A 72,089-nucleotide genomic window follows, 5' to 3' on the forward strand; every position below is an offset into this window, starting at 1 on the left:
GTGTTACAACCGTAGTCCCCCACCTAGTGTTTTTACCAAGATTCACAAACCAGTCTGCACACTTATTCCCTTCTCGAAACACATGCAAGAACCTCACCCGCTCAAATCGGCCGATCGATCAGCCATCTGCACTTGCTAAGGGGTGGTTCTTCCCCTTCATCACTTTTAGGCTCGGTGTTCATACAGGAAATTGCAGGTTCAAAGTTCATCTCAATGATAACGTTGTTAAAGTGTTTCCTAATAAGAAGCCGAAAATCATCCCTGAGCACCCATAGTTCAGCCCGAAAACTAGTGGTAGCCCCAATCTTGACAACAAAACCAACCATCGAGCTACCCTTGTGGTATCTTACAAGGTATCCTGCACTGGCCAACCCCGAAGTTGCTTTCCTAGCACCGTCAGTGTTCAGTTTGACCCAACCTCCCTCAGGCGGAGTCCAACTCACCCAACGCAACTCGCCACTCATGATCACCCCTAGTTTCTAAAGAATCCTTCCGGCTTCCTCCGCCAAGCTAAGCTAACTGCTATCTTAACCACACCACAGTTGTCGGTTTGAAATTTTGATTGAACACCTAGTCATTTCTTGTTTTCCAAATGTTACAAAGCATATAAGGGAATTTGGTGTTCCAATTGATCTAATCCCAAAGGTGATCAGAATGAATGCAATTAACCTTGATCTAGGTTTCTAGCTACCCCATCGGGTGCAGCTAAAAATGGATGGGACTGAGACATCTTGACCAACAATCCTCTGCCTAGTAACAATCACTAAAGAGATGTCGTAGGGTTTGTGGCACCTTGGACACTCCCCACTAGTCGTCAAATATCTCCGCATCCTCTCTTGGTTAGTGAGAAGACTCCCTTTCATGATGAGCCAAGTGAACATCTTGATCCTCTCGATGCACTAGATCTTCCAGATCCATTCTAGATCATCGCCAACCTCTTGGCCACCTACAATATAATAGCATTAAAAGCCGAAGCTGTTGGCTCAAATTGTTTTGTCAAAGTTATGTGCAAAAAGAATTCCAGCTTTATAAAGGAATATCAAGCCTTAGAGGAGTAATTGAAGAATACTAGTTCTAAAGGGAATTGTTATTGAAGTTTTCTAGTTCTAGTTTGATTAGGAATAGCTTTGTTATTCACGAATCTATTAGGAATAGCTACTATAAATAGGGGTTGTCCTTTACTGTAGAATTCAGGCATTCAACATTGATCTTGTGAGGTATGAGAGTCGTTGAGAATGGGATACTAAATTCCCCTAGAAAGTAGTACATGTGCTTAGGTTTCAATAGTTTGGTAGGAAAGATCATTCTATTGTGTAATCTCAGGTTCCAAACAGTTTACTTTAAATGTTAAGCTTTTAGTGGATTTAGGAAAATTCTCAAATTGAGAAGTGCCTCGCAGATTAGGGTTGTTTGCCCAAACTGCGTTATAGATCGTTTGTGTTACAACGTCAGTTTCAACATCACTGTGTGTTGCACTTATATTGGTATCAGAGCCAAACTGCTTAAGTTACTAGCAGGATCCTAATGGAGTTTCCAAGAGAAGGACTATCAAACACAGAAGGGATACAGTGCTATGAGTGCAATGGGTTTGGACACATCCAGTCAGAATGTCCAACATGCTTTAAAAGGAAGAACAAAACATATGTGACAACACTAAGCGATGACTCAGACAGTGAAGAAGATACCAACACTAATTTCGTAGCATTCACCACAAATCATGAGAATGACAACGGAAAGGAAAATGATATACAAGAACTGCTAGAGTCATATACACAGCTGCATGCTAAATGGGAAAAAATCATCAAAGTAAATCTTGAACTCACACATGAAAATCAGTTTCTAAAAGATGAAAAAGAGAGTAATGAAAAACGCCTTAAAGATACTCAGAATGAATTAATGGAGTCGAAAGGTAGAGAGGCCAAACTATTACAAGATATCAAGGCACTAACTGAGAGGCCTAGATCTCCAAATCCAGCATCCAATGAAAGTCATTCTTCTGAAATTCCTGAAGTGTTGCAACATCACTTCCAACACCGAAGGAGGATCAGATGTTATTACTGTCACAGACTGGGGCACATAAAAGCATACTACTTCAAAAGGCAAAATGATCTGTATTACAGACAAATCAACAGAGATTGGTCAATACAAAGCAAGAAAATCTGAGTAAGAAAATATTAGAATGTTGCCTACACCTCAAAAACAAGCAAAGAACAAAACGTATGGTATTTTGACAGCGGGTGTTCAAGGCATATGACTGGAAATCCAGAAAATCTGGAAAGCATTCAGTATAAGAATGAAGGACATATTACCTTTGGAGATGGAGGAAAAGGCCAGATCATTGCAAGCAGTATCTTGAATGTCCATGGGCTGCCTAAGTTGCCAAAAGTCCTCCTAGTACAAAGTCTAAAAACAAATCTAATCAGCATAAGTCAGCTTTGTGAAGATGAATTCAAAGTAGAATTCTCTAAAGACAATTGCACTGTGTTTAATCAGAATCACAAGTGTGTTATGATGGGAAAAAGGTCCGCAAACAAATGCTATACATGGGTGGTGACCTATCTGGTTTACAAACAACCAACAAGCAAAAACAATCACGGCACCAACATATGGGATACATAAATTCTCATGACATCAAAGGGGACCAAGAAATATTCCTAGACTATTCAGGTTATTCATCAAACAGTAAGACTTTCAGTGAAGACAGTAGAATGGAATCCATGAATGTGGTTATTAATGACACAATTTCAAGAATAACCACTAATGATGATGAAAGTCCCAGAGTTGTTGAAACAACTGTTCCAACACCTCTGACTAATGTTATACAGAATCACAAAACAGAAACAGAACCAGATGAAGAAAAGGATGATGGCTCTGCAACGATCATTATGAGCCCTGTTCTGATTTCACAGGAACCCTACCAAACTATTCAAGACGAACGGGAACCACCTTCAGCCTGTTTGTGCGAGACAGCCCTGGAGGGCGAGGGTGGTCTGGCAGTGGCAACGGAGCGTTTTCCGGCGATGACTATGTCACCGGAAAATGGAGAAATTCTAGTTTCGTCTAGGTTATCCCATGAAGATCAGATCGGATATTTTAGAGATTATTTGGAAGAGCTTTCACCGGATTTTGTGCTATTTCCAAAAATTAATGATGGCGTAGAGTTAGTACGTTCGAAATTCCGGTCAGGAAATCTAGATGCGATCGTAAGGCAGAAGAGACCGATTGATGAAATCTCAGTGGATTCATGTTTGCATGGCCAGAATACATCTCCGATTAAAAGAATTCTCGATAAATTGTCTCAGCTTTGGCATCGCGCTCCTCAGATGTGCAATTTCCCTTCGGGATGTCGCGATTGAGGAGAAGTGTTGAAATCAAAGGCGTTTGTGGTAATAACAGAGGAAGAATAAATCAGAGGAGAAATTGGTTGTGATAGGCCGATTTAATTGGGAGGAATTGACCGGCGATGGATGTAATTAAGGCAGAATTTTAAGGCAGAATTTCGATCAAGACTTCTTCTTGGGGGAGAAATACATATTGGATCTTTGAATGCAAATACAATTGAAATACAGAGGGATCATTTTGGTAAAAAAAAATTAACAAATCATACTCAAAATAGCACTCACCAATAACAGTGATTTATGGAATTAGTTAAGGGGGAGATGAGTCAAAAGCCAAGCTCTTTTATGGAATCAAGGATTTTGCCAAAAATTTGACAAAGGGGGAGAGTGTTGACTCAACTTGTTTTATCAAAGTTATGTGCAAAAAGAATTCCAGCTCTATAAAGGAATATCAAGCCTTAGAGGAGTAGTTATTGAAGAATACTAGTTCTAAAGGGAATTGTTATTGAAGTTTTCTAGTTCTAGTTTGATTAGGAATAGCTTTGTTATTCAACGAATCTATTAGGAGTAGCTACTATAAATAAGGGTTGTCCTTTACTGTAGAATTCAGGCATTCAACATTGATCTTGTGAGGTATGAGAGTCTTTGAGAATAGGATACTAAATTCCCCTAGAAAGTAGTACATGTGTTTAGGTTTCAATAGTTTGGTAGGAAAGATCATTCTATTGTGTAATCTCAGGTTCCAAACAGTGTACTTTAAATATTAAGCTTTTAGTGGATTTAGGAAAATTCTCAAATTGAGAAGTGCCTCGCAGATTAGGGTTGTTTGCCCAAACTGCGTTACAGATCGTTAGTGTTACAATGTCAGTTTCAACATCACTGTGTGTTGCGTTTATATATATTTCAATGCAACCGAGAAGCTTGGCAAATATCTTGGAATACCCATCCTCTAGAAAAGGGTTGCCAAAGACACTTTTGCTTACATCAACATGAATGGATTTAATAATATAAAAACTCCTATATTTACGTTGTCTTACTTTGATGGAAGTTTGGAATTTTACTTCCCCAGAGTTGTCTCTTAATTGATATTTATGAATAATTTGAATTGTTGATTACGCACATGAATTTAAATTGTTGACTTTTAGGTTGTTGATCACTTACTTTCTTTGACCACGATTTGTCTATAGTTCTCATGTGGGGGAGTGTTCTTATGTGAGTCTAACCCCCCCCCCCCCAAACACACACACACACATATAGGGTTTGGTTCCTATGCAGTCATGTTCTCCCGTGCGGACGTGCAGTCATATTATCACTAGGTATGCAAGAATGCACTGCAACGTGTTGAGAAATGCACCAAGTTATAGTGCATTTTTGTGGTGCATTTGTGCATTTCACCTTGGTGCATTTCTGAACACGTAGTGGTGCATGATCGCACGTCCCAGGGTTGTGGTGCATTTGTGCATTTTCACCCTAGTGAATTTCTGAATACGTCGTGGAACATTTATGCATACCTAATAGTGCAATCCGCACGGGAAGGCATGTCCGCATTTAAACGAACCAAACATCTTAATTAATTTTTTTGATAATTTAATTCTTATGTTACTAGGGTGTAAGTCGAAACATATTAATTAATTTTCATTGCAAAGTTATTCTAATCAAATGCATCCTTTGATAATATTTTATCAAGAATTTAATTGATGGGAAACTACAAAATGCCCTCTAAGTAAGGGGGAGGGGGGTGGGGGGGGGGGCGGGGGTAAAATCTCATATCAAATCCAAATCATATTGTCCCTCGCCCTGCGGAGATCAGTCATATTGCACCGTAAAAATAGACTAATAGACCGACTGACCATTCAGATCCTAGTATCTCATCCATCAATGTTAGTTTCATGAATTTTCTGCATGGAGATTAGTTTGTTAAAATTACCAACAGGGAATCTACTATCTACTATACGGCAATTTATATCTTGCACCACGGCGCGCGTTGCATTGTGCGCTCAGATGCAAAACGACATCGTTTCAAATTTTTTTATTTTTTATTTTTTTAAATTTCGCTACCCAGTGTTTGGCGGTTAATTTTCCTTTAAAAAAAATCTCATGTTAAAAAATGTACATAATTGTATACATGAATGTACATAATTGTATAACAAAATATACATACTGTTTTTTAAAAGATAATACACATAATCTAACATAATACATAATAAACATAAACTTTTAACATAATACACATCAACTCTTAACATAATACACACAAATTTCCTGATTCGGATGTACATAATTGTATAAAAAAAATGTACATAATTGTATAAAAAAAAATGTACATAATAAAAAATATACATAATTGTATGAACAAATATACATAATCACAGCAACTTCCTACCGAGCCTCCCAAAACGACGTCGTTTTGGGAGGCGCGCGGAGCACAGTGCTACGCGCGCCGTGGTGTAGGGTATAACGATTGCTACTATACTAATAAGAGTCCAAGAGAGTTAGGCCTATAATAAGTAGAAAAAGTGACGGACAAATATTTTAATCAAATGAATGGCTCAGACTGATCAGATTTTAATTTTTCCTTGAGATTTTCTAATTTATCCTTAATGAATACGATTATACGTTAACTTTTCCGTTAAATATTATCTGTTTCGTTAATTTTTGTTAGTTCACCGTTAACTTACTCATTGATTTCAATAAGAAAAGGACTTAGGTTCGAACCACAACTCAATCAAAGTTAGCATAATTAGTACTCTATTTACATTTATTAAATTAAATAATAATTTAGTAGCTACAACAAAAAATAATACATATGCATTTCTTTAATTTAGAATTATGTGTCTACAATGCATTCATTCAAAAAAAAAAATTATTCATTATCAATAAATTAAATAAGAGAAATAATTTCATTAGTTATATTGTCTTTATTTTTCTCCAATATAAAAATTCTTTACATTCAAAATTCAAATTCATCAATTGATTATATTTGCTACATTGTCCCTACAATGTCTTTATTTTAAAAAAAATCATTATCAATAAATTAATTCAGAGAAATAATTTCATTAGTTATATTGTCTTTATTTTTCTCCAATGTAAATATTCTTTACATTCAAATTCATCAATTGATTATATTCACTATATTATCTATTATCTTTTTTGTGCACTATTTTTTAATTAAATATCAAAGTTATAATACAAAATAATGCTATATATTTATTTACCAAGTATTTTATTAATACCATGAAAAAATTTAAAAAAATTAAATTAATAAAACCAATATATTAACTACTTGATGGATTTGTTGACAAAGAGAGTATTCAAATAACACAACAAATTGAAGTGAGAAACTACCTCGCAATGTCCTTGTTTGACAGTCAGTAGTTAGCGGTTAGCGTTAGCGGATTATATTAACGGATTTGACCAGCGAATTATATCAACGGTTGGTAAAAAGATATTTGAAAAAATTAGCTGTTTAAATTAACATTTAAATAACCTAAGGGTATAATAATAATAACAACAACAACAACAACAATAATAATAATAATAATACTAATAATAATAATAATAATAATTATTATTATTATTATTATTATTATTATAATGATTATTATTATTATTATTATTATTATTATTATTATTATTATTATTATTATTATTATTATAATAATTTTTTTAAATATAGATGTGTTTTGGGAAAATCATTCTCAAAAACTTTAAGTGAAAATATTGTAAATTGCAATGTTTGTATTTTCAGTGGTTTGGAACAAATTTTTGCTTCAAACTGTTGAATAACCAAAACACTTTCTTTACCATTTTGATCTTTGGGTTACATCATATTTACCAATCGGCCAATATCTTTGGGTTACATTATAATTACAAATTTTAAATTTTATTACATCTAAATTCCTTAAATTATGAATTTCTTTATCCATAATAATTTATTCAACAATAATGGTTGAACTAAATGAACACTGAGTAAAGTTATCACTTTTATCTCTCTAGGGTTTTTTCTAGAGTTCTCTCTACATCCATACTAGGGTTTCCTAGGGTTCCGATTGGTTTGCTGGGTTTCCGACTGCGTTCGACTCCGATTTCACCGACGAATCGGCCTGTGTTGGCAGTGTGACGCTGCTGCTGTAGGAGGTGACGATGGAGAACCAGCCGAATGCCGCTGTGGAGGAGGAGTTGGTGGAGGGCTACGCGGGAATCTCTTTGTTAGACGAAGAGGAGGTACTAGTCCCGGCAGGAGGGGCAACGACGCCGGAGAATGGAGAGGGACGCCGGACATGGGTTCTGGTTGGAAGGTTTTTGACGCGTAAATTGATCAAACTCGAATTCATGAGGGAAGTCTTGGCATCCGTGTGGCAGCCGATGTGTGGTAAGCAGGCCTCGGAGTTGCACCCAAATCTTTTCATGTTCGTTTTCTACCATCAAACGGATTTGCAACGTGTGATTGATGAGGGGCCATGGGCGTTTGATAATCATACCTTGGTATGTAGACCGGTGGAAGATGGGGTGTTACCGGTTGATGTGGTACTGGATAGTGTTGACATGTGGGTCCAAGTCTATGGACTCTCGATGGGCTACACGTCTACGATCATTCAGGAACAAGTGGGTAATACTCTGGGACGTTTTGTGAATGGGGATGAGAGATTTGATGACCGACCGTGGAAATCGTTCTACAGGATACGTGTTAGTATTCCGGTGGCAAAACCGCTGCGTCGGAGGATGAAGTTTGCTAAGTGGGATAAATCGTGGTGCTGGGTGAATTTTAAGTATGAGAGATTACATACTTTTTGCTTCTTCTATGGTTTGTTAGGCCATTCGTACAAATTCTGTTTACAGGCAAGGAATTCCACTCTTACTGTGGATCAATATCCGTTCGGGGCGGAGATGAAGGCGGGGTTGTCAAGAGGGCCAAGACCGGTGGGTAGTTCTTGGTTGGTACCCGTGGGGGGGGAGGAGGGAGGAGGTTGTAGAGGGTGAAATTGGGCGGGGTGCTTCGGGAAGGGAGGTGGCGGTGGTGGATGGGAGGGAGAGGCCAAATGTTGGGGGGGAGAGGGCGAGTGTTGGGGGAGTTCCGACGGGGCAGCCGGTTGATGGGGAGGGGGTGACATGCGGGCCTAAACGGCGTAGAGAGGAGACGAGGGGTGGAGAGGGAGGAGGGGAGAGGGTTAGGGAGGATGTGGCAATGACAGACTTCTCAAAAAACTTGACTATGGCGGGTACTGGTTCCCAGACCCGCCCGTCCCAATGAGTACTTTGAGCTGGAACTGTCGTGGCTTGGGTGATCCACGTACAGTTCGAGAAGTGCTGGATATGGCGTCCAGAAAGAAACCTGATTTTATCTTTTTAATGGAGACAAAAGTTGCAAGAGATCATGCTGAGCGGTTACGTGTGAAGTTAGGGTTCCAGGGGTTGTTCTATGTGGATAATAGGGGGCGGAGCGGTGGATTGGCTCTATTCTGGAGAACGAATGATACAGTGTGTCTATTAAGTTACTCTCGTAACTATGTGGACGTGGAAGTTCGGGTAGATGGTCTGGCACCCTGGAGGATGACGGGCTTTTATGGTTTCCCGGATCGTGGTGATAGAGAGGAGTCTTGGAATCTTTTGAGACGCTTAAGGTCCCGTTCTATGTTACCTTGGGTAGTCTTAGGAGATTTTAATGACTTACTGTTTCAGTATGAGAAAAGGGGGCGGTGCAGGCATCCGGAATCTTTGTTGAGGGGTTTTGGTGAAGCGCTAGAGGATTGTGGCCTGATACAGATACCCATGATTGGTTATCAGTTCACATGGGAGAAGGGGGAGGGGACGGAGGATTGGGTGGAGGAGAAGTTGGATAGAGTGGTGGCGACTGATGAGTGGCGGGGAGTGGTGGAAGGGGCCCGGGTATATAATGTTCTGACTAGAAGATCGGATCACTCTGCTCTCTTTCTAGACATTCGGCCAGGAGAGGGATTCCGGGGTGGGTCGCGTCAGTTTCGTTTTGAGATAGCCTGGCTTCTGGATGAGGGTTGTAGGGAGGTGGTGGAGGAGGCGTGGGGGCGTGGGGTGGAAGGTTTGCAGGCCCGGATAGAGAGATGCGGTATAAGGTTGCAAAGGTGGGGTGGTGATCGTTTCCATAAGTTTGGGAAACGGATTGCTAATCTCAAGAAACAGCAGTTGAATTGTCGTGGTCGTGTGAGCCCCGAGGCGTTAGCAGATTTCCGCCGTTTAGAGTCTGAACTAGTAAGATTGGAGAAGCAAGAAGATGTATTCTGGAGGCAGAGGGCGAAGCAACATTGGCTTCGTGGGGCGGATGCGAACACTCACTTCTATCACAGGTATGCTTCTGCCCGTAAACGAAAGAATACTATTTTACGCCTTAAAGATGAGTTGGGGGGTTGGGTAGATGGTGAAGCTATGAAAGCAGTTGTGATGAATTACTTTAATAATATTTTTGCTGCTAACCCCGATGTGAGTAATGGAGCGGACTTTTTTGCCTCTATCCCAACTCGGGTTACCCACACCCATAATGAATGGCTGAACTGGCCGTTTGACCCAGGAGAGGTGAAAGATGCGTTATTTGCTATGTTCCCAGACAAAGCTCCGGGACCTGATGGAATGAATCCGGGATTATATCAGAAATTTTAGGACATAGTTGGTCCAGATGTGACTAGTTGTGTGTTGCAGTGCCTGAATACGGGGTCTTTGCCGACTGGGCTAAATGAATCGAATATTGTGCTAATCCCGAAAACACAGTCCCCCGAGATGGTCACGGATCTACGCCCGATTGCCTTGAGTAATGTTGTTTACAAGGTTATTGCAAAGGTAATTGCTAATCGTATGAAGCCCCTGTTAAGCGATATTATTTCTGTATCGCAGAGTGCTTTCATTCCTGGCAGGTTGATTACTGATAATATCTTGATAGCTGCCGAGGTTGGACATTTCCTGAATAGGAAACAGTTGGGTAAGGTGGGATGGGGAGCATTGAAGCTGGATATGGCAAAGGCCTATGATAAGATGGAATGGACTTTCTTGAAGAACATGATGTTGGCGTTAGGCTTCCAGGTTGGATGGGTGAATCTTATCATGGAATGTGTCACTACTGTTTCGTATAATATTATGATTAATGGTGTGTCTGGAGGACAATTAATCCCATCTCGCGGGCTCCGTTAGGGAGATCCTCTGTCCCCATACTTGTTTCTTATCTGTGCAGAGGGGTTATCATTATTGTTACACCAGGCCCAGGCCAGAGGAGAGGTTCATGGTTTAAGGGTGGCGAGAGGTGCCCCAGCTCTCTCACATCTCTTGTTTGCGGATGACAGCCTCCTGTTCTTTAAGGCAAATGTTGGTGAGGCACAGGCAATTAAACGATGTCTTACTGATTATGAGAAGCTTTCTGGCCAGACTATTAATTATAATAAGTCGAATATATGTTTTAGTAAGAACACTCAACAGGTGGAGAGAAATGTGGTGGCGGCGGTTTTTGGGGTTCATTAGGCACATAACTTTGGAAAATATTTGGGGCTGCCGGCTTTTGTGGGGAGGAATAAGCGGGCAGTGTTTGCTTATGTGGAGGATAAAGTAAGGCAAAGAATAGGCTCCTGGAACAAAAAGCTTTTGTCTCGGGCGGGTAAAGAAATTTTACTCAAATCAATGGCGCAGGCAATGCCAACATTTACTATGAGTGTGTTTTTGTTACCTGACTCATTATGCAAGAACCTGGAACGTGTTATGAATAGATTTTGGTGGCGCAATGGAAGGGATGGAGGGGGAATACATTGGCTAGCCTGGGATAAGTTGAGTGTACCAAAGAAATATGGGGGCCTGGGTTTTAAGGATTTGAGAGCTTTTAATGTGGCTATGCTGGGTAAGCAGGGCTGGAGATTTTTGACAGATCCCAATTCTCTGGTCGCAAGAATTTTTAAGGCAAGATATTACCCGAATACAGATTTTTTGAATGCCTCAGTGGGAAATAACCCAAGTTTTCCATGGAGAAGTATAATGGATGCCCAGGGACTCATTAATCGAAATGTTAGACGAAGAATTGGAAATGGAGACTCAACTTTAGTTTGGGGACATCCGTGGTTGATGCGAGGATCTGAGCCAAGAATATTATCAGATAAGCCTGCTCATCTTGGGGAAGTTAAAGTTTCAGGATTAATTGATCCAGCATCAGCTACCTGGGACACACCGTTGCTTAATGAACTATTTTCGGCGGGGGAGGTGGAGCAGATTTTGGCTATTCCAATTAGCCCAGCCTATGATGATATGTGGTATTGGCATGGGGACCCCAAAGGGGTTTATACGGTAAAAGCTGCCTATCGTAATTTAATGGGAACCATAGACGAACCCCAAAATGGGTTCACATCTTGGAATAAAATTTGGAACCTCAAAGTACCCCCGAAGTGGAAAGTTTTCTTGTGGAGAGCTGTGAGAGGAGTGTTACCCACCACCATGAACCTATATAATAGGAGGGTAGATATCCCATTAGCATGCCCTTTGTGTGCTCTAAACTCTGAAAATGTTTTACACTCTTTGGTACAATGTGAATTTTCTAAAAGTGTGTGGAATATTTCGGGATTTGTTGTGCAGAGTACGGTGAATGATGACTTTGGTGTGTGGCTTGAATTACTGCTCCAAAATGTTGATGCGAAACAATTTGCTTGCATGGTGGCCATTATGTACAATATTTGGATGCAACGGGATATGGCGGTGTGGGAGTATAAGGTGGGTAGACCACGGCTTGTGTATGAACGAGCAATGGCTACGTTGGCGGCTTGGAACTCGACCACGAACCGAAGGGAGAGATAGCAGCAGCCTTGCGTTGCTACTGCCACCGCCGGGCAGTCCGACTCACGGCAGGAAGGTGCCGACGCTAGGCAGTCCGGGTCGCGGCTGCTTTGCTTCTTTGATGCAGCCTTCTCGGCCACAACACAGCAGGGGGCGTACGGTGTCTTGCTCCAGGATGCAAATGGAAATTTTTTGGCAGCCAAAAATGGCCCCTTGCCACTTTGTCATGGACCTTTTATGGCGGAGGCGTATGCGTGTAGGGAGGCACTGTCCTGGCTCAGAGATCGTGGAGTCACGGACGTGGAATTACGGTTGGATTGTTCGAATTTATGTCACGCACTTGGCAATTCAGCGACGGAGGATCGCACTTATGATGGTTTAGCTGTTTCAGCATGTCGGGATTTGATGTCTTTTTTAATTTCCTGCACTATTATTTATATTCCTCGCTCTTTAAATATTTTAGCACATTCGTTAGCACAGACAGCCTCTGCGCAGGCAAACTCGATGTTGTGGGAGGATAACCCTCCCTCCTTTATTTCGGCTTTGATTGATTAATATATACAGCAGTTTACTTTCAAAAAAAAAAAAATGAACACTGAGTAAAACACCTAAAGGACTGGTACAGTTGATTCATTCATTGATCTTGTATATATGTGCATTCATTAAATATATTAGAACTCTTTGCAACAAAAATACTTGGTTACTATTTAAAAAAAAGTTTAGTAACAATTATAATGAATCTCCTATATTACATTGTATTCATATACTATGAATTTTATATTTAAATAAACAAATTAGACATTAAATTACTTATGTTGAACTTCTCATATATAAACTTGCATTTATATACTTTCAAATATTTATTTAATTATAAACATTGGGTAGAAAAAATGACCGTCAAATTATTAAATCAAATGAATAGTTCAGATTGTTCAGATATTTATTTTTCCTTGAGATTTTTCTAATTTATCCTTAATTATATGATTATCCGATCCGTTAAATTTTCCATTAAGTACCGTTAATTCACCGTTAGTCTAATTCTAATATTAAAGTCTAAGATAGAATTATAACTACAACATTAATCTAATTTTAATATTAAAGTCTTAATAGAACTCTAACCACAAATCCTACCGCCGGAATCTCCTCAAACAATATTAGTATATACTTAATATTTTATGCTTTAATTTTTATTTGCTCTCTCTTATGTCCAGTATTTGGTTTCAACCGTACCCATACAATTATTTTATTGACAATTATAATCAATCTTGACTATATTATCTCGCATTTGTAAACTTAGAATTACCAATTTAAATACGCAAATTCAACATTCAATTATCTATGTGCATGAACAATTCTAATATAATCTTTCTTTGATATACTTTAAAATACTTATTTAAGAAAAAACATTGGACATTATCCCAATCGCGCAATGAGCGTAAAAAAACTAGTCTCCTAATAAGGGAAGAAACATGACAAAAAGACACATTGTCAAACTAGCCAATAAAAAAAAAATTCTCTCCGGTATGGCATCTCATGAGGAAACAGACATGGCAAGATGTCACATTATCAAAGTAGCGCAACAACTAAGACAACCCTAGCTAGGTTGGTGGGATAGTCAACTTGATAATCATCATAAGGTTTTGAGTTCGACTTCCTTGAAACTTGGAAGTTGTCTCTTGATTTTTTAGTTTAAGTTGATAAGCTATGAGTAACTTGTAATAGTTACGAATTTCTTGTAAATCAAAATAGCAAATCTGTAACACCCCACTTTTCTAACTCTTAATTACATCTCTAAACAGTCATTAACATAACTAAGCAGCGAAAATCTAGATGATAAGAAGTGGGAGTGTCACCGCCACAACCACCACTCTTGGGTGATCGCACAGGCAAAAGGGGTAAAACTACAATTACGATTAAGTCTGGGAACTAAAAGTAATAACTGGAAATGTAAGGGGGAAATACGTCACCCCAAAACAGTCTACAACAATCCATCACCATGAAGTCATAAATTCTAAATTCATAACATCATCATCAATAAAAACTAGAGTTTAGACAGCTCAAACTAAGAGACTAATCTAACTCGATCTCTTCTCACTGTTGGGCCCACCCGAAAGGGGTTTTGCAAGCAACACATAGACAAACAGGAAAAACACCCGTTAGCACGAAGCTAAGTATAACCACACTCAACCCTGTAAAGCATTATAGCATATACTTGGAAAACATTTGATATCTTTATATCAATAAGCTAATCTCAAATCATCTTTAGATTGTCGTATTCTTTCTAGATGCTTGCACCCTATAATAACAGCTGGCATGCTTATATATGTATAAGACTGATCACGTAGATTCATCAACATATAGACTTCTCAAATAATCAAGCAATTCATGCTTACAGATAGAATCATGCTAAAAGACTATATAACTCAGGTATTCACATGCTTCCACGCTTTTATCACATAACTTATTAAGTAGAACTGCTACTACATCACAATAATCATGCTCAATGGACTATCCCAAGTTAAACTTCTCATATAGCAATCTTTTACGAAGCTCTATTCGTATGCAAACATGTATAGCATTGTGATCATGCTTCTTATGCAATCAAGTGCAACAATATACTCATACACATATGCAATCTCGTGCAACAATATAATCATACTCTTATGCAATCTAGTGCAACCTTATACTCATGCTCATATGCAATCTCGTGCAACATTAGACTCATACCCATATGCAATCTCGTGCAACAATATAATCATACTCTTATGCAATCTAGTGCAGCATTATACTCATACTCATATGAAATCTCGTGCAACAATATAATCATACTCTTATGCAATCTAGTGCAACCTTATACTCATGCTCAAATGCAATCTAATGCATTTAAATCTCCATGTTCTTATGCAATCTATGTACAATATTATACGCATACTCATATGCAATCTCGTGCAACAATATAATCATAATCTTATGCAATCTAGTGCAACCTTATACTCATGCTCAAATGCAATATAGTGCATTTAAATATCCATGTTCTTATGCAATCTATGTACAATAATATAATCACACTCATTTATATAAATTAGGGTACTTTCTGTGGAGGTTCCTTTGTTACTTTCTCGAGTCTCTCTTGAGACTCTTTCTTTCTATCGACTCTATATTGACTCTCTCTCTTGAGTCTCTGTTGACTCTCTTTCTCGAGTCTCTGTTGACTCTCTTTCTTTTTCTTATACTCGTAAACAGCTTAGGGTTTCACAGATGTGTGAATTACCCCATCGGGAACGGCATAATTCCGACCCAATATCTCCTACCGTCTACGGAACCACTCTCGTGGTTCAAACTCTATGGAATTAGGTATCAAACTATTAGTGTACACACCCCCTAACCAGGATTCCAAGCCCGGCGGGAAGTTTCCAACCTCGTAACGTGGGAATACACCGCGTTACATATACTGGGACCGCAATGTCCATAATAATCTCCCGAGAGTAACATAGTCCAAACGGTATCCTCCAAAACCTCACCGATATAGATAATACATAAATATATCTCTCATGCATCAATCTCATGCATGCAACAATTCTATTACTTCTCAATGCATCAAAGAATGATATACCACATGCTTATGGTTTTTGAAAGTATTCTTGGACTCACGTTGGTCCCGTATGCATTTTCGAAATATGCATCATGTGAAATGTCAAAATACTCTATAACGTGCTTCTAAATCATGTATACACTAACATGAAGTATTAAAAAAATATATCAACATGCTCGGTTTGCAAAATAGAAATTTCTATACATTTCACTCAACAAGTATGCTTTTATTCTCATTGATCAAATAATACAATTTAATCATGCTTTCATAATAAATCCTATTCTCAAAGGATCATGCTTCTTTACTCAATAAAATCATTATTTGATCATAAAATCAACAATTTCTCAAACACAGAGAGTTTAGCAAAATATGCACTGTGTAACATTTCTTCACAAAATCCTTCTTAACATACTTGTTTTTAATCCAAATTCAACGAATCAAAGCCAAAACGTGCGCCAAGACGATCCCGAAGAGCCAAGCCACAAGGGCCCGTAACACTCGGTCCGAAATAACACGTAGCTGAGCCACAAGGGCTCGGCCACTGCACAAAAATCTCATCAGTACAAAACTCAGGGACCTGGGGCGGGACTCTTCATGGTCCGCCCCTAGAGCCCCGTTAAGAAGCCGGGACTAGGCGACGGAACTCTTCTAGGGTCGTGCCCTAGTCCCGTGGTGGCACCCTTCTGATGGGTCGCGGCTAGGGCTGCCACTCTGGTCTGGTGCACACTGTGTTGTGCACCAGATAGCATTTCTCCTGCAAAAACTTCTTCAAACATGTCCAAAACAATCTCACATACCAAAGCATTTCTAAGCATAAACACATCAAAAGCTCATAGTTTCTACTCCTTTCTACTCAAAACTAGGCTTCATAGAGCCAAATCTAAATAGGAATCCATGGGGTTATACCTCTTGTAGTCTAGTCTTCTTGCTTGGATCTCTTCTTTCTCTTGGCCTGGCTTGAGCCTCCTTCACCACCTACACTTTCCAACACACCTTCTATCCTTAGCATATAATCTTAAAGACCAAAGAAAACTAGAAGAGAAAAGATGCTAGGATGGAGGATGAACAAGCTTACTAGGTTGATGTTTCTCTCCTTTGATGTTGGCAGACAAAATGTGAGGAAGAGGCAAAGAAATGAGATCAGGAAAATGTGATGGAATGAAGGGTTTATATAGGGTTCAAAACCCTAGGATGATACACAATGATTGGTTGAGGGCAAAGGAGTAATTTCCCCAAGCTAAAAAATGACTTTATAAGGGATTTTTGGATGTCTTGTGGTCCACCATGTATCATGAACCATAGACTAAAAATGATATTTCTTTATTACTTTAGGGTGGAAAGTGAATTTTCCCAAAAGCTAAATGGATGAACACTTGTTCAAAATTCCCTTTTTAATTCTCCTTGTCTCACTCGGGTAATGTAACACCCCCCAAACAAGACCTATATAAAAGCCTTAACACATGCAGATTAAACAACAAAACTAGCACAGCGGAAGATAAAAACGAGAACTGGATAAAAGAAATCCGAACGGGGTGTCACGCCACGTCTACCAAACACGGTAAACGCTACGGCAAACAATCTGCAAGTGTATACATCTATCCCAAAAACATCAGTCTAAACTACATTGGCGCACAGACCACAAAACAAGGATGAGGGTACTAAGCTACCAGGCACTAGACATCGCGCTTGTCTAAACATCACCTGAAAGATACAAAGATAAACATTGGGACGACGCCCGGTCAGCGATAAATGCTGGTAACCCACCAATACATGTGAAATGTCATATATAGATAGATATAAGGTGTAAAACCATTTTCGAAACGGAATACATATATATAAGTCAAAACCAAGATCAACAGTCAACACAAGACTCATCACTCTCAAAGATAACACGGGAACACATCCCAAACCACAAAGGCTAACCACAACGCGAAGGATAAAGACTCACCCAATGGCAACACATGCCAAAGTAACACATGCCTCCGTGACTACACACGTCACGAGAGAAGAACACACAACGCCGGCTTTACAAGCCCTCACAACATCACCCATCACGAGTTGATATGCCTTCCTTATGCCCTGTTCCAACCTTATGGCTACCCCCAACCTTATATTTTCTTCCAACCATTACCTCCAGGACCCCTGTACTTCTTAGTCCAACCTTATTCCCCCGGGACCGTCGTCCCCCACCAACGAGACCACCAATTCATAGTACACAAGGTACCGTACACGGCAACACATGCCGGGATAACACATGTTATCCCCCACATGTTATCCCCCAAAAACGTGAACCTTACACAAAGGCCACAACTCCATAATCACGTCACGGCCACCACGAGGACCGCTGCAATACCTTGGTGACTAGTGTCCCATACCACTAATTGTGTAATCCATGTAAAGCCACACACGCACCACAACTCAACAAGAGTCAAACAACGGATCACAACGAAGGTATGAAACATACTCAATCAAGGAACGGGTCACAGCCCAACAACATCAACGATGAATAACACAAGTTATCATCAACCAAACGGAAGGTACAAACAACACACACGCTAGCATTAAGACAACAAACTAGCATGCTTATCAACGGGGAAACTCAAGATAGTTCCGAGGAACACACAAGACACCTCTTGGTCCAACGAAACACAATATTGAACACTTAGCACGATTCGAGACACCAAAGTCCTACATGGATACCTACCATATAGTTCTAGACATACGAAACATCAAGAAGACGCTCAAATAGTTCCACAAAAGAACAACGGGAAGCCAAAAGACCAAATACCGAGTCAAACGGATCACGGGAAACAAATCCCATCTCAACACCATTGTGTTCCCCGCGGGTGGACCCACGGGTAGGCTCCCACCCGTGGTTCCGCCCGCGGGTACATATACCTGTGCAAAATAATCCCTTCAGGGATTTTCTTCTCCAAACACAAATTCAAGTCCAAAACATACCAAATCTCAGCCAACAACAAAATGACTTGAATCATGGAAAATGTCAAGCAATGGCACAAAGGAACCCTAAACACAAGCTCTAGATATGCAATATCACAAGACAAATGCATAAACTCTCACATTTCATAGCAAAGCACAAGTAGAATCCAAGAAATCACATATAGGTATGCAAAATAGGTTTTGTAGAGCATGGGTTACCTCTTGTAGACCAAAGGACTTCACTTTACACCACAACAAGCTTCCCACAAGGCTTACTTTCCAAACCCACCTCCTAGATGCCCAAATAGGTGAAAGGTTGAATCTTGGAAGCAAATCTTGGAATCTTGACAAGGGTCTCAACTTGGCTTGGAGAATAAGCTACACTTCTTTTCTAGAGAGAAGGTAGAGCTAATTTCTAAGAATTGTAAGAATGAAATGAAGAAGTCTTCTAGGTTAGGTTACAATACTAACTCTTGGTGAAAAGTCAAGAATACCCTTACTAACCCTTAGAAAGTGTAAGGAACAAGGGAACTCCCCTAAAGCTCAAGGTACAACACAACTTTAAGGTTGACTAGTCAAATACTAGTCCTTGAGTATTAAAAATCAGGATTTTAGGAATTAATGCTTCGAATAAAATAGGATTAATTACTCAATTAATCTATGGATTGAATGTGGATTTTTGGGGTGTCACAGGTAAAATTCTCGATTTAAATCTTGGTACGCAAAGTACCCGAAAACTTTAGAATTTTCGAATGAAATTCATTTCTTTGGTGTCGAATTAACTTTAAAATGGAACAAAATTATTTTATTCAAACACCGATTGCTTGTAAAAAAAAATTTTAATGGAGTGAAAAACTACTTTGAAATTTTTTAACACTGGATTTATAAAATGAAATTTTGGATTGTTACAAAATCAACTGGCTCCGATGTGATCGGATTGCAAGTGAGTTTACCAATACATGCGTTCAAAATAATGACTTTGAGTTTCCATGGCCTACCCAAAATAACTCTTCTTGGCAGGGTAAAATGTGTTTGTGATATAGTTCCATGATTTTTTTTTTTGTAGGAATAAATTTAAATCGCACCAAGAATATAAATTGATATATCAGAGAAACAATGCAAATAAATTAACAGGGCGTTTGATTGGAGGGACTTTAAATTCCCTTCCCACTTAATTTCCACTTAATTCCAAAGGCCATTAAATTTCATAGTTTGGTTGGAGGGAATTGCAATTCCCCCATTTTCATGGAATTAAAATCCCATGTCCCCCCTCGTATTTTAATTCCTGAAATTTTAGGAAGAAAAAAAATACTGATGAGACAAAACTACCCTTCTCTTTTTTAACCTAAAATGAATGTCTGATCTTTCCTTTTAACAACAACAATGGGCATTTTGGACTTTATACTACTTATTCCCTTTCAATTCTCATGTATACCAAACATTGGAATTGAAATTCCCAGTAATTCTATTCCTGTCAACCAAACACTGGAATTTAAATTACCACTTTATTCCCAGTAATTCAACTCCAATATAATTGCAATTCCTTTCCCACATAATTCCCCCCCCCCCCTCCAACCAAACGCCCTGTTAGGGTGTGTTTGGTTCATGGATTTACACACCAGGAAAGAGAATCAAAATCATAGTTATTGTTTGGTAGACAACTTTTTAAAACACAATTATGAAATTTTTTTTGAGGATGGAATTTGATTACCACTTCAATTAAAAACTTTATTTCCTAATTAAAAAATGGTATCATTCCATCTTATTGATAATCTGATTTTTAAGTTTGGATTAGTGCTTTTAGATTTTTGTTTTGATTTTTTTGTTCATATTGATGCTTTGGATGTTATTATATTAGGATCAATAATTGTCTTAATTTGTTATTTTTGTATTTTTAAAACATTTATTCCCATTATAGGGTCATACATAATCAATATTGGTAATCATTTCACTTTCACCCTAGCCAATACCAAACATACAAAATACTTCTACCAAAACCTATTACTATTACCAAATATTTGATTCTCATTCTAATTCCGATTCCCTTGTGCGAACCAAACACACCCTTAATTATATTCTTCATATTTGGCATTGTTGTTACTGGAAAGTCGATTAACTAATGTTGAGCATATAATATAATTAAAATGAGTTAATACCCAAAATCGTCCTCGACTATAGTGGTTTTTCTCAATTTCGTCCTAAACGACTTTGGTGACCTAATATCGTCCCAGACTTTTGTGTTTTGCTCAATTTAGTCCTCCATTTGTTATTCCGTCAAATTGGTGTTAAATAAATGGACAATTCAGTAATGTCAATATTGATCTCTCTTTACTTTCAACTTGTGAAGTGCGAAATTTCTCTTTCTTGTACGAATTACACCCAGAATTACTCCCGGACCTGCAAATCAAATTTTATATTCGCAGTTTTAGGAGTAATTCGTAAAAAAAAAAGGATTTCGCAGTTCACATGTCTATGAGTAAAGAGATGCCAATATTAAAATTACTGAATTGTCTATTTATTTAACACCAAATGGACATACTAACAAATGAGGGACTAAATTGAGCAAAAACACAAAAGTCTGAGACTAAATTGAGCGAAACACAAAAGTTTGGGACGATATTAGGTCATCAAAGTCGTTTAGGACGAAATTGAGAAAAACCACTATAGTCGAGGACGATTTTGGGTATTAACTCAATAAATATGTAGCATCATTATAAATTTATTTTTATTTATTTGAAAGTAAATTTACTTAAAAATTAGGCGGAATTTAATATAATTATGGGATATGCAGGTCTCGAGTATGGAATCCAAACACGTACAACCATCTCCGAAAGCAAAGGGAAAGTCCATCATTTTGTGCATATATACTTGTTGCGTTAAGTTCCCTAGTAAAAACCAAGTCAAATTCTCTCATCTGTTAATAATAATCGAAAGCTATGGCGGATTCCGGCCAAAAGCCGCATGCAATCTTGATATCTTATCCGTTACAAGGCCACATCATCCCCTCCGTCCACCTCGCCTGCCGCCTGGCGGAGAAAGGCTTCACCGTCACCTTCATCAACACCCATTCCGTGCACTACCACCTCACCAAGAGCAACCCCCGGGACGACGACATCTTCTCCGGCATCCGCAAGCCCGGCCTCGACATCCGCTACGTCACCATCTCCGACGGCCTCCCGCCGGAGTGGGATAGGGCGGTGAACCACGACCAGTTCATGGCCTCGCTCCTGCATATCTATTCCGCGCACGTCGAGGAGGCTCTCAAGAAAATCTTGACGTCGTCTGCAAATTCCGGCGGTCCTCCCGTTAACTGCTTGATCGCCGATACTTTCTTCGTCTTCCCCGGAAAACTGGCCAAGAAATATAAGCTTCTGTATATTTCTTTCTGGACGGAACCCGCTTTGGTTTTTACCCTTTATTATCACCTCCATCTCTTGCGCCTCAACGGCCACTTTGGCTGCATTGGTACGTCGGAATCTCACTTTTTCTTTTCTCAATTTTATTCGTACGTGTTGAGTCCCAACCGGAGCTGCTGTGAGTCTGTATTCTTGGTTTGAAGTTTGAACCAAGATGGTTAACTTGATAACAATGTTATAAGTTTAACTCCTAACAAAAGCGGGTTATGAGTCTATCTTCTTGGTTTGAGCTTATCGGGTTGGCCAGAAATATGTGAATCTTGAAAATGCTTGCGTTTGTAATATGATCAGATGTGCGTGAGGACGCGATCGAGTACGTGCCCGGAGTGCGATCAATTGATGTGAAGGATTTGATGTCGTACATTCAAGAAACGGAAACGGAGACGGTATGCCACCAGATAATTTACAAGTCGTTCCAAGACGCAAGAAACGCAGATTTCGTGCTGTGTAACACCGTCCAGGAGCTCGAGCATGAAACCGTGGCGGCTCTACAAGAAAAGACGTCGTTTTTCACGGTGGGCCCCATCTTCCCGCCGGTGTTCGCCCAGAGCGCGGTGGCGACGAGCCTCTGGTCGGAGTCCGACTGCACCCACTGGCTCGACAAGAAACCCCACCGCTCCGTTTTGTACGTCACTTTTGGCAGCTACGCCCATCTCTCCAAACACGTTCTCCTGGAAATCGCCCACGGACTGTCCCTCAGCAAAGTTAACTTTCTCTGGGCCCTCCGGCCGGACATTGTGAGCTCCGACGACTCCGACCCGCTGCCGGGAGATCTCCGGGCAGAGGTTTCCGACCGCTCGATGATCATCCCATGGTGCAATCAGAAGCAAGTCCTGGCCCACCCCGCCATTGGGGGATTCCTGTCTCATTGCGGATGGAACTCGAGTATGGAGAGCATGTGGTGTGAAGTCCCAATGCTGTGTTTTCCTCTCCTCACAGACCAATTCACCAACCGGAAACTCATCGTCCACGACTGGAAATTCGGGCTTAACCTTTGCGACAGGAAACCAGTCTCCAAACTCGAAATCTCAGACAAAATCAAACGGTTAATGGGCGGGAAAACAAGCGATGAGCTAAGAAATGCAGTGAAGCAAGTGAAGAAGACAATGGAAGCAGCCCTAAGTCCAAACGGATCTTCACAGAAAAACATGGATAAGTTCATCAAGGATGTAAACACCGCCATTCAACAGAAAAAGAAACAAACTTCATTTATAGAAATTCACAGGAATTAAGGTTTTTTTTCCAGGTTCCATGGATATATGGTATGTAGTAGCATTAGCTAAGGATTCTTGTCTGTATCTTGGTTACAGGGGCAAAGTCTATGTACAGCGATGTTTTTCCTGACACAAAACTCTAGCAATATAAACACGAGAATGCGGTATGCCACAGCCATGATAAACAACACGAGTAAATTTTCCCATTTCGCGTTACTGTCATCAGATATGTCGTACACATTTCTAAGAGCCTGATAGCCAGATAAGGTTCTCACCTGCCCAACTGCAAACGAGCTTCCTATGTACTCATTCTCCAGGAGTCCCTGAAACATACATTATATCAGGAGATGGTGTTCTCGGTTTTTTATTTAGCCATGAAAAACTCTCAAGTCTGAACTTAAAAGTTGAAAGAGTAGTTTATCGATATCCACAACTTGCCTGCAGAGAGTAGGTATGAAATGCTATATAGGACACGGGATACATCCACACAGGAACTGGCAAATCACTTCGGATTCTATAATAGCCAGCAGAAAGCATCATCACCACCTGAAAGAGCAACAATGTTGGTTAATGGATGAGCAAAATTAACGACAAAATAGAAAGATAAAAGTTTTCCTGATAGAGGAGAAGAAACAAAAGCAGGACTCACATGGACTGACACGAATGTTATTGTGCTCCAGAAGATATCTTTCCAGATCGAAGCAAAAACCAAAACCATTCCTTCATTTACTAAGAGGCACATGAAGAAGTTCAGCACAAAGTACATCAACAAGTTGAACTCATCCCGCAGCCCAACGAGGAAATAAAAGATTAGACTTGACGAAATGGATATGAGAAACAGGAATGGAATGCTAGCGATAAGTTGCCCGAGCAGGAAAACTAAAGCCCCAGAATGCTGATTCGATACTTCACAGGCATATATCTGCACATTATCCCTTAATCAAGTCAGGTATGCCTAACGAGTACTACACAGCTTCCTTGAGCTGACTGAATTTGTTTTGAAAAATTCATCAATACAAAATCGTATCGTGTAGAAATTGATATTTTCCAGACATTTTTCTTGCCCTACGTAGTTAAAGCTTGTAAAAATACTATGAAGAAGTTATAGCTCTACGAGGGACCAACCCTCACGCCAGACATTACCTTAATTTCTTTCATCTGGCAAGGTACTCCAGCTATGCTTAGAAGAGAGGCGAATGATATGAATACAAATATTGCTGCAACTCTTGTCTGCAATGACAATTTACGAGGGAGAATGGCATCATGAACGTGTGAATGAAAATTAGAGATATCAATCATGTTAACACATATACACCCACAGATCAATTGCAAAATGAACATACAACTAATAGAGATGAATATATGACAAATGAACTATAGAATTAAAAAACACAGATAAATGGGTCAAATTTCTTGTTTCATTTAGATACTTACCACAACGGAAGACAAGGAATGTCCCTGCCCAGAGAAAACAGTTCCAATACAGAGAGCAAGAAGCATATAGAGTATCAGCCTAAGCCAGTAATATTTCCACTCTCTTGACATGATCAATAGAGATCTCCACGTTAATACTGCAATTCGTGTTGCACTGCTCGCCTTACCCTTGCTTTTGAGATACGGACCTTCCTGTAACAATGGCAAAAAAAGGGATCAGGAAGTATATTAAAGCAGTTATCAAGTAACAAAAACTGCTCGGGTAATGCTAAAACTAAAAACCGCACAGAATGTTTGAAGACAGTCTCCAGAAACTGATGGAATCAAACTTTAAAGCAAAATTCAAGAAACTGAAACTGAAACTCAAGCATAACTTAAAAGGTTTTCATATGGAGCAGTACATCTTTAGTAAAACAACTCAATTAGTAGATAGGACTACTGATGTGTTCTACTTCTAATTTCAACCACAAAATCATAAAAGAAGCACAGTTGGTATTCAAAACTACTGATGTGTTCTACTTCTAATTTCACCCACAAAATCGTAAAAGAAGCACAGTTGGTATTCAAAATTGAAAGAGGTTCCTCCAACCCACCACCCCCAACTAAAGCAAACAAATAGGCCTTCAGAATTTAGACATTCAACCACCAACCCACCACCCCCAACTAAAGCAAACAAATAGGCCTTCAGAATTTAGACATTCAACCAAATAAGGATATAGAAGTGTGGATATATAGTTGGCCAGCTTAAGTATAAATGGACCACAGGCTAGTAGAATGCTATAATGAGCAACATTGCAGATCAGTATAGACCAAATACATATTGTAGAAAGTAATTGAACAAATAATATCCTATAGTCAATAGTGATAAAAATAAAATAAAAGCAGACATTAATGATGATAACAAAAATACCTTCTCAGTGAGCTTCACTATCATACTTTCAACAGCAGCAGCATCAGCTGACGATTTATATGTTGCTTCAAGGGTACGTATTGCAACAGCAGTGTCCATGTTCACTGCTGATAATTCTCCGTGGTCATCCTATCCAAATGATTTATTCACATATTCAAACAAAATTATAAGAAGCTGCAAAAATCTAATAAGTCTAAGCATAAACCCTAGAGCATCACACAAGGTCCCCCAAATACAATACATCTTGCTTTTATTTAAAACATAAACTACAATATCAGAAAATTCTTATTCAGAAACAATGATAGTAAACTGAGAAAACAGTATCTCATAATTTTATCCCCCTTCCAAAGAAAAAACAGTGCTTCCTGATGTAAATATATTTGAAACCAGTACCTGCCAATTTTTGCACATTGCAATAATCCTGTCAAAATCTGTGTTTATTGCACGCAGAAAGTGATCAGAGGGACTTTGCATGATTGGGCAAGGAAATCCAGCATTAGAGAAGTGCTTCACAGATCAAAAATGAATAAATTAATAAAAGGTGTGTTAGGCTCTAACCACTGTCATGTATACAGTATATACAAATGTACCAAGTTTTCAAGAAAGAAAAGGACTCAATATTCACCAATGGTGGAGATTTCTCCCAAGAATGGTTCAACACCAATGAAACATTTATATTGGCAATTCTGAAATTGCATGGGCTGAAAGATTTTCCCTTTTTTTCTTAATCTGATGGAAGGACATGACTTTTTTTCTTTTCCTATTTTAGGAGCTAGGTAAGGGATTATGAGGCAATTATCATTCCCTTCTTGCCCCTCCATGTCTTTAATGTTATGTTCTAGAGTTCCATGTTTTATCAATCTGGATAAACAGAAAAAACATACCCTGTTGAACTACATACTATATTGGTAAAACTACAACTGTGTAACAAATTTTAAAAACAAGGGGCTGCATAAATGAAGTAATAAAAAATATTCTTTTCCGGCATTCTTACTGCCACGTTAGATACATGAATTAGTCTATCATATCACAACGGGTATTATTGCATCTATTTCATTTGCTCGTGTTAACAAAAAGATCTTAGAGAGACTCAAGATTTACAAAATCAAGGTGGTCATTTCTAGATCTATTACCTGCAAGCAAGCCAATGTTTCTCCAAAGAACAGTGTGTTTCCATTTGAAAGGAGGCATATTCGATCAAAGAGGCCAAATACTTCCGTACTGCTCTGGTTTAAGGTGAAAATTAAGGTGCATCCAGTGCTTGCAAGCTTCTTCAGAGTAACCATCATCAGGAGTGCAGAAACACTACATAGCAACAGATTAGCATCATTAAACTTGCATGGAATCAGTCAACTGGGAACCAGTCTTACAAACTACTATTTGATGAAGTAGGTTGTTATTGCACTCAATGTATTAAATGAAGTCTCGAATCTTCAAGTGAAAAAGGAGTCTTATAGTCCTCTATATTACAAATTTATCAATTACATATGCTATCCAGTATTACTAACTTTGAATGTAATTTGACAGTAATATCTTCGGCTTTTTATTTTCTTCAAGCAATACAACAATGGCAAAGGTGATGAAGTATACTTTTTAAAGTCAAATCATACTTTCATTTATTCAAGAAACTGGACGATATAAAGATATGAGATAGTAAACAACACTTCAGATAATTTTTTACGGTACATACACTTCAAACACAATGCATTCTATGTTTTCACTACTTCATTCAACTAGACTATGAATTAAGAAAGATAATTTTCCAATTGTAGAAATTAATAGACAAGGAAAATATAATGATCACTAAACAAGTCCCTGCAAAATCAAGTGGAATGAGAATTGAACCTGTCAAGTTGATAAAGGGGCTCATCTATGAATAGAACATGTGGTCTCATCACAAGTTCCCTGGCAATGCTAATGCGCCTTCTCTCACCCCTTGGAAGGCCCTTCATGTAACAGTGACCACCAATTAGTTTATTACCATAATCTCCCAGTGACATAGCAAGGATAACATCCTCCACCACATCCTTTTTCTGACAAAAGAAACCGGGAAGTTGAAGCAATGCTGAGTAGTAGAGGAACTCACGAACTGTCAAAGATCCTATAAGAGTTGTTTCTGTCTCAACAAATCCCTGTTAATGAAAAAGGTTTTCAGGACAAGCTAAGAAAGAAATTATAGCTATTTCCACTAATTCACTTACATGCATAAAAAAATGCAAAACACGGAAAGTGTTATTCATCATTGAATAAATCTAGTAGAATTATTATCAGAATCATTCATCATTAGACAAATTGCCATTTTAAAAGGTCACTGGGCAACAAACCTACTAAACCAGAGCTTCCACCAAAAAAATTGATTTTTTTAGTGGATACATTGGAAAAGAGGATTTGACCCCCCTGATTATGGTTAGGAGACCTCAACTCAAAACAGTGTATAGTTGATATCATGCAAATGACTGAAAGCGAAAGTTAAAGGTAAATTCTTTTATTATGAAGGAGCATTCTCAATTCAGTTAAAAAAGAAGGGTTAACATCTCAATTTTGCATGGGTTATACATGGATTCCCAATACAAATTTTGATCAAGGAACTATCTGCAACAGCATCTGATGCATTGTAGACGCTCTGGAACCACACCAGTGCAAAGTCCCAGAATCCAGGTAGATACATTTCAATCATAACCATAGTTAACAACAACATGCAGAAGTTTTGGTAAATACCATAAATAGAGTCGACTAATAAGCATCAGAACATAGAACTTACATAGGACCCATATGGAATACGCGATTTTGCACCATTTACAAGCACCTCACCATACATTCTCGCGGAATCTGGCAACCTACCTAACGTAGATGAAAAAAAAAATTCAGTATCATTTGTCAGGGATGGATATCTAGAATGCAAGGAAAACCAAATGCTCTTAGGATATTTCCAGTCACTTGAATGCAACAAAAAACCTGCTAGGGCTTTCAAAAGTGTTGATTTTCCTGACTTGGCAGGGCCCATGATGACAGTCATTGTTCCAGGCAACGCATAACCGTTTGAACTCTTGATCACCTTATCAGAATATTTCCTCTTCCCCTTTATAGTAACCGTCAAGTCTTTCCAAGCAAGTGAAGCACCAGCGATCTTAAGTTTCACTAGCGGCGGCCCCTCTGCCAAATGAGGGGATGGCAATGACCCACTATAAAGTTTCGAAAGCGATGGGGAGGCTGGAGTGGTTGCAGCATTGATAGAGTCAACCCCATCATCCACTTTGACTTCAACATCAGTGTCATCCCATAGAGGTGAGTCTTCAAACGAAATCGGTTGCCTAAGAGAGCCAGGCTTTCTTAAGTAAAAGAAATTACTTGATGGCACCCTGTTTACAGGACTACATGCTGAAGATGATGAAGACCTATATTGATCCGATTGAGACTGTATTTCCTCCATCTTTCAACAAGATTATGTGATCTTGTCCTCACTACTCCAAACAAACCTCAGTGCAGATCACACTATATAAATTCCTTTCAACCCCTAACAAAGCAGCACCAACTTAAATTCTGCACAACATTCAACTTAAATCAACTACCAACCAACGAAAAGCCAAACTGAACAACGTAATGCAACAACAAACAACATTTCATAGAGAAAAATCTCGAGAATCGAACTCAACAAATGGCTATCTGCAGTTCTGAGAAGTTAAATTAAGCAAAGCATTGAAACTTTACGTTTCCATTTAGCTAAACACATAAACCCAGAGAGCAGAATACCTCATGCACACCAAAAAAAAAAAAAAAAAAAAAAAAAAAAGAGCTAACAAAACAACAAAAACGAAACAAACTCAACCGTGAGAAACATAACAAACAGCAATGGAAACATACGAAATTAGCACCGAGCAGTCGAGCTTCCAGTAAGAGACGCCCCTCAAACGGGTATGCAGAGAGAAAATTTGCAAGGATTTCACGAAGAGGAAGGAAGAAGAGAGCAGAGTGGATCTGAATATGGGAAAAAAGTGAGAAGAAAGCAGAGAGAGAGAGAGAGAGAGAGAGAGTGGTAAAGAATAGTGAGAAAGAAGGCTGCAGCTTCAAGGCTGAGAAAGAGTGATTGAAGAGAGGTGAGGTGGGTCTCCACTCTTCACTCCCCGGGAAATTTAGGCCCGCTTTTTCCGGTTCTGCATTTTTCGCACAATTTGAATTCGTTAAACTTTTAACGGAGAATTCTCACTTACTCAAATTAATAACACACCAAACACAATAGGGATATAACGGTCAGTAATTAACACAATACTTTTTTTTCTTTTCCTTTTTCTTTCTCTTTTTTCAAAATAAAAAATAAAAAATTGCTAATACTACCAAGTACCAACCAAATAAAATAAAAATAAATTGAACTAATCAGATAACTTTAGTGTTGGACAGATGTCAATGAAGGTCAAGTTCAACACTCTATCTCTCAAAAATGTAGTGATAGTATATATAAAAAAATAAAGTTCGTCTTTGTTACGAAGAGGAAGGAAGAAGAGAGCAGAGTGGATCTGAATATGGGAAAAAAGTGAGAAGAAAGCAGAGAGAGAGAGAGAGAGAGAGAGAGAGAGTGGTAAAGAATAGTGAGAAAGAAGGCTGCAGCTTCAAGGCTGAGAAAGAGTGATTGAAGAGAGGTGAGGTGGGTCTCCACTCTTCACTCCCCGGGAAATTTAGGCCCGCTTTTTCCGGTTCTGCATTTTTCGCACAATTTGAATTCGTTAAACTTTTAACGGAGAATTCTCACTTACTCAAATTAATAACACACCAAACACAATAGGGATATAACGGTCAGTAATTAACACAATACTTTTTTTTCTTTTCCTTTTTCTTTCTCTTTTTTCAAAATAAAAAATAAAAAATTGCTAATACTACCAAGTACCAACCAAATAAAATAAAAATAAATTGAACTAATCAGATAACTTTAGTGTTGGACAGATGTCAATGAAGGTCAAGTTCAACACTCTACCTCTCAAAAATGTAGTGATAGTATATATAAAAAAATAAAGTTCGTCTTTGTTACGAGTTATAGCTTTTGACGTAGTGATAAACGTTTGATCCTAACAAGTGATATCAGAACTAAGTCACGGTTGTCCTCATTCTTGAAAGAGGAGCTCTTTCAAGATGATGTGAATTTTTTTATTTTTGTTTAGTTTTAATTTTTTATCCAATGTAGCTTGAAAGCTTGTTGTTTTAAATTTTTAGCAAGCTTAGTATTACATTGGATAAGAATATCCTAAGTTTTTTAGTGTATTTGGATTAAGTTGGATACTAGACTAAGTTGATTTGGGAGCACCCTCTAGGAAATATGGAAACGGTCCTGCATTTTGACACAAAGGATTAAGGGGTAGTGGCAGCTCTGGAAGTTTATAGTATAGGTTGTACTAAAGTGCTAAACAAACAATATCATAGACAATATTAATGACCATATAAACACATATAGGTGAATAATAATTATATATAATAATGATAAACGACTCTAAAACAAAGGGAAAATATGATGATCGTTTTTTGATAAATATTTCAAACTTTAAAATGGACCAACTAGTGATATCTACAATCTAAGTGCATTTTTATATATTATTGGATGTATTTTATAATTGAGCGTAATACACTTTAAAATTTGAAATATTTATCAAAATTTCACAACATTTATTTATTGTTTCTCTTATTACATATCCTCATATATACACATATATGTATGCACCCACACCTACTTCCATAGTTATAGAGGCATGCAGCCATTCATGAAAATATAGAGTTGAAAAACCAATGAACGATTATAGCTTCTTTTGATTGACAAGAAAAATTCGCAATTACAATATTTCTTATTTTGCTTGAGTGGTGCTCAACTGTTTAACAGAAACCATTAAAGCCTAAATTAAGCTCAAACATGGAGCCATGAATGTCATCTGATTGCACAGTCAACCTCCAGTAAGACAAATAATGCCTGATAATGAGAAGGCCCCGCTAGCAAAAATCAAGACCCAAAGTCAAAACCATCTGACAATTACAAATAAAATATGGTCCACTTGTTCTATCCACTTTTGTTGTTTCTACCAATTTAATAAGAGCCAATAATATTAGGTCATTAACTGGAATCAAAAAAAAAGAAATATATCGATCGTATTTGTTTCTTAAAATGAATGGTTTATATTATTTTCAACTACTATACACAGCCACAAAAGTCAAGAATTCACACCAAAAAAATTCAAATTTGGAGGGGCTACAATTTTCGATGGACTTTTATGACAGATCTGCATTCAAACAATGATTGAATTATTTATCTGACAAAGGCGGAAAGGCTATCATCTAGAGTTACAGACCAAGTTGACAACATTATTGATCAACTACATTTGAAATAGACGATCGAAATCGAAAGTTGATGAATGAGCAAATAGCTTTCATTGGTTATAAATTGTCCAAGCAGACTTGAACACAAGAAAAAATACGGATTAACAACGAAGATTATCCAATCAAATATCAAGTGATATATTGAGCTATATACGTTAGAATTCAAGTTTGAGAGCGAAATCTTTGTATTTCTTTGTAAACATCTCTACTAAATGTAGAAAGAGGGTGGAGTAACTAGTGAGAGTGAAAAACCCTGGTTGAGTGTAGCTTTGTGCGTAGCACTCGTTGTAAAGGGTAGAGTAACAAGAGGAGCTTGTGAAAACCCTGTGAGAGCGTAGCTTTATGCGTAGTTCTCGTGGTGTAGGAGTACAGCTTGGTGCGAAGTACTCAGGGAAGGCGGAGTAACAAGAGGAGCTTGTGAAAAACATTGGAGGAGTGTAGCTTTGTGCGTAGCACTCGGGAAAGTGTCGGTGGACACTAATTCACTATTGTATCTGGGTGATCGAAGAATAGTGAGTTTCCTCCTTGGAGTGAAAGGAGAAGAGTGGAGTAGGAGAATTACACCATCTCCTACCACTATAAATCTCTCTCTCTTTACTTTCTTTACTGCTAATTTACTTTGTGCATGCTTTAACTGTGAACTAACCCGTAACGATTTATCTCATATCTTTATCTGTCTAGGTTTGATAGTTCCCACGTTTGCATGCAGACCAAACTTTGCGTACATCATCTTTAAACCATATCAAGCCATTCTAACGTGCTGCATGTTTAGAATCTCTCCTTGAGCACCGCACAATCAAAATAACACTTTACCATTAACTATTCCGCTGTGCACACTCTAAGTTGATTAGTTGTTAATGCTTCTTACTTAGAGTTGAAATTACCAAAGTGTTGTGTGTTTTAGAAAAGTTGAAAAGTTAGAGAAGTCTATTCAACCCCCCCCCCCCTCCTTTAGACTTCTCGCCACCCTTTCGGGACCAACAAGTGGTATCAGAGCGGTTGTCTATTTGAGTAAATCTTGACTGCTAAACAGATCTCAAAACTTCAAAATGAAGAGAGATATGGTTCTTGCTCAAAATATACTTTTCTCACATGATAAATTTGATGATTGGAAAATTCGAATGCAGGTGCACTTATCTGCTTTAAATGATGAAATGTGGCAAGTTATCACAGAAGGTCCTATTTCAATTATGCAAGTAAATACTGCCGCTGCACTAACTCCGAACGCTCCACAATATATTCCAAAGCCAAAAATGGAGTGAACTAGGGAAGATAGAGGACGAAATAACTTGGACAACATTGCCAAGGACATTTTGTTCAAAGCGGTCAATGACACCATATTCCCAAAGATTAGAAAGTGCACTACAACAAAAGAAATATGAGATACTCTCATTAGCATCGGTGAAGGCGTTGAACAAGAAAAGGATAACAAGCTAACCATCGCCATGAAGAAATTCGAAGATTTCAAAATGCTTTCTAAAGAAAGTATTACCGATATGGAAGCTCGATTGGTCAAGATTCTTGGAGAAATAAATTATCTTGGCAAAATAATTTCTCAGAAGGAAATATCACTCAAAGTATTGCGCGGACTACCTTCCAATTGGGATATGAAAGTAACCACGATACAAGATCATAGAGATCTAAGAACGTTATCTACGGATAAACTCTTTAGTGATCTTAAGGCGTACAAGTTCGAGATGAAGACACGAATTGAAGATGAACGTGATGAACGAACATCCACCACTACAAGAAAAATGCACATAGACAACACTAGAAAGACAACAGTTTTTAAGAAAAGTGTTGTCTTTTGTATAAAAGACAACAGTTTGGTCCAAAACCGTTGTCTTTGATGCAACACTTTTGTCAAAGACAACGGTTTTTACTTAACCGTTGTTATAAGTGTGTTGTCTTTGTGCATTTTGTGATAAGACAACACCACAACGACAACGGTTTTTTAAAACCGTTGTCTATGTGCGTTTTTTTTTTAAAAGACAATGGTTTTTTTAACCGTTGTCGTTAGTGTGTTGTCTTTAAGCGCACTAGAATATACAACACTAGAAAGACAACGGTTGTTTAAAACCGTTGTCTTTGTGCGCTCTTTTTTTTAAAAAGACAACGGTTTTATTTAACCGTTGTCATTGGTATGTTGTCTTTAAGCGCACTAGAATACACAACACTACAAAGACAACGGTTTTTTAAAACCGTTGTCTTTGTGCATTATTATTTTATAAAAGACAACGGTTTTCGGTTTTATTTAACCGTTGTCATTTATGTGTTGTCTTTAATAGCAGTTGAATACACAACACTACAACGACAACGATTTTATTTAACCGTTGTCGTTGCGCGTTCTTTATTTGTTTAAGGCAACGGTTTTATTTAACCGTTGTCGTTGCGCGTTCTTTATTTGTTTAAGACAACGGTTTTATTTAACCGTTGTCTTTGGTATGTTGTCTTTAAGCGTATTTGAATACACAACACTACAAAGACAACAGTTATAAAAAACCGTTGTCTTTGCGCATCATTATTTTATAAAAGACAACAGTTGTATAAAATATAAACAATGATGTTAACAACAAGAGTTGAACTTATAACTAGAAACATAGCAATTAAAGTTTAACCAACTAAGCAACACAAATTTTTATGTACTAAAGTGCAACATCTCGTATATAACTGGGTTGTTTCTGTGTTGTCTGTGAAAACCAAGACAATGATTTTATAAAATAGGTTAAAAATGCCTCTAAGAAGAATAGAACTCAAGATTTCTAACATAATCTAACATCACAAACTAAGCTAAATCCACCAAGTCACACCAACACTTATATATTTAAGCGCAACATCTAATATATAACGAGTTTGGTTCTGTGTTGTCTCTGAGAACCAAGACAATGATTGTATAAAATATAAGTTAAGGAAGGATAGAACCGTGACTTCTAACATAATAAATAAAATTAAATCCACCAAGCCATACCAACTCTTGTTTACTAAAGTGTTACACCTTATCTTTTAACTATAATTTGGACCTTCATTGTTTTTGTTACGAGATAAAAATAGATGTTTAGAAGATCTAGAACAAAAATAAAAATGTAATTAAAATTTTTTGTCCAAATATAGTGCATAAAAATTTAACAAAGAAATAATACAATTCAAAAGTTAATTTAATAGTTCTATTTTCGTTCATATTTAAATATAAAATTATTCACCAAAGATTTTATAAATCTACAGTATAGAATTTATGAATCTACAGTATAAAAATCTATGAATCTCGCGTTCTGTATCTATATAGCCGGTACTATTTTGGGTCTAGCGACCCGAGTAATAAAGCTAATATTTTCTTACCCGGTTCTATATCTATATTGTCACATTTATGGTGGACCCGGTCCCTATAAAACCATGAATATACCCGGCCTACAGGCACCCTAGTCTAGTGGTCTCTAGTCTATACCCGGCCTCAACCAAGTCTAGTGGTCTCTAGTCTATACCCTAGTCCATTTGCCATTTACTTACCAAATAAGCTTTACTACAAAAGTTTGGGCGGGAAAATGAAATAAGATGATATATATATATATATATATATATATATATATATATATATATTTATAGATTAATTATTACTATAATACCTAATTTATAATTTTGACTTTAAAATTCTTCTTATTATTATTAACATTAACATTTGATTAGTTTTATAAAGAACAAATTGCACTTTTGGTCCTGTGACTATTAGGGTACTGATAATTTGAGTACGTGACTTTCAAAACTCTCAATTTAAACCTTTAACTACGCAATTATTAGCAGATTTGGTCCTGTCGGCCAATTTTGGTCGGAAAAATGTAATTCTTTTAAAATTATTTATTTATAAGGGCAAAATGGTCATTTAACGTCCTTTCTTCTTCCCAAACTGCTGGAAATCCGCCAGAGAGCTCCCAAACTGTTGTGATTCCATGTCCGGCCTCCCTTGTCTGATCCTTGGAGATATTTCTTGTTTTTATTTTTCTTCCCTCTTATACATATATACTTGAAAAAAAAAAATCTCTTATCAGTAACTCTTGCCCTCTTGGTAGATACGGACGAACTCAGTTTATAGCCCACTGAAATGCCAATATTGTTTTGCTTTAGCAAGCAATTTGTAGAGAGTGACAACCGAAACAATATTATGGCCTGCTAAAAACTACCCAGAGCTTGATTTTACCCAGGAAATCCAAGAGCTTTTTGGCGCCGTCGACATTCATCTCAGCTAGCTTCTGCAGTTGCGCGCTCGCTCCGGCGGCCGCCATTTATTTCCGCCGTTCCTTGGAGTGCGCCAGCGAAGACAATATCGATATAAGGTGCCTTTTATCTACATTCTGATGCGTTACGGGATCCAAAAGCTGGACCACACTCACTATCCCCTTCTCTTCCTTCTTGAAAATCCGGCGGTTTCCAGCGCAAACCAGCAAACTGGAGAGCGCTTTGGCGGCGTCGTCTTTCTCCGCCGTGGCCTTGGCTTCCAGCATCGCCACCAGCGGCGGAATGCACCCCATCTCACCCAACTGTTTTCTGGAAGCACTGTACCCTGCTGCTATCTCGTACAAAGCTCTCGCCGCCGCAATTCTGACGCCTAAAACTCCACAGCTCAATACGCCGACGATGCGGCTAAGAAAATCGTTCTCCACTATAGCGCCGGCGATCAATGGACAGGGCGATAAGAAGAATGCCCGTTTAATAGCCCGGAAGGAGTTTTCCCCAAATAAATTCACTTGCAATGATAGTTTTGCCCTCATCACAAATAAATTCGAAACATTTTATGTTTTTCAGGTCAAAATTGGCCGGCAGGACCAAATCTGCTAATAATTGCGTAGTTAAAGGTTTAAATTGAGATTTTTGAAAGTCACGTACTCAAATTATCAATACCCTAATAGTCACAGAACTAAAAGTGCAATTTGTTCTTTTATAAATTCCGTGTAATTTATATATGCACTATGCATAAATTTCTAATTTCCTTAGGTAATAATTAATGTATATATATCCCACGCAAAATTTCACCATATGCATTACAAAAAATATATATATGCAAAAAATCTCCCTCCCCATTAAATAAAAAAATTTCTATATTTATAAATAATTCCCTCTCAAAACAAAATTTGTTGCCAAAACACGGCAAAAACTAGCTAATTCCTCACAAAACTATAGGAGGTCGTCTTTTCAGCGCAAAACAGAGAGTAGAAGTTGTTTCTCCGCCGTAGACAGTGCCGTACTTCTCCGCCTCCGACCGCCGCCGTCGTGAGTGTCGTACGTCGCCGCCTCTGTCGCCGAGAGTAACGTACGTCGCCGCCTCCACCGCCGACAGTGTCGTACGTCTCCGCCTCCGACCGCCGCCGGTAGTACCGTACGTCGCTGCTTCCAACCGCCGCCGTCAAATTCATCCAAATATAAAATTTCAGGTTGGCTTTTCTCTTGTAATGTAATAAGCTGTCAAATTCATCCAAATATTATCTGATTGTATCAATGTGTGTGTTTATGCTAAACACTTTTGGATTGAAGGGTTGGGGAATTGGGGTTTGAATTTTTAGGGTTTGTGAATAGGGAGGATTTTTAGGGTTTAGGCAGAGTGAAATTAATTTAGGGCTTAGAATCATAAGCAGAATGTTCACAGATTAGGGAGGATTTTTAGGATTAGGGATTATAAGCAGAATGTTAAAAGACTTGAAGTCTTAGAAACATAACATAATACTAATAGTGTATATACGGCAGGTGACCCCACAAAATTAAATGGAAACACAAGCTAGCCATTAATATTTAATAGGAAGACCAACTAAGATTAAACCAAAATGCAAGGCAAGTGGTTGAAGTGATTTACAAATTCTATTGTGTTGTGTTACTGTTATTGAAGAACACACAAAGTTTGTGGGCAAACAAACTTGGTCCACCACAACATATGGTTGAAGTGACATTTGTTAGCACTGTATTTGGACAATTTCATCAATTGTTGGCTAGAGAGAGCTATGGATATGCTATGTTCAAAGTTTTTTCACTAATTTGAGTTTTCCACCTGTATCATGAGGAAAACTTCTCTACTTTGAGATGTTCAATAGGAGCAAAAAATTACTGTGTTTCACCACTATAAACTTGTTTATGGATGTTGGAAACGAGAGACATATTGCAAAAATTAATTCAGATGAGAAAAATAATCCATTAAACTTTGGAATGACTGCATGAGAATGTATGCACTGTATTATTTATTTATGCCTTTAGTAATGACCAGCTTCACTTTGTTGACATTTTAATAATTTTGCTTGAAATAAGTTCTTTTATGCCCCCACCCTTTATCTGCATAAACCTTCTAAACAATTGATCTGTAAATTTACCTTCTTTAGCAAATATTCAGGGAAATGGCCATCAAGCTTCTGGATCAGGCAGAGCACGAAGAAAAGACAACGGTAATACAAAGGCTAGGATATATGAAATCTTCTCTCTGGTGCAGGGATGTGGAAGCCTAAAGCTTTAGGTTTCACTAGACATTGATGATAAAAATTATGTTCAAGCACTGGTAATACATTAGTCTATTCTGCTTTCCATTAATTAGTCTATTTTGTTACTCTTATTTCGGTCTTTAGTGCTGTCTATGCGTATTAATAAGAGCTGAGAGTTTGGTTCCTTGTTTATTTACTAATTTATTTACACATTATTTACATGTAGTTCCAACAAGTTGATTATGACAAAGCGGTTATTGATCTGGTGCATTCAGAATGGGCCGATATTCTATCCAGTTATATAGAGTAGGTATGATTTGACATTGTGATCATGTAGACTTGGTTCGTGGATCGGAATTGTTTTTTGTAGTATTATTACTTGGATGATGATTTGATTAGAATTGGTCATGCTCAGTATTTAGACTTGTCTATTTTACAATGGGTTAAAAACGGGTTGAGACAACGGTTAAAAGTTGTATATTTTACAATAGACAACAGTTTGAAACTGTTGTCTTTTTACAAAAGACAACAGTTTATGGGTGTGACTTTTAACAACAGCGATTTCAATAACACACAATAGACAACAGTTGTCTTTTGGAAGACAACAATTAAAAATCGTTGTCTATGTGCATCACTTTTAACAACACCAGTTTCAACAACACTGAATTGACAACGGGTCAAAAACTGTTGTCTTTGGAAGAAACGACAACGGTTTAAAACCGTTGTCTATGTTCGTGACTTTTAACAACACCGGTTTCAACAACACTTAATAGACAACGGTTAAAAAACTGTTGTCGTTTCTAAAAAAAGACAATGGTTATTAACCGTTGTCTATGTGCGTGACATACAACAACACCGGCTTCAACAACACTTAATAGACAACGGTTAAAAAACCGTTGTTGTTTCTAGAACAGACAACGGTTATTAACCGTTGTCTATTTGCGTGACTTACAACAACACCAGCTTCAACAACACTTAATAGACAACGGTTAAAAAACCGTTGTTGTTTCTAGAAAAGACAACGGTTATTAACCGTTGTCTATGTGCGTGACATACAACAACACCGGCTTCAACAACACTTAATAGACAACGGTTAAAAAAACGTTGTTGTTTCTAGAAAAGACAACGGTTAAAAAACCGTTGTCTATGCGCAGGACTCACAACAACTCCGGCTTCAACAACAGAAATTATATCCCTACGACAATGGTTATTAACCGTTGTCTATGTGCATTTTTCTTGTAGTGCACATTGATGGCCGATCAACCATCCACCTTAAGTTCAGTAGGAAATAATGATTTTTTTTTTCTGACAAACAATTTTCTTTGATTGTTAGGAAATTCAAAAAGTACATACGAAAGAACAACACCAAAAGATCATTCCATGAAAGCTCATCCAAAGATGCTAGAAAATAAAAAAGAGAACCAGTTGAAGATAACACATACATGTGTTACAATTGTCGAAAGTCAGGACACTTTATGACCGAATTTCCACACCCCAAGGCAAACAAGAATTTGAATGCTCCTAATCCATCATAGGAAGAATACAAGTCGAAAGAAAGGAGATCCAAGAAGGATAAGCGAAAAGCCTTGACAAGTGATCCGTTGGAGACAAGTGAATCTATAGAACCATCCAGTGACGAAAGTGATTTATCACAAGAAGACACGGCATTACTATGCTTAGTGAGCCAAACAGCTGAGCACGAAGAATGTTTAATGGCGCATGAAACCGAAGAAGAGGTATCATCTGGTTCCTTTAGTTCCTTCAGTTCAGTTGATACTTCTTTCATGACTCAAGAATCATTTCTAAGTCTTATGAAAGATTGTCAAGTAGTTATGGCCACTCATACTCAAATCAAAGAGCGCAACAACACATTAATCCTTGAAAAGGAAGAAATAGCGCAAAAATTGCATAATGTTCTAAATGAAATGAGTAACTTGAAAGCCGAAAATGTTCGACTTCAAGAAGTGTGCAAAGCAAGAGAGGTTAGGGAACATAACCTTCGGGAAGTAATTGTATCATTTACACATTCATCCAAAATAATGGATAAAATGGTAAGCATGCAAAAACCCGTTGGAGATAAAGCCGAACTGGGCTACAATTCATTATGTTCTCAAACCCCTGAAAAACTAACTAATTCTACTACTACTTTAATCAATAAAGTTCCAGTTGTAAAATTTGTGAAAAGTCAGTATAGCACAATGAGGCAAGGAGTTGGTAAACAAACTAATGCCAAAAAAAATGTTGTAAGGCCGAATCCAAATAATAATATCTCGGTAAGGGAACAAAATTTTGAAAGGCAAAAAATTGTATCTCAAAGAAAGCCAACAAGTCAAGTGCAATAAAACCTCATAGGAATAGGGAAGAATTCCGAGAATTGGGGCTGGGAGATTATATCCCTCAGAACAAAATTGGTCGCTTGAAGACAAACCATGGACCGAGTCTAGATTTTCTCTTTTTCATAAGATCAAGCAACTATCTATTTCCCAACCCGCACCGAATCGTTATTCGCAAGTGCGTTATGATTATAGAGTTTTTAATGGTTACAAATCACCTACTCTTGGATCAGTGGGATCTAGGTGGATTTGGATGCCAAAAATTACTAACACAAAAGGACCCAAACAGATCTGGGTACCTAAGAATAATTAATTTTATTGCATGAAATTTGGTATTTCGATAGCGGATGCTCTCGAGATATGACCGGCAATAAAGCTAGTCTAGTTGAGTTCAAATGCGAAGGACCAAAAGTAGTTTTTGGAGGAAACGATCGATACGGAACAACAAAAGGAACGGGAACAATCGTAAAGAATGGGTTGCGAATTGAGGACGTATCATATGTCGAAGGACTAAAGTTCAATCTATTCAGCACAAGTCAATTTTGCGACAAAGGATATCTTGTAGAATTTTTCAAAGATAAATGTCAAGTCAAGGACGAATTTACAAAGGAAGTTGTACTCGCTGGATCGAGAAAGAAAAATATGTACGTTGTTGATTGGAGCACAACGAAGGAATCCGTATGTCTAGTTCCAAACAATTCAAATGAAGCAAGTTGGGAATGACACAGAAGGCTAAATCATTTGAATTTCAAAACCGTCAATAAACTTGCACAAAACAAGCTAGTCGACGGTTTACCCAATATTGTGTTCAAGAAAGATCAGATTTGCGATGCATGCCAGAAAGGAAAACAAATCAGAACGTCTTTCAAATCCAAAGCTCAAGAATCAACATCAAGACCCCTAAGTCTACTACACATGGATTTATTTAGTCCAGTAGACCCAGTAAGTCTAAGTGGTAAGAAATATACTTTAGTTGTTGTTGATGATTTTTCCAGGTACACATGGACAATATTTATTCGGAAGAAGAATGATGTTGAATCAAAGTTGCCAAAGCTACTAAAGCAACTACAAGTCGAAAAAGATACGAAGATTGCAACAATTCGAACCGATCGAGGAACTGAGTTCATGAACAATGTCATTCAATCTTATTGCAACTCACAAGGAATTCTTCACCAATTATCTGCCGCACGAACGCCGCAACAGAATGTCGTAGCAGAAAGAAGAAATAGAACACTCAAGGAAGCTGCAAGAGTCATGATATCAGCCGTCGAACTACTAAAGAGATTTTGGGCAAAAGCTATCAATACGGTGTGCTACACTCAAAATCGCAGTCTAATCCACCAGTCCTATAATAAAACAACATATGAGTTATGTAAATGGAGGAAACCCAACCGCACCTATGGATTTCGAAGAAGCAGGTGACATGTGTACTTATCAAATTGAAACAATACCTAACGTGATACCCGAAGTACCACTGACAACCACAACCAAATTTGCAACTGAAATTGCACCAGAAACAATATTGGAAGATATCCCAGTCGAGACACCTGAAGGAATATTCGTCAAAAATTTACAATAAGCGGTATTACAACAAGAAGGAAACTCTGAGAATCTAATGAGTTTTCAACCAAATCGAAAGTGGCTCAGAAATCATCCACATGAGTTAGTCATTGGAAATCCAAGAGACGGAGTTAGACCGCGAACATCTACAAGGGATGCAATGTTCTCATGTTTTCTATCACAACTAGAACCGAAAAAAATCGAAGATGCTTTAGCCGATCCAAGTTGGATAGATGCAATGCAAGAAAAATTGGATCAATTCAAACACAACGATGTATGGGAACTTGTTCCAAGACCTACGCACCAAAATGTAATCGGCACCAAATGGGTCTTTAGGAACAAAGTAAACGAAGACGACGTTATTGTTAGGAATAAAGCAAGATTAGTCGCAAAAGGGTACTCGCAAGGAGAAAGCATAGATTTTTATGAGACATTCGCCGCCGTTGCACGACTCAAAGCAATCAGAATATTCCTAGCATACGCAGCTCACAAGAATTTCACCGTATACCAAATGGATGTAAAGAGCGCATTCCTAAATGGGTTACTTGAAGAAGAAGTTTACGTTGAACAACCACCCGGATTTGAGGTAAAAGGCACTTGTGATCAAGTCTACAAACTCAAGAAGGCATTGTATGGATTAAAACAAGCTCCGCGAGCTTGGTACGACACCCTATCAATGTTCCTAATTAGTTGTGGATTCACCAAGGGCCTAGTCGATAAAACCCTCTTTAGAATGCAAGAAAATAATCACATTTTATTAGTACAAATTTATGTTGATGATATTATCTTTGGAAGTACTGATAAATCCTTGGGTGAGAAGTTTTCTAAGCTTATGCATAACAGGTTCGAAATGAGCATGATGGGTGAGTTGAACTACTTTTGGGACTTCAAGTAAGACAGCTCAAAGAAGGATTATTTATAAATCAAGCCAAGTACACAAAAGATCTTATCAAGAAGTTTGGCTTAGAAGGAAAATCATATGTCAAAATTCCATTGAGCGCGTCAATACGATTGGACAAAGATGACGAAGGAAAAGACGTGGATTAAACGATGTATCGAGGAATGATTGGATCATTATTATATCTAACCGCGAGTAGACCGGACATATCTTACTCGGTTGGTGTATGCGCAAGGTTCCAATCAAAGCCAAAAGAAAATCATCTGATCGCGACAAAGAAGATAATTCGTTACATAAAAGAAACGATAAATGTGGGATTCTGGTATCCCAAAGAAGGTGATTTTACACTAACAGGTTATTCAGATGCAAATTTTGCAGGGTGTAAAATCGATCGTAAAAGTACCTCAAGGACATGACAGTTCCTAAGGGAAGATTGGTCTCATGGTTCATCAAGAAACAAAACTCCATAGCTACAAGCACTGCCGAAGCCGAATATATTGCCGCTGGGAGTTGTTGTGCACAAATCTTGTGGATGAAGCAACAACTATTGGATTATGGAATTAAATGCGAGAACGTTAGTATTTTTTTTGTGAAAATACGCGCAATTGCGATCTCTCAAAATCCAGTGCTTGACTCGCGAACCAAGCATATTGACGTTCGACATCATTTCATACGAGATCATGTTGAGAAGAAAGATTTAAAAATCAATCACATTCCCGGTGAAAATTAGATAGCCGATATTCTCACAAAGCCGTTGTGTGAATCGCGTTTTGCAACTCTAAGGCATGAAATGGGAATGATCGAAATCAGCTAAGTATTTCGAAACTTTTAATTTCGAATCTTTGTACGTTTTATTGCATGTGAAATTGCATGAATTTTGTCACTTATATGCTCTATGTGATTGAATTTGACTTAATGTGTTATGTGCAAAATTTGCTTTTATCTTATGAAACTAGGTACATAGAACTTGCTTGAATTTATTGAATTTGGTATGAATATTTGGTTCAGGGGGAAGAATTTGCTAAAATTGATTTGATGTAAAGCAACTCGTATCATCATCATGTCTAGTAGGGATTTCAATTCTTACATGCTTAAGTCAAAAAGCTATTCTGACACTTATTTGAAAATTGCAATTTTATTGTAAATTTTTTTTTTAACGGTGACAATCGGAATGATTATTTGACAGATAATTTTTTTTTTTCAGTTTTATCGTAACTTGAGTTCGAAATAAATTGTTACGGTTGGTATTTATTTTTGCACTAATAGTTACTTGTTGTAGAAGTTTTGTATTATTCTTTTATAGGTGGCGGTTATTTGAAGCAAAATTTTTGGCACCACATATCTACAAATGGAGTGCTCAAACCTGATCTGACAGATTTAAATCGTGGAAAGTTCAAAATTATCCCCAAGTGATTAAATTTCTCTTTCCACCCACTAAGGGGCAAAAGGGTAAAATCCAAGGGCACTTAAAACCCTTTCCAACGGGTAGAAGCAAAGAAGACCAAAGGAGTTCATCTTCTTCCTCATTCCCACCATCGGCCGAACAAGAAGAAGAAAGAAAAATCCGAGAAATTTCATTCTACAATCCTACCCATCCAAAATCTTCTACATAAACTCATTCTCTCTATAAATACCCACAATACATTCCATTTTTCTAGACTCAAGAACACTCACACACCAAAACCCATTCCCTTAAACCTTCGAAACTGCCGAAATCTCTCGCTGGAATTTTTGCTCAAAAATCTCCAAAATTCTCCTTCAATGGCTGAAAATCCAATTCAACCGGAGGCCGAGCAAGGTGCGGAAGGTTCAAAGAATTCCACAAGAGTACTTGGATGGATGATCTTAGACCTAGTCGACTACAACTCTCAAGTTCAATCTCACGAATAGGGGATAAAAATTCTAAACTCCCTAGAAACTTGTGGTTTATTGAATTTTTTCACCTATAATTATGACGGCTTTTATAAAAAGGAGGTGATTGAATTTTATAAAAATGCTGTAGTTGAAAGTGGTGCAATAAACTCCAATGTTGAAGGTGTTGGTGTTACGATTGATGTCAATGATATTAGGAGTACATTCAATCTAGTCGAGCATGTGTTGAGAGTTGAGGATCATGATTATGTGTTAAATGATTTTCGGAAAGAAATTCGTCATGCCGACGCGCCCGAGACCACCAAAGGAAGTGGCCAAAAATCCAACTCAAACATGAGTATGGAATGTTGCTTGACATCTTGCATAAATGTGTTGAATCTAAATATGCAAGTAGGGATTATTTTACGTTTGATAAATTGAAGTTGATGAATATTGTTGTCAATGATATTTCTGTGGATGGGGGTATCTATGTGTTCGAAAATATGTGTGCACAGATTAACAGCGCAAAGCCGTTGGTGGATGGAAGTTTTAAAATCGATATTGGATACGGCATTGCCGTTGGAGGAATCTTGAAATCCAAAAACCTCAACCTCTCCAAACCAAAATCCATTCAAAACCACTACTACCACCGAAACCAAAAATGCAAACCCACCCGAGCCTACCAAAAAGAACCTGAGAAAAAGGAAACTCTCAAATCTACCCAAACCATCTCCACCCAAAAGACTCCTCATAAGAGAACCTAGCAATGAAGGTTCTAACACTCTTGGAATAAACAATGATGAAGCTTGTAGTCAACCTTTACCCACTCAAACCATACCTATCCCAAATCCCCCAAACCCCACCGAACCCTTGCCGGTTGACGTGGATGTCGGTTGTGATGAGGATGTGCCTACTGACGGGATTGATAGTGAGTTGACTGAGGTGTTCAAAAGTGTAAAGAAATGGAGGGCATGGAGATTTAGTGATCATGACAATATTGCCATAACTATAGGGCCGAACACCCTTGTTGATGAAGAGTTTGCTTTGAACTAGTTGGGCACTAGGAATCTTGTTGAAGCTACTAAGCTATCATTGATTAACAGAGTATATTTTCGAAAGGCAGCTTTGAGAAAAGGAAAAAAGTACATGTGTGGATACTGTACCGGTGACTACGGCTGATGGATTTGATAAGGCACAAATACATCAAGCCACTTTTAATTTTGTGATGGAAACCCGAAGACCACCGGGTGAAGGATCGAATGTGAGGGATACCACCTTTGACTATTTAGGTGATTTAGATGTTTTTCCATCAATTAATGGTGATGATGATTTGAGCTTCGATGCATTTTACCCACATTCGGCAACTGAAGCTACGGAGTCTACACAAGGAGGTGTGAGCTTAACAAGTCACCAAGTTTCTTGGAATCTTGAGAATAACACCTTGTTTGATAGGAGCAAATTTGCGGTAATTGAAAATCCGGTTACCATGCAATCACCACCTTTGCTTACTTGGTATGAAAATTTGGTGAATGATGATCCTCTACCATTGGTGAACACACCGCAAGATGGATCCTCTAAATACTACACTGCTGAGCACACTACCGTGGCACAACCCGAAGCTGAGGCTCACCAAGCTAATCCTCAATCTTTTGACACTCGTACCTTGAGAGAAGAAATAGTTGGAGATGTTCATATGCTGGTTCATGAGTTGAAATATGATTTTAATCAAAAGTTTGCAAACTCCGATCACAAACTTGATGACTACCATCAGAATATGTACGAACGGGCAGCATTGATACTTAAGGAAAAGGTTCAGTGCAAAATGATATCAAGGATCTGAAGGCCAAGCATGATGCACAAAATCAAGAAATCTTGAGAATGTTTCAAGAATTAAGAAAGCAACGCACGGACAGGGATTCCCGACTATGCCTACTGGAGCAACAGATGAAGTCTCTTCTTCATCAAGCCAAAGTGAACAATGATGTTCTTGCCGGAGTCCGAAGCCACCAAGTTACATATACTGCCAATCTCATGAAGTTCTTTGATGATTCCAAAAAGGGGGAAGGAGGTACCCCAAGACATTTGGCAGCTATTATGCAACCTGCATCGAGACCACCCATGAGAGCACCATCACCAATTTTTGAATTGGTGAGGCCACATTCGACATCACGAGGAGGCCATGGCCGAGGGCAATGAGGAAGATTTATGCAATATTTTTTTGTTACACTGGGAGGTTCAAGCTCGACACAACAGGGCAAATGACTGGAAGATTTGGAAGATTTTGCTGGCCATTCAAGTGATCAAATGACTGAAGGAAAATCAATTGAAGAATGTATCTACTGGCACGAGACCGGAGTGTTACGCGGTGACAATATTCAAGAAGCCTATGGAAACTATGTAACAGGGCAAGTCACCGGACCATTTCAGAACAAGGCTCTCGAGAATGATTTTGAGAAGCTAAGAGCCTACATCAATGAAAAGCTGAGGAGAAGGTAAACCATTCAATTTATGATGATATTTTGGTACATTTTGTACGTAGCTAGCACACTTGTTAACCATGGTTCGAAATAATTATAAACTTGCTAGCTTTCTTATTTTATTTTGCGTGTCTTAATTTATTTCAGTGTGTTTCAAAGATTTTAAAATTGGACTTAGTATTATTTGTAAAAACGTATAATTGAGAAGATAAAATTGAGGGGGAAGAAAACTCAAGATAAAATTAAAAATTGCAAACCCCGCATCTTAGACTCAATATACGGTTAGGATCGTCCAATATAAAATCTCTAAGTCCTTATTTTTGTTAAACCCGTCAAATGGCTAGTCAAAATAAAACTGGATAAAAAGAATTACTTTATTTAAAATTGACAAAGCCAAATGACTTGGGTATAGGTTTTGGCATCATCAAAAAGGGGAAAATTGTTAGGAATATATATTGTAAAGTTTTGATGAGCCAAACTTTAGAAAACAAAGAATAGAAAATAGAGAATGAAAACTGAAAAATTAGAAAACAAAAAACAGAGAACAGTTTTTTGTTATTAAACAGACCTTTAGTGTTCCCCATTTTATTTATATTTGAGTTAGTCTGGTTCATAAGAGCATGGTGCACTCATGCAATGAAAGTTACGTGAAGTGCTAAAGTTGCTAACTTTATGGTTAAGCGGGATTATAGCTTAACATATTTAAGTTTCATATAAATCATTAAAGTTTAAGTTTGTAGAGATGGAAGAAGACTTGGAGGAAAAATAAGTCAAATGATCTTATGTTCAAATCTCATCATACGTAAATAACTTTATGCCTGTGACGAGGTACACGAAGCAAAAGATGGTTGATGAAGTAAGAGCTATATACATTTGGTTGCACATCTTACACTAAGGCTATCACTAGTTGAGATGGAAGAAGACTTGTTAAATTGCCTAAGTGATCCTAAGGTTGAGTTCTATTGTAAGCATTTTTGGTACAAGAAGGTTGATACAACCCACATAGTCCATGGTTTGGATTCTATAGTGAACAAATCTTTTTGGACATCTAAGGTGAAACATGGAAAAGGACCACGAAGGATTGTAAACCAGACAAGAAGAATTTATTCGAGACAATTTTATGGACATCAATGTTTTTACGATGGAATGGAGCCGAAGGCACTCGGAGAAGGCTGATTAACGACGATATCTTTTCATACTCAAGTAAGAATCAGTAGTAGAAATATTTTATTTCAAATTGGTTTGTCAGATCAACTACATAGCCACAAAAGTTAAGAATTCACACGAAGAAATTCAAATTTAGAGGCTACAATTTTCGATGGACTTTTATGACAGATCTGCATACAAGCAACGATTGGATTATTTGTCTGACAAAGGCGGAAAAGCTATCTAGAGTTACAGACCAAGTTGACAACATTATTTGATCAACTACATTTGAAATGGACGATCGAGATCGAAAGTTAATCAACGGGCAAATAGCTTTCATTGGCTATAAATTGTCCAAGCAGACTTGAACACAAGAAAAAATACGGATTAACAACGAAGAATATCCAATCAAACATCAAGTGATATATTGAGCTATATACGTTAGAATTTAAGTCTGAGAGAGAAATATTTGTATTTCTTTGTAAACATATCTACGGAGTGTAGAAAGATGGCAGAGTAACTAGTGAGAGTGAAAAACCCTGGTTGAGAGTAGCTTTGTGCGTAGCACTCGTTGTAAAAGAGTAACAAGAGTTGCTTGTGAAAACCCTGTGAGAGCGTAGCTTTGTGCGTAGTTCTCGTGGTGTAGAAGTACAGCTTGGTGCGAAGTACTCGGGGAAGGCGGAGTAACAAGAGGAGCTTGTGAAAACCTTGGAGGAGTGTAGCTTTGTGCGTAGAACTCGGGAAAGTGTCGGTGGACACTAATTCACTATTGTGTCTGGGTGATCGAAGAATAGTGAATTTCCTCCTTGGAGTGAAAGGAGAAGAGTGGAGTAGGAGAATTACACCATCTCCGAACCACTATAAATTAAATCTCTCTCTCTCTCTCTCTCTACCTTGTTTACTGCTCATTATAAATTAAATCTCCCTCTCTCTCTCTCTACCTTGTTTACTGCTCATTTACTTTGTGTATGCTTTAACTGTGAACTAACCTGTAACGATTTATTGCATATCTTTATCTGTCTAGGTTTGATAGTTCCCACATTTGTATGCGGACCAAACATTGCATACATCATCTTTAAACTATATCAAGTCATTCTAACGTGCTGCATGTTTAGAATCTCTCCTTAAGCACCGCATAATAAAGCATAACACTTTACCGTTAACTATTCCGTTGTGCACACTCTAATGACACGTTTGGTTCGTGGAATAAACCGGGAATGGAATAGCATTCCCAGTAATAGGTTTATTCCTCTGTTTGGTAATCACTTGTATTCCCAGGAACATTGTTCCCGGGAACGACCTATTCCTCTTGCAAGGGGAATAGAGATTCCTAGGGAGCCCCATGGTATTAGGCTATTCCTGAGTTCTCAGGAATAGCCTAAAGTTGTTATTTCCTATTTTATCCCCAATTTTTCTCTTCTGTTTCTATTTTGTTGTTTTAGTATCAGCATTCATCTCCAATGATTCAGACAATCACAAGGCTGCCATTTTATCACATGTAGCTTCTGCACCTCCTTATACGTCAGTGCATTCAGAGGTTACACACAAGATTTCATTTCCCATAGCTCATCCATCTTGTGGCAGCAACAAACCTCCACAATCTTCATTCAAGCTTTGGTGTATTGCTGCAAGTCACAATCTTCACTCAAGCTTCTCAAGTTTCTGCAGCATGAAGCTTCATAGCAAATTTCGTCCGTCCCCGGCAACAGGATGTCGAGGAAGATGTGATCAAATTCAACAGCACAGCAGCCCCTTCCTGTATTCAGTTCAGAACTACTACTGCCCATTCTGAGCTGCTGCAACCAAAATCATCCTCCTATATGCCAAATCAGAAAACTGCCCCAAACAATCCACTAAGAAACCGGGAAAGACAAGGAATATTCGGTCAAAATTGGTGATCGAATGCCCTCCCTTCATGGCGACTGCCGATTAACAATATGAGCAGTGGGGGGCGTTCGCAATCCAAAAACCACGCCGCCAATGACTATGGCGACTGCTGCAGACCTCAGCCCTAACGCCGCCCTGTAGAGCGCCCCAGTGGCCAATCCCGCCACCACGCTGTTGATGACGTCATCCATATCCCTCACCGCGACCATGCCGCTCTCCATCCCAGCATAAAGCAGACCGACGATATAGCCGATGCCTGTGTAGTAGGTGAAGTTCTCCCCCATAGGATCGGCGCTGCACTACGGACTCCTCTTGAAAAAGGAATTCAGGGGACGTGGGGAGCTTGTAAAGAGACTGTATTGGAACTTGGAGGTCGTGGTAAGGGTTGTAGAGCCGTCGATTCTGAAGATCTTGGTCGTTATCTCCGTCATCGTGATTCGTAGCTCGGGCCTGATATGCCATTTTACAAACTAGCTGTGATCTGCTCCGCCCCTCTCATACTAAGTTTAGGGTTTGATTAGTATTGGATTGTTAAATGTTGTTTATTTTTGTTTGGATTATTATTATTATTATTATTATTATTATTATTATTATTATTATTATTATTATTATTATTATTATTATTATTGTTATTGTTATTGTTATTGTTATTGTTATTGTTATTGTTATTGTTATTGTTATTATTCTATATTTTGTAAAAGGGCATTTTTGTCTTTTAAACATGTATTCCATTTCTATTCATTAACCAACCAAATGTTGGAATACGATTCCTAAAGTATATTCCTTGCGCGAACCAAACAACAGAATACAATTCCTATTCTATTCCTTATCTATTCCATTCCTATGGAATAGCATTCCTATTCCCTCCAAATTGATTCCGTGAACCAAACGGGTCATAAGTTGATTAGTTAGACTTCTCGCCACCCTTTCGGGACCAACATCTATGTTTGCAAATGGAGCAATAATTCCAATATTGACATTCCTCCTCAACCCACACCCGTCATGTTCAATCATTCCAATATTGGCATTCCTCCTCAACTGTGACAACCCAAAAATAATTTTTTTAAATTGTATTTTATAAAATTTCAAAATAGCCATTTTCACTCTTTCAAAAATTTTATTTCGAAAACGGTGTTTGAATTAAATATTTTAAATTGAGCTTTTGAATAAATTCAGCACCGAGAATATTCTATTTCTAAAATCCTAAATTCTCGGGTACATTATGTACCAAGTTTTGACCCAAAAGTCAATCTGAGTGATCTCAGAAGAAATCTGATAAACCTGAACAAAGTGTTTATCTAGAAAATATTTTTGGAGAAATCTATTTTTGACCCCAAGCTATTTAAAATCATCTTTCTAGACTTTGGTCCATGTTGCAAGGTAGACCATAATCCTTCTACTACATTGTTTGATATTTTCAAGAAGCAAGCTAAAATACTACTTTGCCCTCCACCAAACAATGATGATCTACCTAGGGTTTTGAACCCTATAAATATCTCCCTACTTCATTGTTGTTTCCCTGATCCCATTTCTTGCCTCTCTTTGAGCTCTCTGTTAAAGAAAGAAACAAAACACAGTAAGTGTTCTTAGCCTCCACTCATCATCTTCCTTAAGGTTCTCACCTCTTTGCTTCCATTCCCTGAGTTTTCTTTCCCAAGCTTTGTTGTGTGACTTGTTTGAGGGGTTTAGGTGGTGAAGGTGGTGCTAGCTAGGTAGAGAGGAAAAGGGGAATCCACACAAGGAAGAAGAAGCAACAAAGGTATAACCCATGGACTCCCAACTTTATTTTGACTATGTTAAAGTGTTAGAAATTAGAAATAGTTGCTTAGAAGTGTTAGATTATTGTTGTGGTTGAGCTATTTTTGAGATATTGTTAATCCGTGATGGATTTGTGAAGTTTTGGGAGTGTTGATTTGCTCTGGAAATGTCTACAGGTGAAGAAGAAGGTGTTTGGTGCACACAGATGGTGCACCAGATCACCCAACGGACCCTGGCAAGGTCCATTGGCAAGCCCCGTTGAGAGGCGGACCATGGCAACGGACCATGGCATGGTCCGTTGCCAAGCTCCGTGGCTTGGCGAAGCCAAGTGGCGGGGCTTCCCAAGCCCCGTCACCAAGCCCCGTCAGGTCAATTTTAGTTCTGGCCGGGCCCTCTGTGGCTCAACTACGCGTTGTTCGGACCGGAACTCATGGGCCCTTGAGGTTCGGACACTCGGGCTCGTTACGACGCATTAGTAGAAGTTAGTTTCATTGAATTTGGAGTTAGAATGCATGATTTTGATGGGCATATTTTACGCTCATATTTTAGGTACATCTTTATAATAATTTTGCATTAATTATTTAATATTATCTAATAATTAGTTATTTTTATATATAATATATAATATATATAATAAATAATATATAGAATACTAATATATATATTTATTACGTACTATAAAATATATATAGTAATATATAGAATACTAATATATATATTTCTTGGAATGCATAACATGATTGAATAAATAGTTTGGCAAATTGTGATTAGTTTGTTAGCATTTCCTGTTTGATATGTAGTAGTTATATTAAGTAAGCAATAAACCTGTAAGTGTTTTTGAGCCATTGACTGACACTTCGGTTTTATTTTCTTTCTATTGTGTGATTTCTTCCATAATCTTGTTTCTCTAGAACTTGCCTTGATTCTCTTTTAAAGCTAATTAGACCATGCATGATTCAAATGTGATTAAGGCCATTATTTGATTTTGAGCCTCACTAGCCAAATAACCGGTTTGTCCTATGATTTATTTCCCTTTGTTAACCATTTTGAGCTTTATGGCCATTCCTTTCTTTACTTTGAACCACATTACAAGCCTTTTATATCTAAAAATAATGCATTCACCCAGCTGAATAACTAGTGGAGCAAATTTTGGATTATTCTTGTAATCTACGTGAGTTTGTCAAGAATAAGTGTGGACGAGACCATTTGTTTTGAAAGTGAGGTGAGTTGTATCTTCGTTGCCAATATGTCGTTGGTCTTCTATGAAAAAAAAAAACATGAAAAATTGAAAAATTGAAAAAATGAAAATGGAAAAATGGAGAATATATGTTTGAAAAAGAAAAATATTGCTGGAAATTTATGAGAAAATGAGAAAGAATCAGCAATTGATTTTGAGTTGAAGTTACTTCTAAATAAACGAAGTAAGGGAGAAATTCTGGTAATACTGAGGAAGCATTCTATACTTTTGAGAATGATAGTCATATTGGAGCCTCAATAGGAAATGCTTTGAGTGAAAAATTGAGGGTGTTGAGCAAGTATCTTGGATTATTTGCTTATATTTTGCTCCTCTAGTTTGAAAGTTATATTTGAGCTACTTTCCTAAATATTTCCTACCTTAACCCTAGCCCCATTACAACCTGTGAAAAGTCCTTATGATTTGTGTCATGCATGACTCTTGTAGTGGTGATTGAGAAGATATGCAAGCCTATGGTAGAGCAATTTTATAGGAATGAACTTGAGTGAAATTTATACCCATCAAACACTTGAGTGATGAGTGACATTCCTGTGAGGGCTTACTTATTTAGTTTTCTCCATTTTCAAACAGGGTGCTAACTTATTAATTGCAGGGTGCTTCAGATTGTTGTTCATGATATGTTATGAGTTTTGAGAATTTTATTTCTATTTACTTCCCAAATAATATTTTTGCTTGGGGACAAGCAAACGTTTTAGTGTGGGGGAATTTGATAGGCATATTTTACGCTCATATTTTAGGTACATCTTTATAATAATTTTGCATTAATTATTTAATATTATCTAATAATTAGTTATTTTTATATATAATATATAATATATATAATAAATAATATATAGAATACTAATATATATATTTATTACGTACTATAAAATATATATATATATATATATATATATATATATATATATATATATATATATATATATATATATTTTACTTTAGTATGATTAGCTAATCCATTTCCTATCCTAATCCTATAACACTAACGCCCAACCCACCTAAATTGTTAGAAAAGACATAATAAATTAAACATTTAAAATTGCTTTTGTTTCTTTTCTTAGGTACAAAACGTGCAGCAAAGCTTCATCAAAAGGCTACGCAATTGTCGACGAAGAACGAAGATCGTGGAAGGATTCATAGCTTGACGAAATAATAGGAATTGCATGGTCGAAATTAGTCTGAAAATAATTTAGGAAGTGTATAAATAGTAGAACATTTTATTCATTCTTCGTTCATTCTTCCCCTCTCGAATATTCTTTAAAGTTGTTATCAATGTCCATTCGCGGCTAATTTCTAGTTTGGTTTAGTGAATTGAAGCCCCGGAGTTCATTACGCTGTAAGGTTATTTATTTATTTTTATTATATATATTTTTATGTATTTGAGTATTAAATATTCTTCTAAATTATTTGAATAGTTGTATCATTTAATTGCTAGGGAGGCCTACTAGTTATTTATTTGATATAATTATTTTCTATATTAGTTAATGTTGTGCAACAAATTATTCTAATATTCAGTAGCAACTGAGGTTAATTATTGACGGCTTAGTGATAATTGGACTCAGGAAGAATATTTTCCTAAATTAAATGCAACCGCTTGTGCTTGTGTTATTTAGTTTGTCGGTTTTCCTAGTTCCTATTGCTGCTATTAAATTAAATCTATAGCGCTTGTCTTAGGTTATTTAGTAGTTAGGGGTAATTAAACCGCTTGTGCTTTATTTACCTACAACTAAGGGAAAACAGAAATGAAATAATTTCACGACAAATATTCAATTGCATATTAATTACTTTATTAATCAATGATCAGTGTTAAATTCCGGTGGTGGATCTTTACTAACCAAGGTTTCTATTATAAGTGTTTTCGATATATTATTTTCACTGTTTATTCGTTCGATTAAATTTCTCGTTTATTTAATTTCTCTTTTATTTAATATTTATTCTCGATATATTCCAAACCCCCCATTATTTCCTTGAGCACAAAAGTTAAACTAGTTACTCCTCGTGGGATCGATCCTTACTCCCGCTACTACGTTTGTAAGGTTTTAATTTGGGAGCCTACGACAGCTCACCAAATTTTGGCGCCGTTGCCGAGGAGATTTTCTAGCTTATTTTGTGTTTGTTTATTTATTTAATTATTTATTTTGTTATTTGTTTATTTGTTTTTCAATTTGTCCCAAACGAAAATTAAAAAAAAAAAATTTCTTTTCTTTCATTACTTTTACATAATTGCAAATCAAAATATATTTTCTTTTTGTTTATGCCTATAACTCGATCTGCTAATCAAGAACTCTTGCCATACTATCCGGAAATTGAAAGAACTATACGCAGGTGGAAGAAACGAGCTTTGAGAAAATTGGAGTTTAGTGATCTGGCTATCGATTCTACCGATTCTACCAATTCTGATTTAGAAGAGGAACCCATGGCTCAAAATCGGACATTAAAAGAGCTTGGTGCTCCAAATTTGGATCAGCAACCTTTATGCATTACTTTTCCCGCTCTGGATGCTAATATACAATTTGAACTAAAATCTGGGTTAATTCATCTTTTGCCTTCTTTTCATGGACTTGCAGGTGAAGATCCGCACAAACACTTAAAGGAATTTCATGTGGTGTGTTCGAGTATGAAACCCACAGGGGTTACTGAAGAACAAATCAAGTTGAGAGCCTTTCCCTTTTCGTTGAAAGATTCAGCGAAGGATTGACTATACTATCTACCTTCTGGGAGCATCACCACATGGAATAACTTAAAGACATCATTCCTTGAAAAATATTTCCCAGCTTCAAGGGCGGCCAACATTAGGAAAGAAATCTGTGGTATAAGGCAAAACAATGGAGAGTCCCTATATGAATATTGGGAGCGTTTCAAGAAACTATGTGCAAGCTGCCCACACCATCAAATTAGTGATCAATTACTCATTCAATACTTTTATGAAGGACTCTTTCCAATGGATAGAAGCATGATTGATGCCGCAAGCGGTGGTGCTTTAGTTGACAAGACACCGGACGCTGCGAGAACTCTAATTGCAAACATGGCTGCAAATTCTCAACAGTTTGGCAATAGACTTGTCCAACCGTCTAAGCAAGTGAATGAGGTAAATATTTCTGCTCTTGAACAACAAATTACTGGTTTAACTACTCTTGTTCGTCAATTAGCAGTAGGCAATATGCAAACTGTAAAAGCATGTGGAATTTGCTCGGTAGTTGGGCACCAAACTGATGCCTGCCCAACTCTTCAAGAAGAACCTATTGAACAAGTCAACGTGGCTGGAGGTTTTCCTGGACAACCTCAAGTTAAGTATGATCCATTTTCTAATAAATATAATCCTGGATGGAGGGATCATCCGAACCTTAGCTATGGGAACTCGCAAGGGAACCAGTTTGTTCAGAATCGTTCCAATTTTCAACAGTGTAGACAACCGTTTCCTTCAAGACAACAACCAGCCCAAAGCTCTAGCTCAGGTATGAATCTAGAAGATATTGTTAAATCTCTTGCGACTAACACTTTGCAGTTTCAACAAGAAACACAACTATTCCAACAAGAGACAAGAGCTAGTATTCAAGAAACAAAGGTTAGTATTCAAAACTTAGAAAGGCAAGTGGGCCAACTAGCAACTACGGTAAGTCGGTTGGAAGCACAGAGCTCTGGCAAATTACCCTCTCAAACGATCGTTAATCCTAAAGAGAATGTAAGTGCAATTACTGTGAGAAGTATGTCGCTGGAAAAGAATGTTGATTTAGACAAGGAAATAAGTGCAGGTAACATTGCCAATAAAGAGAAGTCCCAAGGTACCCTTTCTTCTTTTTCTGATTATGAACCAGTACCCCCTTTTCCTCAAGCTCTTTTGGAACCAATAAGAGGAAACTCAAATAATGATTTATATGAGACATTTCGGGAATGTGAGGCTAATAAACCATTTTTAGATTCTATGAAAAAGGTACCTCGCTATGCAAACTTTCTTAAAGAGTTATGCACTTTGAAAAAGAAACCAAATAAAGGAGTTGATGAAGTGAAAGTGCACGAGACTGTCTCTATGGCTAGTCAACGCAATCTTCCTGAAAAGTGCAAAGATCCAGGTATGTTTACTATTTCGTGCATGATAAGTGGTGTGAAACTTGAAAATGCTATGTTAGATTTAGGAGCTTCTATTAATGTGATGCCATATTCTGTTTATAAATCGTTAAATCTTGGACCCCTGAATAAATCTAGTATAATAATTCAATTGGCTGATGGATCTACTACATATCCTAGGGGTGTGATTGAGGATTTGATTGTTGAAGTTGATAACTTGGTTTTTCCTGCTGATTTTTATGTGCTCGATATGGAAAATAATAATCATATTTTGTTAGGAAGGCCATTCTTAAAAACTGCGAAAACTAAAATTGATATTCATAGTGGTATGCTTACTATGGAGTCTAATGGTAAACTTGTGACCTTTAATATTTATGATACCATGAAATCTCCTAGTGATGATAATTTTGCAATTTTTGTTGATTCCTTGAAACTTGTTAAATTTAATGCAATTGCTTCTATTGAAAATAAAGAAGAACCAAATAATAAATCATCTTTGAGTCCTAATCTGCATGAAGGGGCTGTTTCTTTGAATACTCATAATCATCGAAGGTACTCAAAAAGACGATGGAAATTTAAAGAAATATCATAAGTCGAGCCAACGACGATAAACAAAGGCGCTGCTTAGGAGGCAACCTAAGGTGTGTTTGTTCCATTTTTTTTTTCTCTTATTCCATATTCTCATTCAATAACCCTTTTTCTGTGCTTTTTTATTCAACATTGAGGACACTGTTGATAATAAGTGTGGGGGAGGAGATTTAGTTTTATTATTTGTTTACTTAATTTAGTTTTATTGTTTGTTTGCTTATGTCAAACAAATTTTTATTATTATTTGTTTTCTTATTTCATAATTTTCAAAAAATATTTTATCAATATTTTATGAAAAATAAGTATTATTTTGAAAAATAATATATTTTTTCTTTCTTGGAATGCATAACATGATTGAATAAATAGTTTGGCAAATTGTGATTAGTTTGTTAGCATTTCCTGTTTGATATGTAGTAGTTATATTAAGTAAGCAATAAACCTGTGAGTGTTTTTGAGCCATTGACTGACACTTCGGTTTTATTTTCTTTCTATTGTGTGATTTCTTCTATAATCTTGTTTCTCTAGAACTTGCCTTGATTCTCTTTTAAAGCTAATTAGACCATGCATGATTCAAATGTGATTAAGGCCATTATTTGATTTTGAGCCTCACTAGCCAAATAACCGGTTTGTCCTATGATTTATTTCCCTTTGTTAACCATTTTGAGCTTTATGGTCATTCCTTTCTTTACTTTGAACCACATTACAAGCCTTTTATATCTAAAAATAATGCATTCACCCAGCTGAATAACTAGTGGAGCAAATTTTGGATTATTCTTGTAATCTACGTGAGTTTGTCAAGAATAAGTGTGGACGAGACCATTTGTTTTGAAAGTGAGGTGAGTTGTATCTTCGTTGCCAATATGTCGTTGGTCTTCTATGAAAAAAAAAAACATGAAAAATTGAAAAATTGAAAAAATGAAAATGGAAAAATGGAGAATATATGTTTGAAAAAGAAAAATATTGCTGGAAATTTATGAGAAAATGAGAAAGAATCAGCAATTGATTTTGAGTTGAAGTTACTTCTAAATAAACGAAGTAAGGGAGAAATTCTGGTAATACTGAGGAAGCATTCTATACTTTTGAGAATGATAGTCATATTGGAGCCTCAATAGGAAATGCTTTGAGTGAAAAATTGAGGGTGTTGAGCAAGTATCTTGGATTATTTGCTTATATTTTGCTCCTCTAGTTTGAAAGTTATATTTGAGCTACTTTCCTAAATATTTCCTACCTTAACCCTAGCCCCATTACAACCTGTGAAAAGTCCTTATGATTTGTGTCATGCATGACTCTTGTAGTGGTGATTGAGAAGATATGCAAGCCTATGGTAGAGCAATTTTATAGGAATGAACTTGAGTGAAATTTATACCCATCAAACACTTGAGTGATGAGTGACATTCCTGTGAGGGCTTACTTATTTAGTTTTTTCCATTTTCAAACAGGGTGCTAACTTATTAATTGCAGGGTGCTTCAGATTGTTGTTCATGATATGTTATGAGTTTTGAGAATTTCATTTCTATTTACTTCGCAAATAATATTTTTGCTTGGGGACAAGCAAACGTTTTAGTGTGGGGGAATTTGATAGGCATATTTTACGCTCATATTTTAGGTACATCTTTATAATAATTTTGCATTAATTATTTAATATTATCTAATAATTAGTTATTTTTATATATAATATATAATATATATAATAAATAATATATAGAATACTAATATATATATTTATTACGTACTATAAAATATATATATATATATATATATATATATATATATATATATATATTTTACTTTAGTATGATTAGCTAATCCATTTCCTATCCTAATCCTATAACACTAACGCCCAACCCACCTAAATTGTTAGAAAAGACATAATAAATTAAACATTTAAAATTGCTTTTGTTTCTTTTCTTAGGTACAAAACGTGCAGCAAAGCTTCATCAAAAGGCTACGCAATTGTCGACGAAGAACGAAGATCGTGGAAGGATTCATAGCTTGACGAAATAATAGGAATTGCATGGTCGAAATTAGTCTGAAAATAATTTAGGAAGTGTATAAATAGTAGAACATTTTATTCATTCTTCGTTCATTCTTCCCCTCTCGAATATTCTTTAAAGTTGTTATCAATGTCCATTCGCGGCTAATTTCTAGTTTGGTTTAGTGAATTGAAGCCCCGGAGTTCATTACGCTGTAAGGTTATTTATTTATTTTTATTATATATATTTTTATGTATTTGAGTATTAAATATTCTTCTAAATTATTTGAATAGTTGTATCATTTAATTGCTAGGGAGGCCTACTAGTTATTTATTTGATATAATTATTTTCTATATTAGTTAATGTTGTGCAACAAATTATTCTAATATTCAGTAGCAACTGAGGTTAATTATTGACGGCTTAGTGATAATTGGACTCAGGAAGAATATTTTCCTAAATTAAATGCAACCGCTTGTGCTTGTGTTATTTAGTTTGTCGGTTTTCCTAGTTCCTATTGCTGCTATTAAATTAAATCTATAGCGCTTGTCTTAGGTTATTTAGTAGTTAGGGGTAATTAAACCGCTTGTGCTTTATTTACCTACAACTAAGGGAAAACAGAAATGAAATAATTTCACGACAAATATTCAATTGCATATTAATTACTTTATTAATCAATGATCAGTGTTAAATTCCGGTGGTGGATCTTTACTAACCAAGGTTTCTATTATAAGTGTTTTCGATATATTATTTTCACTGTTTATTCGTTCGATTAAATTTCTCGTTTATTTAATTTCTCTTTTATTTAATATTTATTCTCGATATATTCCAAACCCCCCATTATTTCCTTGAGCACAAAAGTTAAACTAGTTACTCCTCGTGGGATCGATCCTTACTCCCGCTACTACGTTTGTAAGGTTTTAATTTGGGAGCCTACGACAGCTCACCAGATTTACAATAGGATTTGTGAAGAGAAATGCCTGATCAGCTTATGTTTGTGTTTTGTAAGTGTTTACAGTGAAGGAGAAAGTGAAGCATATGAGTTTTGTTAATTTGTGTTGAAAGGCATGATTATTACTTTGATAGTTTTGGTTGAGAAGCATGCCTAAATACTTGTTAGTATAAAGCAGTGTATATTTCATTTTCACAGTGAAGAGCATGTTAGTAGACAAAGCATGAAATTGATACTTGAGTATTTGTTTAGCTTATGAGTTCAAGTTATGAAATATCTGATTGGCATTTGCTTACAAGGATTATTTGACTAAATGTGCTAATTGCATTGCCTAGTTCATGGATAGTAGAATTGTTGAGATTATGGAGATTTCTTGCATAAGTCACTATTTTACAAACTTGCATTCGAGAAGTGCATTTTGCCACTTTTAAGACTATGTACAATAAAGGCTCAAATTGAAGCCTTAAGCTATTATCAAAATCTATATCTATTTTGGAAAATCATTTTCTAATTTGAATTGAGAAGATTGCATGATATTTGATTTCCAAAATGCAAGAAAGAGAAGTTGTTTGAGATTTATGTGCATGAGCTTGCATAAGTAAGGTTTGTTGCATAAGAAAAGAAATTGCATGAGAAAGAAGTTGCATGAGATATATATGTTATCTATCTATTGTGAGGAAAATAGTATATTGGAGGGCGGTTAGGACTATGTCCTTTCGGAAGAAATAGAGAAAGAAAGAAGTTTGAGAAAAGAAAGAAACGGTCAATGAGAACCAAAAGAGATATATGCAAGTGACTTGGTCGATATTCCCGAGTAAGAAATGGTCACAGAGGACCGACAAATATTTAGAAGTAACGAGGTCGATATTCCCGAGTTATTAGGTTGGATACTACCCGCTGGGCTTGAAATCCTGGTTAGGGGGTGTGCACACTTAAAGTACGATACCTGATTCCACAGAGAAAGAAAAAAAAAGGAAGAAAGAAATAAAGAAAGAAAGAAAGATTAAGAACCAAGGGAGTGGTTCTGTGGGCGAGTTGAATATTAAGCCGGCTAGATTGCTGAACCTGTAAAGGTCCATTCACGAGTCGTGAAGGTCCTATCTCCTCCACGAGTTAGAGGTCCCGTTGATACGGATGTGGCGGATGCACGAAATTGCACCGTACGCTAGGGCTTCGCTACGGCGAAGTACCTGCCTCACATAAAGAAGAGTAAAGAGATTTATGAGAAAGATTGAGAAAAAGAAAAGCGAGTCAAGTGACGCAACAGAAAGTAAGAAAGAAAGAAAGCGAGTCAAGAGACTCAAGTGAAAGAAGAGAAAAATGAGTCATTGTGTAACACCCTGTGTTACGGCCTCTAACCCAAACTAATTATTTAATTACTTACCCTTAAAAAAGAATTGAATTCCCTTAATTAATTAGGAAGGGCCCACCATAGACCATGGACCCTTATCCTTAAACCAAATCCTTAGTCCTATAAGGAATAGAATAAGTAAATCCCTACCATTCAGACCCTAATTAGGACTCTTAGATATATATATATATATATATATAAGGACATAGGAGGCACCTAGAATTCACACCACATTAGATTCCACCACACAAGAATTCCCAAGAATTCCCCTATCACCAAACGTAGGAGAAATCAAGAAGAGGAGATCTTAGAGAAAGAACCTTAGTAGCCAAGGATTCTAAATTAAGGCTAAGAGGTAACCCATGTCTCAACAAAATCTATTTTCCTTGCTATAATCTTCTTCCTTGGCTCCTTTGATATGAAATTCGATACTTGTGTCTTGATAAGGATTTTTATGATGATTATGAGATAATCTTGATGTTGATGAGATGATCTTGATATTTATGTGATCTTGATAATCTTGCTGTTTATGAGGTGATCTTGATATTTATGTGTTGATCTTGATAATCTTGATGTTCTTGATTTTAATATGACTAGAGCCCTAGGGTTAAATCGTGGATTTCGTATTGTGATATTCTTGGTATGTTTGCGCGGGATTTTGCATGTTTGGGTATTGAGTCTTGATTATGTTTAGAAGTCGTGTTAGGATGTATTTAATGTGTTTCTTGATCTTAATCCACTATTACTTGATTACGTGGTGTCGTCATTTGTGTTTAAATATGTCTGGGCATGGTTTCAGATTCCACAAAGGATCCCGGGACAAATTTAGTACAAAAGAGTTAGTGGGGGGTAGGTGAGGGCAGGGGTACCCGCCACCTACCTGCTGCCCCAATAAGTCCGCCGGCAGCGGGTAGCCGGCGGGTGGTCCTCCACCCGCTGGAAATTCCAAGTGGAATATTGTGGTTTTCCACGTTTGATGTTTCCCCGTGTCCCGTGGTGTCCCATTGGACCCCGTTTGTTGTGCCTGAGTCTAGTTTGATGTTTCGGGTACCGTTAGTAGGATAAAAGAGTCTTATGTATTGCATGCTAGTCGAATTGGTATCCCGTCGGCCTAGGTGAAAGATGTATGAACCCCTTAGGCATATCTCTAGTAATGTGTTTGACCACGCATAAGTTTTATATACATGTTTTCCCCCTCCCTATGTGCTAATGTGGATTGCATGCACTTGGCTATGTGTTATGTGTGCATGATACCCCAATTGGTTGCGATCAATTGGCTATACGGGCAGTTGGATGGGTTGAGAACCATCGCCTGTTAACCAGACCGGTTGCGATCAGTCAGGTATATAAATATATATATAAGGCTACGGTCCACCGTTTGGTTGCGATCAAACGTTATAAATGAGCTGCAGTTCATCAATCTGGTTTCGATCAGAAATACACACTATTCGGGCTGCGGTCCACCGTTTGGTTGCGATCAAACGTTACTATATGAGCTGCGGTTCATCGATTGGTTGCGATCAATCTCCTTGTGTTGCGGTTCAGGCAGGGTGCTTCGGGGCCATGCCAGAGCTATATGCGCTGGCGCTTCGTGTATGGGCGCGTGAAGGGTCCTGCGGCACCACCAAATGTGTTTACGTGTTGAGATAATGATTGGATACTTATATGAATGATGTGAAATAAACTTGTGACCTTAGGGTATATGCTAGTATCTTGATATGCGTGATTATAACTAATGAATGTGCTTACGCTTACTTGTTGAGTCTATTCTCGGTTTTAAATTAGAGTCTCATAAGTATATATACCTTCCGGCTTCAAAATGGTTTTCCATATATATATATATATATATATATATATATATATATTGTATTTAATGCGTTGGAGTGGGTTACCAGCATTATTCGCTTGAACATGTATATTTGGCTTTCAGGCACATATGAGTAGCTCCGGAGCGCGCTAGAGGACCCCAAGTTTAGTTAGTTAGTTTCCTTATCGGTCTGCGTGCCATGATGATGTATTGACACTGTTTTGAGGATGTTTAGATAGTATAGCCTGTACATCTGAGTTCTCCAGCTCAGATGTGGCATAACACCCCAAACACTTATGTTAGTTATGCTCTGTTTCGGGTTTTAATAATAGTATTGCCTTTATTTCATAAGCATTCAAAGTTTTAAATTTTAGGGGTGTTATGTAACACCCCCTAAAAACATGCTATTTTAAAGCCTTAAACATGCAGATAACTAAACCAAACAGCAAACACAGCGGAAGATTGAAAGATAGATAGATAGATATAAATAAACTGGAATACGGGTGCTATGCCACGTTCAACAAAGGGATGAACGCACAGGCAACATCTGCAATGTTTAAATCTAAACCAAATGTCTCATTGTTCTATATCTAAGCTGGCTCACAGGCCACAAAACGTAAGGGAGAAGCTATACTAGCAAGCACTAGACCGCGCACTCGTCTAGACATCACCTGAAAGAACACAGTAAACATGGGACGACGCCCGGTCAGCGAATAATGCTGGTAACTCACCAATACATGTGAAATAACATACATAGATAAGATATAAGTTGTAAAGCCATTTCCGAAACGGAATACATATGTATATAAGTACAAAACCAAGAGTAATTGTCAACACAAGACTCACGCTCTCAACAAGAACACGGGAACACATCCCAAGACTACAAAGAATAACCACAATACAAAGGATAAAGACAAGACCGATGACAACACATGCCTAGGCAACACATGCCTTTGTGACTACACCCGTCGCAAGAAGAGAACTCACAACAACGGCTACACAAGCCCTCGTGACATCATCCATCACGAGTTGATATGCTTTCCTTATGCCCGGTTCCAACCTTATGGCTACCCCCAACCTTATATCTAGTTCCAACCGTTACCTCCAGGACCCCTGTAACCAAGTCTAACCTTATTCCCCCGGGAACCGTCGTTCCCCCTCCAACAGTCCCTCCGACAAAACCACCGATTTCATAGTACACGAGGGTACCGATCACACACGGCAACACATGCCACCCAAGAATCACGTGAACCTTACACAAAGGTCACAAACTCCATAATCACGTCACGGCCACCACGAGGACCGCAGCCGTACCTTGGTGATTAAGGCCCCATAAAATGAAATCATGCAATCCAGGTACAGCCACACAAACAACACCTCAACAGGAATCAATCACGGATCACAACGAAGATATGAAATCATACTCAATCAAGGAATGGATCACAGTCCAACAACAACGATGAATAACACAAGTTATCATCAACCAATCGAAAGGTACAAACAACACACACGCTAGCATTTAAACACCGAACTAGCATACTTATCAAACGGGTAAACCAAACGTTGTTCCGAAGAACACACAAGACTCATCACGGTTCAACGAAACACAATGTTGAACACTTAGCACGATTCAAGACACCAAAGACCTACATGGATACCTACCATATAGTTCTAGACATGTGAAACATCAAGAAGACACTCAAATAGTTCCACAAAAGAACATCGGGAAGTCAAAAGACCAAATACCGAGTCAAAAGAATCACGGGGAACAAATCCCCCAACAACACCACATCGTACCCCGCGGGTAGGCCCACGGGTAGGCCCCTACCCGTGGTTCCGCCCGCGGGTACAGGCCACCCAAAATATGTACCCCCCGGGTGGGCGGCGGGTTGGACCCCTACCCGCCGTTCCGCCCGCGGGTACACACCTGTGCCCAAATAATCCCTTCGGGGATTTTCAACTCCAAGCTCAAATTCAAGTCCAAAACATGCCAAATCTCACCAAATACAACAAAATGACTTGAATCAAAGGAATGGCCAAGCAATGGCACACAAGAACCCTAAACACAAGCTCTAGATATGCATTTTCACAAGACAATGCATACACTCACATTTCATAGCAAAATCACATGTAGAATCCAAGAAATCATGATATAGGTAAGCAAAATAGATTTTGTAGAGCACGGGTTACCTCTTGTAGACTAAAGACTTCACTTTACACCTCAACAAGCTCCTCACAAAGCTCACCTTCCAAACCCACTTCAAGAACATGCCAAAAGATCATAAAGATCCTATCTTTAAGAAAAGACACCTTAGATAATACTAAAAACACAAGATGAACTTAGATCTTACCCTCCTAGATGCCCAAATATATGAAAGGTTGAATCTTGGAAGCAACTCTTGAAGTTTTGGCAAGGCTTCAACTTAGCTTGGAAGGAAAGCTATCTTCCTTTTTAGAGAGAATGTGGAGCTAGATTTTTAGAAAGTGTAAGGAAAGAATGAAGGTGGTCTACTAGGTTAGGTTACAATACTAACACCAAGTGAAAGGTCAAGAATACCCTAACTAACTTAAGGAAGTGTAAGGGAACAAGGGAACTCCTTACAAAGCTTAAGGTACAACTTTGACTTTGGGGTTGACTAGTCAATTACTAGTCCCCGACTATTGAATTTTCAGGATTTTAGGAATTAATTCACCAACTGAAATAGGATTAATTACTCAATTAGTCCCTTAATTGAATTTGGATTTCGGGGTGTCACATGTTACACATTGCGACTCTAAGAAACCTCCACAGAAAATGTGTTCCTTTTTACAAAAGAGCGAGTATATAATGTGCGGGTATAGCTTCCCGTGCGGTTGTGCGGGTGATTAATGTGAGTGAGGTTTGTACTTATTGTGCGTGAGTATTGTGCTTAAGGTGCGTGAGGTTTGTGCTTAATGTGCGTGAGTGTGTAGTGCTTAATGTGCATGAGTTTTGTACTTAAGGTGCATGAGTCTGGTGCCTAAAGTGCGTGAGTTGTGTGTTTAATGTGCGTGAGTGTGTTCTTCATCTATAGGGATATTAATAGGCATCTCAGTCTGGCTTAAGTTTTTAACAACTCACGTTAAGTACACACTCACGCACATTAAGTACAAAAATCACGCACCTTAAGCACAAGACTCACGCACCTTAAGTTCAAAACTCACGCACATTAAGCACAAAACTCATGCACTTTAAAATTTCAACAACAACTCACATTAAGTACACACTCACGAACATTAAACACAAAACCCACGCACCTTAGGCACAACACTCACACACCTTATGTACAAGACTCACGCACATTAACATTACACACTCACGCACATTAAGTTCAAATCTCAGGCACATTAAGCACAAGACTGACGCACATTGAATACGACACTCACGCACATTAATCAACCGCACAACCGCACGGGAAGCATTCAACCGCACTGGAACCTTTCAATATATATATATATATATATATATATATATATATATATATATATATATATATATATATATATATATACTTATACTTATACTTATACTTAAAGCATCATGATTATCTTGTTGCATGGATTTCATGACTTGCATGTTTAGCATTAAAGCTTGAAGAGAAGTATGATATTGTAATGTTGTTTATTGATCGACTTGATAACATGAGTTTGCTTATTAAAGTTAAGTTCCTCTTTATCTATCAGTATGAGCCATGTTTAGAAATATCTGTGAAAGCATGAGATTTATGTTAAGTTGAGTATATAAGAAAGCATGCATATTTGATAATTAGGTTGCAAGCATATAGAACCTCCTGTTGAGTATGTTATGAGTTATTGTTCAAGTAAGTTGAAGTATTTGATGTAAGTGTGATTGTCAAATATTTTCCAAAAGTATATCTATAGTACTTTATCGGGTTGAGTGGCGTTATACTTAGCATTCGTGCTAATGGGTTGTTTTCTATTTACTTGTTTGTTAACCCCTTTCAGGTGGGCCCAGTGTTTGAGCGCGATCGAGGTAGATTAGCGCATAGTTTAGAGATGCTAGATGTTAGTCTAGACTCTATTTAGTTGTGGTTGTTTTAAAACTCTTTTGTTTAGATGTTTTGTAGACTGATAAGCTTGACTCTAGACAGTACTTTCCTAGCATGTGCAGTCATCGTGTGTGGTGACTGTGGCGGTGACACCTCTTTTGGGAATTGTTTTAAGTTATTAATCGTATCTTTACCTTGTTTAGTTATCTTTTAAGTTAAGTAATCGGGAATTTAGATTAAGAAAAGTGGGGTTTTACATCAACCCACACCCCTCATGTTCAATCATTATTGTGTAGACCACGTTTTAAAAACACATAATGTACATTATTTTAGAGTTAATTCTATATAGTCCCAATAGTTCTGTGGTAAAGCGTCAGTCTTGTAAATTGAAGGTTTGTAGTTCAATCCTGCATTAGGGAAAAAATGTGTCTCAGGTGCGGACTATGCCATCTATGTTCGCAAATGGAGCATTAAACTTAATTTTTGGAATCCGTTTCCAATATTGACATTCCTCCTCAACCCACACCCCTCATGTTTAATCATTATTGTGTGGACCACAGTTTAAAAATACATAAAGTACATTATTTTAGAGCTCATTTCATATAGCCTTTATAGCTAGGTGGTAGATCGTCAATCTTGTAAACTGTAGGTCTGTAGTTCAATTTTGCATGGGGGCAGAAATGTGTCTGCAGCCTATGCCGCCTATGCTTGTAAATCGAGCGATAGTTCCAATATTAACATTCCCTCCTCAACCCACACGCCTCACGTTCAATCATTATTGTGTGGACCACGTTTTAAAAACACATAAAGTATATTATTTTAGAACTAATTCCATATAGCCTATATAGCTTAGTGGTAGAGCGTTAGTCTTGTAAACAGAAGCTTTATAGTTAAATCTTGTATGGGGGCAATAATGTGTCTCGGGCGTCTATGCTCCTAAATGGAGCGAAAAACTTAATTTTTCAATGGGGGCAAATCCGTTTCCAATATTGACATTCCTCCCCAACCCACACCCCTCATGTTCAATCATTTTTGCGTGGACCACGGTTTAAAAACACATAAAGTAATTATTTTAGAGTTAATTTAATATAGCCCTTATAGCTCAGTGGTAGAGTGTTATTCTTGTAAATTGAAGGTCTGTAGTTCAATTTACATGGGGGTAGGAATGTGTCTCAAGCGCGGACTAGGCTGTCTATGCTCATAAATGGAGAGATAAACTTAATTTTTGTTTGGTGGCAAATCCGTTTCCAATATTGACATTCCTCCTCAACCCACACCACTCATGTCCAATCATTATTGTGTGGACCACGTTTTAATAAAACATAAAGTACATTATTTTAGAGTAAATTCTATATAGCTCTTATAGCTCAATGGTAAAGCATTACTTTTGTAAATTGAAGGTTTGTAGTTCAATCTTGCATGGGGGCAATAATGTGTTTCGGGCGTTTATGCTCGTAAATGGAGCGATAAACTTAATTGTTGTATGGGGGAAAATTCGTTTTCAATATTGACATTCCTCCTCAACCCACACCCCTCATGTTCAATCATTATTTCGTGGACCACGGTATAAAAACACATAAAGTACATTATTTTAGAGTTAATTTTGTATAGCTCTTATAGCTCAATGGTAAAGTGTTAATTTTGTAAACTGAAGGTCTGTAGTTCAATCCTACATGGGGGCAGGAATGTGGCTCAGGCACGGACTATGCTGCGATAAACTTTATTTTTGTATGGGGGCAAATCCATTTCCAATATTGGCATCCCTGCTCAACCCACACCCCTCATGTTCAATCATTATTATTGTGTAGACCACGGTTTAAAAACACAGTACGCTCAACCCACACCCCTCATGTTCAATCATTATTACGTGGACCATTGTTTAAAAACACATAAAGTACATTATTTTAAAATTAATTCTATATTGCCCCTATAGCTCAATGGTAGAGCATCAGTCTTGTAAATTGAAGGTTTGTAGTTTAATCCTGCACGGGGGCAAAAATGTTTCTCAGGTGTGGACTATGCCATCTATGTTCGCAAATGGAGCAATAAATTTAATTTTTGAAATCCGTTTCCAATATTAACATTCCTCCTCAACCCACACCCCTCATGTTTAATCACTATTGTGTGGACCACAATTTAAAAATACATAAAGTACATTATTTTAGAGTTCATTTCATATAGCCTTTATAGCTTGGTGGTAGATCGTCAGTTTTGTAAACTGAAGGTAATTCTGCATGGGGGCAGAAATGTGTCTGCGGCCTATGCCGTCTATGCTTGTAAATGGAGCGATAGTTCCAATATTGACATTTCCTCCTCAACCCACACCCCTCAGGTTCAATCATTATTGTGTGGACCACGTTTTAGCGTTAGTCATATAAACAGAAGGTTTATAGTTCAATCTTGTATGGGGCCAATAATGTGTCTTGGGCGTCTATGCTCCTAAATGGAACGATAAACTTAATTTTTGAATGGGGGCAAATCCGTTTCCAATATTGACATTCCTCCCCAACCACACCACTCATGTTCAATCATTATTGCGTGGACCACGGTTTAAAAACACATTATTGTGTGGACCACGGTTTAAAAACACATTAACTGTTTATTGTTGTTTGATATGTTTGTCCCTACTTGCTGAGTCTATTCCCGGTTTTAAAACTAGTGTCTCTTAAGTATATATTTTCCTGCTTCAAAATGATTTTCGTATATCTATATATATCTATCTATAATGTATTTCAACGCGTTGGAGTGGGTTACCGGCATCATTTGCTGAACAGATATATTTGGCTTTCAGGCACAGCTGATTAGTTCCCAGAGCGCGCTAGAAGAGCTTGGAGTAGATAGATAGCTTTCCTTTTTGGCCTGCGTGTCTCAATGATGTATCGAGGATAATTAGTTAGTTTAGCCTGTGCATCTGAATTCTCCAGCTCAGATGTGGCATAGCACCCTGCACCCTTACGTTTAATAATACTCTACTTTGGGATTTAATGAGAATTCACCTTTATTATATAAGTTTTAAAAGTTTCAAAATTTCGTGGTGTTACAGTTGGTATCAGAGCCTAAGTTTGACCCTAGGATCAGACTCTTAAGATAAGAGTTTAGGACATTAGGCTTGAACCCTAGGTATTTAGGAACATAGGATTAAGGAATCTTAGGATGCGCGGTGAGATTGTGAGCCTACCTATCATCACATAACCTCCCCTCACTGTATCCCTCATTAATTTAAAGAATTTCCCCCTTCGCTTATCACATCAAGGTAAGGGTACAACACACTAACTCTTCATTCCACATACTTGCCCTAGAAATTTGTGATGTCCTTGCATGCTTTTACATGCTTTGTTGCTTATCACTCTCTGATTATCATACTTGTTTATTCGCTTAAGCATATGTTCCTAATTGATTTTAGACCAAGTTAGGAACTGCATATTATTGCTTAACTATTTGATCATACATGCGATATTAGGATATCTTTTATTTGATAAAGTATTTTGGAACTTGTAATTGGTAATTTTATTCGACATATAATAGCTCACTTTCCCTAATCATAATTGACCAGTTACTTTAATAATTAACCTACTAAAAGCTTGATAAATACTTGCATAAGTTTGCATAGAGGAAAATTGTGGGGGCATAGCTTTAGTTAAGAAGGGGGAGAATGAGGTGTGTGATCCTTATGATATCTCATTGAATGTCTCCCGTGTCCCTTGTTAGTATCATTATAATATAATTTCCTAAGATTTTCCATGCATT

The 72,089-nt window shown here is 37.5% G+C and overlaps 2 protein-coding genes and 1 pseudogene across 2 annotated transcripts; 1 reads left to right on the forward strand and 2 right to left on the reverse strand.

The window, feature by feature from the left end:
* The first annotated feature begins 21,420 nt into the window (after nucleotides 1-21,420).
* Nucleotides 21,421-23,313, forward strand: LOC109153560 (UDP-glycosyltransferase 86A2-like). Its single transcript, XM_019301415.1, has 2 exons — nucleotides 21,421-22,107; nucleotides 22,350-23,313. The coding sequence occupies exons 1-2, from the start codon at nucleotides 21,579-21,581 to the stop codon at nucleotides 23,288-23,290; spliced, it is 1,470 nt and encodes a 489-aa protein (XP_019156960.1). The 5' UTR covers nucleotides 21,421-21,578; the 3' UTR covers nucleotides 23,291-23,313.
* LOC109153559 (ABC transporter G family member 3-like) lies at nucleotides 23,241-29,765 on the reverse strand. Its single transcript, XM_019301413.1, has 12 exons — nucleotides 29,478-29,765; nucleotides 28,572-29,156; nucleotides 28,378-28,457; nucleotides 27,462-27,748; nucleotides 26,750-26,921; nucleotides 26,010-26,123; nucleotides 25,617-25,745; nucleotides 24,707-24,898; nucleotides 24,416-24,502; nucleotides 23,922-24,194; nucleotides 23,711-23,818; nucleotides 23,241-23,595 (listed from the first exon to the last, which is right to left on the reverse strand). The coding sequence occupies exons 2-12, from the start codon at nucleotides 29,044-29,046 to the stop codon at nucleotides 23,338-23,340; spliced, it is 2,175 nt and encodes a 724-aa protein (XP_019156958.1). The 5' UTR covers nucleotides 29,047-29,156; nucleotides 29,478-29,765; the 3' UTR covers nucleotides 23,241-23,337.
* A 20,829-nt stretch (nucleotides 29,766-50,594) lies between these two features.
* Nucleotides 50,595-51,033, reverse strand: LOC109153586 (annotated as a pseudogene).
* Between the last annotated feature and the right edge of the window lie 21,056 nt (nucleotides 51,034-72,089).

The sequence above is a fragment of the Ipomoea nil genome, unplaced genomic scaffold (assembly GCF_001879475.1).
Source record: "Ipomoea nil cultivar Tokyo-kokei standard unplaced genomic scaffold, Asagao_1.1 scaffold2510, whole genome shotgun sequence".
Lineage (NCBI taxonomy): Eukaryota > Viridiplantae > Streptophyta > Magnoliopsida > Solanales > Convolvulaceae > Ipomoea > Ipomoea nil.

Bases quoted from the DNA above. Each gene is read 5' to 3' on its own strand.
- LOC109153559 (XM_019301413.1), bottom strand. From the start codon at position 29,046: ATGGAGGAAATACAGTCTCAATCGGATCAATATAGGTCTTCATCATCT. The intron at 28,458-28,571 runs GTTTTTTGTTGC...CATCTACGTTAG, and splicing joins ACTTTTGAAAGCCCTAGCAG to GTAGGTTGCCAGATTCCGCG. The intron at 26,124-26,749 runs GTAATAGATCTA...TGATCTGTGAAG, and splicing joins AAACATTGGCTTGCTTGCAG to CACTTCTCTAATGCTGGATT.
- LOC109153560 (XM_019301415.1), top strand. From the start codon at position 21,579: ATGGCGGATTCCGGCCAAAAGCCGCATGCAATCTTGATATCTTATCCG. The intron at 22,108-22,349 runs GTACGTCGGAAT...TAATATGATCAG, and splicing joins CGGCCACTTTGGCTGCATTG to ATGTGCGTGAGGACGCGATC.